Source organism: Bos indicus, chromosome 21 (genome assembly GCF_029378745.1).
Source record: "Bos indicus isolate NIAB-ARS_2022 breed Sahiwal x Tharparkar chromosome 21, NIAB-ARS_B.indTharparkar_mat_pri_1.0, whole genome shotgun sequence".
In the NCBI taxonomy this organism is placed as follows: Eukaryota; Metazoa; Chordata; class Mammalia; order Artiodactyla; family Bovidae; genus Bos; species Bos indicus.
The window spans coordinates 9,011,174-9,083,262 of record NC_091780.1 but is presented as its reverse complement, the minus strand read 5'-3'; the positions used below and the strand labels follow the sequence as shown (position 1 = coordinate 9,083,262).

General features: G+C 41.2%; 1 protein-coding gene and 1 long non-coding RNA gene across 2 annotated transcripts; one reads left to right on the top strand and one right to left on the bottom strand.

Annotated features, from left to right (window-relative positions):
* Positions 1-43,132: 43,132 nt before the first annotated feature.
* LOC139178162 (uncharacterized) lies at positions 43,133-45,307 on the bottom strand. The gene is made up of 2 exons (XR_011562547.1): positions 45,213-45,307; positions 43,133-44,043 (listed from the first exon to the last, which is right to left on the bottom strand). It is a non-coding gene; the product is annotated as an uncharacterized lncRNA (long non-coding RNA).
* A 409-nt stretch (positions 45,308-45,716) lies between these two features.
* ARRDC4 (arrestin domain containing 4) lies at positions 45,717-60,029 on the top strand. Its single transcript, XM_019983593.2, has 8 exons — positions 45,717-46,144; positions 51,054-51,120; positions 51,842-51,989; positions 53,916-54,018; positions 54,973-55,229; positions 55,716-55,878; positions 56,739-56,893; positions 57,271-60,029. The coding sequence occupies exons 1-8, from the start codon at positions 45,853-45,855 to the stop codon at positions 57,325-57,327; spliced, it is 1,242 nt and encodes a 413-aa protein (XP_019839152.1). The 5' UTR covers positions 45,717-45,852; the 3' UTR covers positions 57,328-60,029.
* The last annotated feature ends 12,060 nt before the right edge of the window (positions 60,030-72,089 follow it).

Genomic DNA, 72,089 nt, shown 5'->3' with positions numbered 1-72,089 from the left:
CCCACTTTACCAGCTGTTTCCCTCTGTCATAAAGTTTGCTGAACATCATCGTGGAAATAGGATAAATGCCATGTTTTATCAATCAAGCCTAAGGGGATTTGAGTCTTCTTATATCCACAACTGTAAAGGGAGTTTATTGCAAGTTTCTGTTTTGATTTGTAAATTGTCCTTAAGTAAAACACATACCTGATGCCAAGGAATAGAATGTAAAAATGCAAGACGTTATACTACAAAAATCTGCATCATAAAGTTTGATAGGTTGACAAATGAGAAAGCTTAAGATTACTGAGGAACACTACAGGCTTGCTTTCTTGGTAAGTTGACATCTACCTGCCGGCATTCCTGAACCTACCCATATGTGAATTCCCTGGTCCTTAATGCTGCACCACCCCAGCAAGCCAAGGAGTGTATGAAACATAAGACAGAGGTTTTTATCCTACACAGGGCTACGTGGTCTCAACACAAATCTGATATAATGAAAATATTCTTTAATCATATGCAATAAAATTTTAATTTACAGTAAAATTCCCAAAATACCACTACACACTGGAGACTAAAACATGCATTACTAAATTAAAGGGCATTATAAAATATCCATAATTTACTGATAGCAAATGTCAAAATTTTAGGTTACAGCTAAATGAGTACTTAGGAAATTCTGAACCCTTAATAAGCACTTTTAAAAATTGAAAATAAATGAACAAAATATTCAACTAAAGTAGACATAAAAAAGACCAAGAAAAAAATTCAAATAAAGTTGTAGAAAGGAAATAAGCATAAAAATAAAAATTCATACTTTATATATTTATTCAAACTTTATATGTACATAATGTGTGTATATATACAAAGAAAGAGAAAGAGACAGAGATGAATAACAAAACCAAAATCAAGTTTCTTAAAAAGATGAGTACTATTTATAAATCTCTAGCAAGACTGCTGCTGCTGCTGCTAAGTCGCTTCAGTCGTGTCCGACTCTGTGCGACCCCATAGACAGCAGCCCACCAGGCTCCCCCGTCCCTGGGCTTCTCCAGGCAAGAACACTGGAGTGGGTTGCCATTTCCTTCTCCAATGCATGAAAGTGAAGAGTGAAAGTGAAGTCACTCAGTTGTATCTGACTCTTAGTGACCCCATGGACTACAGCCCACCAGGCTCCTCCATCCATGGGATTTTCCAGGCAAGAGTACTGGAGTGGGATGCCATTGCCTTCTCCGCTAGCAAGACTAATCAAGGAAAAACAGAGAGGTCATGAATTAGCAAAATTAGGAATTAAAAAGAAACATTATAGATAACTTATACATAATTATAGATGTTGTAAGTTAAAATTATTGTTATTGAATAGGGGGTCCCAGTGCTAGTCACTTACAAAATCAATACGAATGGTAGAAAGGAAAGGTATCTTTAATCAGAATGCCAGCAATCTGGGGAGATGGTGGACTCAGTGTCCCTAAGAAACTGCCTACAAAGATTCTGTCTGGCCTTGAAATTTTTAAAGGGAAACAAGAAAAGAACCTCAGTTAATCACTGAGATGGGGATCGGGGTTGTCGTCATCCCCATCGTGTGCAGGCTTGTCCACTCCTGGTGATCTTCTTCCAGATGTTATCTTCACATAGTTTGTTCAGGAGATTACTGTGGGGGAAGCCAGGAAAGAGACCTGGTCATCTCTTAACTATGTATTCATCATTTCTACTTCTTTGATCTATGGAAAGAATTGACAAGCTAGGCAAACTAGTATGTGATTTAAAGACTTGAAAGCTGTACTTGAGCCAGAGATGAGTGGAACATGGGGGTGCCTGGTTTAAGGTTAAGACAAAAGTGTGCCTCCTGCAGAGAGCTCTTCCCTGCCAAAAGCTGCTTATACTACAAATGTGTGTGTGTGTGTGTGTGTGTGTGTGTGTGTGTGTGTGTGTGTGTGTGTGCCGGTAGCTTTGAAAACATAGATGAAATGTAAAATTTCCTAAAAAAATATTTTAATCACCAAAATTACTCAAAAACAAATTTTTAATAAGCCAGCAAACATTAAATAATTTGAACTAACAATCTAAAAACCATCTCTCCCCAACAAATTTCATGTGATAATTTTGTTAACTTGACCCCAAAAATCTCTCTCTCTCCTTCTCTCTCTGCTTTACAAAATTTTCCAAAAACACTGAAATACTGAAACTTCTCCAACTCATTCTTGATGTTATATCCCTAGGCTGAGACCAATCAAGGGCAGTGCAAAAGAAAATTAAGTCCAAATCAATTACAAGTATAAATGTAAAAATAACAAAATAGTATCAAATTAAATCAATAGTGTATAAAAATAATACATCATGAATGAGCTGGATTTATTTTAGAAAGGCAAAAATATTTCAAAATTATAAAATCAGTCAACACAAAGAGTAAAGGACAAACTAATACAATTATTTCAACAAATGTAGAAAATTTTCAAATAGAAACATTTATCTAGAATAAAATCTTTTGACAAGGTAGGAATAGAAAGAAACTCTCTTAAGTTAAAGATGACATCATTCTTAACCTCAAATTTTGTAATGAATCCCAATAAATTCAAGAAAAGGGCAAGAATTACTGGTATTGGTAATTGGTGTCACTGAACAATACTATAATACAGAAATCCTAGCCCATGAAATATGATAATAAAAAGAAGCAAGGGGCTTAAGATATGGCTTTAAGAACAAAAATACCCTAAATAGTCAAGCAATATGCATTGTTTTTTCAGGTATGTCCAACTCTTTGTGGCCCAATGGACTGTAGCCTCCCCATGGAATTTTTGGGGAGGCTAAATTCCATGGCTCTATGGCTCCTCTGCCCATGGAATCTTTCCAGTCAAGAATACTGGAGTGGGGTGCCATTTCCTACTCCAGGGGATCTTCCTGACCTGGGGATTGAACCTGCATCTCTTGTGTCTCCTGCATTGGCAGGTGGATTCTTTACCACTAGCACCACCTGAATAAGAGGCTTAGGGTATATCTTTAAGAACAAAAATGCCCTAAATGACTACATACATTAGGGGTCTGTAAAATAAGGTCCATGGGCCAAATCAAACCTATCATGATCCAAATTCAGTAACTTCTATGGTCCAAATCTATTTCTTTATGCATGGTTTATGGCTGTTCTTATCCTGAAACTACAGAGTTAAGTAGTTTTGATTAAAAAAATACTCACCATTGGCCTTTTCCAGAAAAAGTTTACACACCTCTGATCTACAAACAAACCAGTAGAATAAAAATATATATATATAACATAGTTTCTGGGCTCAAGAAGTGTACAGAAAATCAATAGCATCTTTATAAACCAGCATGATCTAATTGAGAGCTATCTCACAAAAAGAACAAATATTTAAAATAACAATAATGATAAACAAATAAGCAAACTATAAGGCATATAGAAAAATATGCCACAACTTTACAAAAAAACAGTCTTTGAAGGATGTGCAATAATAACTGAATAAAAACTGAATAAGTGCCTGTTTCTTCAGCAAACTGTTCAATCACAATATATACAATAACTGTCAAGTCTGCATGGAATTCTTTAGGCCAGAAACTGGAGTGGGTAACCTTTCCCTTCTCCAGGGGATCTTTCCAACCCAGGGATAGAACCCAGGTCTCCTGCATTGCTGGAGGATTCTTTACCAGCTGGGCCACAAAGGAAGCCCAAGGATACCAGAGTGGGTAGCCTATCCATTCTTCAGGGAATCTTCCTAACCCAGGAATAGAACCAGGGCCTCCTGCATTGCAGGCAGATTCTTTACCAACTGAGCTATCAGGGAAGCCCTTTTCCATTGTGCACCTGCTTCACAACTGTTTTGACTATTTCTAGATTTCCCCACAATGTATGATGTAGATAAATAATAGATAAGCGGAATGTGATTGTATTCCATACCACAGTAAAATAAAAGGTGTAACGACAAGAGGAGTAAGAGAGAAAGGAAAGCAATAACCATATTTTTAATGTATTGTGATAATCATAAAATATTTAAATGTATTATATATTTATAACATGCTTAACTCTGACATAAAATATACCTGTATGTTTTACTACAATCCTGTGAGGAAGATATCACTAGTATTTTCAATTTATGTATGAGGAAACAGCCTTGGAGAGAGTAATGGCTTTGACACGTTAGATAGGCAGTCATTCAATGAGGATTCAAACTCAAGCAATTTAATTCCAGACCTTGTTCTCTTAATCTTCACTCTATGAAGTAGGTATTACTCCCTTCATAAATATATGTCATATTACTCATCTCATAATTATAAAATGGAGAAAAAGAAGCCTGGAGCTATTAAATGACTTGACCAAATTCACCAGCCTAGAAACTGGTAATGCTGAAATTCAAATGAGAATGTTATTAAAGTGCATGTTATTGCTACTGTACCAACTATGGTCCAAAACTCAAATGATACCAGTGGAGGAACAAGAAGAATATAAAGCCTGGATATTAATTATTCAGCAGACACTGTGATTTGGGGTAGAACAGAGCTTCAGAAATGTCAATAGACTATACATTATTAATCAATTTATCAAAGTCAAGAATCTAAATATTTAAACATTTCTACAACTGAAACATAGGTAGCAAATAGCACAGTCAGTAAAATGGATTGTAACACATTAAATCTCTACCTCCTCACTAATGAAATATACTTCAAATCATTTGATTCTAGTAATTTTCTGTAGAAAAATAGGCTGGGAGTATCAGGAGAGGAGCAGTGGAAGGTGGGAAAGTACCCCCAAGTTACTGATTCACAATCTGCAAAGCTACTTCCTTCAATAGTTATATCATCTTTTAGCATCCCTGCATTCCATTCTTAGGTAGAAATGTAATTATTATCAACAGTAGTTCAAAATAAGTTTGGGGCTTAATTTCTTGAAAATGTGATATATACTTACTGTAGATTTAAGGAAAGAAATATCAATAACCTCAGATATGCAGATGACACCACCCTTATGGCAGAAAGGGAAGAGGAACTAAAAAGCCTCTTGATAAAAGTGAAAGAGGAGAGTGGAAAAGTTGACTTAAAGCTCAACATTCAGAAAAAGAAGATCATGGCATCTGGTCCCATCACTTCGTGGGAAATAGATGGGGAAACAGTGGAAACAGTGTCAGACTTTATTTTTTGGGGGGCTCTAAAATCACTGTAGATGGTGATTACAGCCATGAAATTAAAAGACACTTACTCCTTGGAAGGAAAATTATGACCAACCTAGGTAGCATATTCAAAAGCAGAGACATTACTTTGCCAACAAATGTCCATCTAGTCAAGGCTATGGTTTTTCCAGTGGTCATGTATGGATGTGAGATTTAGACTGTGAAGAAAGCTGAGAACCAAAGAATTGATGCTTTTGAACTGTGGCGTTGGAGAAGACTCTTGAGAGTCCCTTGGACTGCAAGGAGATCCAACCAGTCCATCCCAAAGAAGATCAGTCCTGGGTGTTCATTCGAAGGACTGATGCTGAAGCTGAAACTCCAATACTTTGGCCACCTCATGTGAAGAGTTGACTCATTGGAAAAGACCCTGATGCTTGGAGGGATTGGGCGCAGGAGGAGAAGGGGACAACAGAAGATGAGATGGCTAGATGGCATCACCGACTCGATGGACATGAGTTTGGGTAACTCTGGGAGTTGGTGATGGACAGGGAGGCCTGGCGTGCTGCAATTCATGGGGTCGCAAAGAGTCAGACACGACTGAGCGCATGAACTGAACTGAAGGAAAGAAAGAGAATCTTTTACAATATTAATAGCCATAGATAACAATTTTTAACCATCAAGTACATTTTTAAAATTGAAGCAATCCCCTGAGAATTGCCATAAAATTACCTTAGTCAAGAGATTTGCTTGGACCTCAGCTATAGGCTGTCAAAGTATATAGGATTTTGTTGGGCAAAGACTAAGTTTGTGATGTAGAAATAGAGTTTGACCTCCAAAGAAAGTGGTTATCAATCTAAAGTATTGTGTATAAAGCTTGTATTCGATGCCCAATGAGCCAGCCTGAACAGCTAGGTGACCGTCTCTGAAGTTTCTGGGTCAATGACAAATAGATGGAACTTTCTGCTCAAGCAGCTCTCTGGATTTGGACATGATCCCAGGCACCAGCTGTAAGTAAGTACTGAGATAGCTTTGACGTCTCTTAGAGAAAGATACCTATCAAGGGTCAGTCATGGGTTTAGGGTCCTGTTCAAACAGGCTGAATGTTAAAGCCTGTGTCATAGGCAAGGATGAACCATGCAGGAACCTAGCTAAATGTGTGTTATCACAGAGATGAGTAAGGAACCTGGATTTCAGAGAATCACTCAAAAAGTTGGCAAGAGATAATTTTTGGCTATGTCTAATGGTTGGTCTGGTTCAGATCCCTCATCTAGCCAACCTTGGTTCTCTAGACTCAGAGACTACAGGTTGAATACCCTCAATATCCAGAGTTGAATGATGCTAAAATACTAGTAAAGATCCTGTTGCCACTTGATAAGCATTGGGAACGGGTCAGTTTTGCTGTATTTCCAAATTCTCAAAGGATGTTTTTATCAGTCAGGTACTGATGCTTCATCAGACTAACCATACTGGATTAAGGTCATCTCAGGTAGTAGGAATTCATTGAAACTGACCAAAAAGCATCTTATTCAGTACCCTGAACAACACACTTTAAAAATTACCAATCCATCCTTCAAAAAATCCCACTGCATGACAAACACAAAATTAAAAAACAGTAATTATTTGATAGAAGAATAAAGGGCTAAGAACTTTTCCACTGTAAGACAAGAAACATTGGAAATTATCTACAGGACACAAAATATTGGGACAGAACTGAGGTTGAGATCAAAGTGAGTTGTAACCTAATCAAGACAAACAAGGATGTGACTGAAGGAATGAATAATAATTTTTTCAAGAAGGCCCCCAAAATTTTCAAATACAGAGTCAGCAGGATGAGGAAGCAGAAGTAAGCTGTGGGCTGCTGGAGTGTTCTTCGAGTGGGTTCAGTCCAGTTGCTCAGTTGTGTCCGACTCTTTGCGACCGCATGGACTGCAACACGCCAGACTTCCCTGTCCATCACCAACTCCCGGAGCTTACTCAAACTCATGTCCATCAAGTCAGTGATGTCATTCAACCATCTGATTCTCTGTCGTCCCCTTCTCCTCTTGCCTTCAATCTTTCCCAGAATCATGGTCTTTTCCAACGAGTCAGTTCTTCGCATGAGGTGGCCGAAGTATTGGAGTTTCAGCTTCAGCATCAGTCTTTCCAATATTCAGGACTGACCTCCTTTAGGATGGACTGGTTGGATCTCCTTGCAGTCCAAGGGACTCTCAAGAATCTTCTCCAACACCACAGTTCAAAAGCATCAATTCTTCAGTACTCAGCTTTCTTTATGGTCCAACTCTCACATTCACACATGACTACTGGAAAAAGCATAGCTTTGACTAGACAGACCTTTGTTGGTAAAGTAATGTCTCTGCTTTTTAATATGCTGTCTAGGTTGGTTCATAGCTTTCCTTCCAAGGAGTAAGCATCTTTTAATTTCATGGCTGGAGTCACCATCTGCAGTGATTTTGGAGCCCAAGAAAATAGTCTCTCACTGTTTCCATTGTTTTACCATCTATTTATCATGAAGTGATGGGACCAGATGCTATGATCTTCATTTTTTGAATGTTGAGTTTTAAGCCAGCTTTTTCACTCTCCTCTTTCACTTTCATCAAGAGGCTCTTTAGTTGAAGTGGATATTAGAGCCAAAAAGAGAAATGCAGCAGTTTTAGGCAACTTCAGGCCACCACAGTGTTAGCCTATACAGCCTAAAAGAAACTGGCCCACATCTCCTAACCCCATAAAACGATAGATAACATTCCCATTTATGACTGGAGGAAGAAGGACCTAAGGTTGCTATATAGGAATTTCTTCCTTATGTTTTAGTATTTAGTATTTTCAAGTAAATTCAACATATATTAAGGTAGAGCTCTACATCAGCTACTAACATTGACTATTCTAGACAAGAAAGAGTCAACATGAACTTAAAAAAAAATAATGGCATGAAAGTGAGATATTACCCTATAAAAGTAAAACAAATGTTTTCCCAAGAAAACAGCATTAATGTAGAGAAGAGAAGGAAATGTTGCCAAAAATTGAAATATTCCTTGTGACAGAGAAAGCAATGTTGCATCCACATATTAAGAGCAGGCTGATAAAGAAGTACACTTAGAAAGTTTTTAAAAAATCTTAAACAAATAAAAATATGATTAGCATAAAATGAAACACAGTGGGAGACAGAATAACAAAATGCACACACTCAAATCCAAAGCAGTTTATTTAAAAGTCAGTTTAAGAATGTAAAGCAAAGACAAGTGATATGTATAGATTATATGGGAAAGACTTGAGTTTTCATAACTAAAGTGCCATCTAAACACTAAAAAGAAATATTGGAAGTAGACACACATTCCCAAATATATCCTGCTATTGTTTCTGAATTCAGAGGTTCAGAGCAGTAAAAAAAAAAAATACTATGAGAAAACAGTTTTATTACAATGGAAAGAGAAATAAACATATACTGAATGTATCATAAAATGCTAAGTGCTAAAACACAGTGAAGAAATGTCTATATTGCTTTGAAGAAAATACTATGATCCTTGAATCCTTTAACAGCGCATTTTATCATTAGCATATGAAGACAAGCTAAACACTTCTTGGACTCAAAAATATACCAGCAAATTTGTTTTTTTTTCTGAAAAGGAAAATTACCCAATTATATATTCAGGCGAAATAAAGAATTACATGTATATATCCAAAAAAGAGGAAAACCTTGGATATAAAACACATTGGAGAGAAAAGCAATCAGTAAATCCTAGAGTAACAGCAAAACAAGAGTGATAATGTACTTCTAAAGCTTAGTGTTTAGAACAGATACTTATAAAAACAAGAGGTATAACAAAAAATTTAAAACAATTTAAAAACTCTGGAGCTAAAATAGTCATTTTTTTAAATTACAGATAATATAAAAAGAACTGAGTCTTGGAGCAGGCAACAAGCTTATAGAAATGCTCAATGTTTTATTTGTTTCAGAGATTATAGACACTGATGTAACAGAAAAACGTAAACTCAAAAAAGGTTGCCAAAAATTAGGGGTAACTTTTGGGGGGAAAAGTGACTGAAAAAGAACAAGGACATTTCTGGAGTGCTGATTACACAGTGTGCTCACATTTAAAAAAGTCATCATGCTCTACACTCTTGATTTGAGCAATTATATATACATTATAATTAATAATATCATATTATTTTAATTATATTATTACACTTTTGATTTGAGTGATTATATATACTATCATAATTGATAACATATAATTATTATAGTACTATAACTTTATATAATTACTACACTTTAAATAAAACTTGAAGGATAGATACACGGTTAATATATAAAAATCAATTGTTTCTCTATATACCAGCAAGTGGAATTTGAAATTAAAAATACAATAACATTTTATTAGTATCTAAAAAGTGAAATACTTAGGTATAAATCTAGCAAAATATGTACAAGATCTATATAAATAAAATTCCAAACATGATGAAAATCAAAGACACATAAATGAAGAGATATTCTATATTAATGGTTAGGAGGACTCAATATTGTCACAAAAATTAACTCAAAATAGATCACAGACCTAAATATAAAACACAAAACAATAAAGCCTCTAGAAGATCACATAGGAGAAACCCTAAATAGCCTTGGACATGGTGATGACTTTCTAGTTACAGCACCAAAGGCACAATCCATGAAAGAAGTAAGTTAGAGGACGCTAAAATTTAAAATTTCTATTCTATCAAACGCGGCGCCAAGTGAATGACAAGACTAGTCACATGATGGAAAAGATGTTTGTAAAAGACATATCTGGTAAAGATGACTTTCCAAAATAGACCAAAAATCTTAAACTCAACAGTAAGACAATAAACAACCTGGTGAAAAAAATGGGCCAAACATGTTAACAGATACTAAACCAAAGAAGATATAGAGATGTCAAATAAGTATATGAAAAGATACTCTACATCATACTGTAGCCTACCAGGCTTCTCCGTCCATGGGATTTTCCAGGCAAGAGTACTGGAGTGGGTTGCCATTTCCTTCTCCAGGAGATCTTCCTGACCCAGGCAGGGATCGAACCCAGGTCTCCTGCACTGCAAGCAGATGCTTTACCCTCTGAGCCACTACGAAGCCTGTTCATACATCATCAGGAAAATGTAAATCAAAACAACAGCAGAGGACTTCCCTAGTGGCTCAGCGGTTAAGAGTCTGCCTCCCAGTGCAGGGACACTGATTTGATCCCTGCTCTGGGAAGATGCCACATGTGACGGGGCTACTAAGCCCGTGGGCCACAGCTACTGAAGCCTGCATTGCCCTAAAGCCCGTGCTCTGCCGCAGAGGAGCCACCACAAGGAGAAGCTCACACACTGCAACTAGAGAAGGCCCGCATGCAGCAATGAAGACCCAGCACAGCCGAAGTTATATAAACTAATAATTTTTTAAAACACCTCTACACACCTAGCAGAACAGCTAGTATCCAGAACACTGACTCCACCAAATGCTGGCAAGGATGTGGGAGTGACAGGAACTTTAATTCACTTCTGGTATGATGCAAAATGGCACAACCACTTTCGAAGACGGTTTGGTGGCTTCTTACAAAACTAAACAATATACCATTCAGCAATGTGCCCACTGGTGTTTACCCAAAGGATTTGAAAACTTTGTCCAAAAAACCTGCACTGAGATATTTTTAACTTTACTCATAGTTGCCCAAACTTGCAAGCAACCAAAATATTCTTCAGTAGATGAGTAAATCAGAGAAGGCAATGGAACCCCACCCCCCCAGTACTCTTGCCTGGAGAATCCCATGGACGGAGGAGCCTGGTAGGCTGCAGCCCATGGGGTCGCTAAGGGTCGGACACGACTGAGCGACTTCACTTTCACTTTTCACTTTCATGCACTGGAGAAGGAAATGGCAACCCACTCCAGTGTTCTTGCCTGGAGAATCCCAGGGATAGGGGAGCCTGGTGGGATGAATAAATAAACTGTGGTAATTTCAGACAATGAAATATTATTCAGCACTGAAAAGATATGAGCTACTGATTTCAAACATATGATATTCTGAAAAAGGCAAAACTATGAAGACAGTAAGAAGATCATCAGTAGAAGGAAAAGGGATGAAATATTTTAGGGTAGTGAAAATATCCTATATGATACTATAATGGTAAGTATCCTTATACATGTCCTTATGCATTTGTCTAAACCCATAGAATGTGTAACACCGAGAGTGGCCCTTAATGTGAACTGTGGACTTTGGACACCTATGACGTGTCAATGTTGGTTCATCTTTTATAACAAATGTACTATTGGCGGATGCTGTAAATGGGGGAAATATATGCATATATAAGGGCATGAGAATATGGGAAATCTGCATCTTCCTCTCAATTTTGCTGTGAATGTAGAACTGCTCTAAAAAATAAAGTCTGGAAAAAAAAACCTCAATGCCTAAATACAAGATTAGAAAATTCAACCTGTTAAAGGGAACAAAAAAAATTTTGATTAATCAGTCAAAAATCGTGAAAGGGACTGAAAGAACAACAGAAAGCGTACTAAGAAGATTATAAAATAGGATAACAAAAAAAAAGTGATCACAATAAATGCAGAAGAGTTAACTTTACCTTGTAACAGTAAAAATCCTTTTAGAATAAGCTAAAAAGTAAAACCCAGTTCTGTGCTGTTTACAAGAGAAGCACTAAAGGAAGATAGACATAACACAGAAACCGATGAAGATAAGTCAGGCAAACAGTAAAAACGACAACAAAAGCCAGCAAGGTCCACGTCAGACAAATCAGAAGCCTTGAAATGGTGTTTTGGTCATGTCTAACTAGGAAAATGGAAACCACTGCAAATATTTTCAGTATAGAGAATTTAATGGAGAGAACTGCCCATAGGTGTGGAGTTGCTGAGATATCACAAGGGAAGAGGGTATGGTGACACCAGGCTGAGGGGCAAAGGAAGGAAGCAGTGTTTGCAATGCCCTGTTGCTAAAACCACTGTGGGTTGGCTGGTGGAAGCTGGAGTCACCTGGAGAAGCAGCCTAGACAGGAGGCAGGAGGAAGGGGGATAAGCACCTTAACTCTTCTTTTCCTTCACACTCTTATCTTTCTCCCACTGACAAACCCATCTGAAAACCTGGGAACCTGGGAAACACAGACTCATACAGCAGCTACCATAATAAAGAGCAGAGGTGGGCAAGGAATGGATATGCGGACAAAAATGTCTAGGATGAACAAAGAATGTTGAAACGAATGTTTTAAAATAGATAAAAGGTCAGTTCAGTTCAGTTGCTCAGTCGTGTCCGACTCTTTGCGACCCTATGAACTGCAGCATGCCAGGCCTCCCTGTCCATCACCAACTCCTGGAGTTCACCCCGACTCATGTCCATCGAGTTAGTGATGCCATCCAGCCATCTCATCCTCTGTCGTCCCCTTCTCCTCCTGCCCCCAATCCCTCACAGCATCAGAGTCTGTTCCAATGAGTCAACTCTTCGCGTGAGGTGGCCAAAGTACTGGAGTTTCAACTTTAGCATCATTCCTTCCAAAGAAATCCCAAGGCTGATCTTCAGAATGGACTGGTTGGATCTCCTTGCAGTCCAAGGAACTCCCAAGCATCTTCTCCAGCACCACAGTTCAAAAGCGTCAATTCTTCAACGCTCAGCTTTCTTCACAGTCCAACTCTCAGAGCCACACATGACCACTGGAAAAACCATAGCCTTGACTAGACAGACCTTTGTTGGCAAAGTAGTGTCTCTGCTTTTCAATATGCTATTTAGGTTGGTCATAACTTTTCTTCGAAGGAGTAGTAAGCATCTTCTAATTTCATGGCTGCGATCACCATCTGCAGTGATTTTGGAGCCCCAAAAAATAAAGTCTGACACTGTTTCCACTGTTTCTCCATCTATTTGCCATGAAGTGATGGGACCAGATGCCATGATCTTCTTTTTCTGAATGTTGAGCTTTAAGCCAACTTTTTCACTCTCCTCTTTCACCTTCATCAAGAGGCTTTTTAGTTCCCCTTCATTTTCTGCCATAAGGGTGGTGTCATCTGCATATCTCAGGTTATTGATATTTCTCCCAGCAATCTTGATTCCAGCTTGTGTTTCTTCCAGCCCAGCGTTTCTCATGATGTACTCTGCATATAAGTTAAATAAGCAGGGTGACAATATACAGCCTTGACGTACTCCTTTTCCTGTTTGGAACCAGTCTTTTGTTCCATGTCCAGTTCTAACTGTTGCTTCCTAACCTACATACAGGTTTCTCAAGAGGCAGTTCAGGTGGTCTGTTATTCCCATCTCTTTCAGAATTTTCCACAGTTTATTGTGATCTACACAGTCAAAATCATATAAAAATCATGAATCTCTATGCCCTGAACAGTACAGCTTTTACACATAAAGTGAAAACCTTCATTTCTAAAACAAATTAGAGAAAACTTTCGGGGGTAGAAATCTTTAGTATAAACTACTGTAAGCTTTTCTTTCACCCCCATATGGAATTATGAGCGAAGTCTGATGCCCACTAGTGCTTCTGTGGGACTGCACTCTCTCCGGGGAAACTCAGGGAGATTTTGGACTTCACATTGGGTTAACATGGTCCAGAGTCAACCAGTAAAGCCATGGGACACAGAGGAGAAAGATACATGAAAGAGATGGTCCAAGAAGTTTAAAAGAATCTGGGAGAAGTTTGGGCTTCCCTAAGCATTATATCCAACCAGTCCATTCTAAAGGCGATCAGCCCTGGGATTTCTTTGGAAGGAATGATGCTAAAGCTGAAACTCCAGTACTTTGGCCACCTCATGTGAAGAGTTGACTCATTGGAAAAGACTCTGATGCTGGGAGGGATTGGGGGCAAGAGGAGAAGGGGACGACAGAGGATGAGATGGCTGGATGGCATCACTGACTCAATGGTCGTGAGTCTCAGTGAACTTCAGGAGTTGGTGATGGACAGGCAGGCCTGGCATGCTGCGATTCATGGGGTTGCAAGGAGTCGGACACGACTGAGCGACTGATCTGATCTCATCTGATCTGATCTGAAGCATTATATGATAAAATATTCAAGGCTCTGCAGATTACACATTGTGTGTATCTCTGTGTGTGTGTGTGTGTGTGTGTGTGTGTGTGTGTGTGTGTGTTTGCATGCACGTGTAATTCTAAAAGCAGGGTGAAATGTACAGAAGGATTCACAGCAACTTTTGATGGATATTACCTTGTAGATGAGAGTAGGAATGGATGAGAGATAGATATCAGTCAGGGACCAGTTAGAAGACAGAATCATAAGTTATTTTAAAGAATGCAATATGAAAAAATTTTAACTAGGAATAAGGTTGTTAATTGAAAAGGCAGAAAAAGAACTCTGAGGTATCACAGGGGAGCAATCACAGGAAACCGCAGAAGAGGGGCCTTGTGGACCTGGGACCCATGTTTCAGGACTAGATGAATCTAAGGGGTGCCATGGCGTCTGTTCTTCATATCTGAGAAAAAACACAAACTTCATCAACTGCTTCTACAGGGGCAGGAGAAGGAACCGGATGCAAAACCCACAGGAGCAAAGGTGAAGGAGTCTGCTAAGTCTCCCTTCATCAGGCCTGCAGGCTCTATTCAGGATCCTGAGTGATAAAAACCTGACGTGAAGGCAGCTGACAGAAAAGGAATGTGTTCTGTAGAATCCTGGGCATATCCCAGGGTCACAGAGCAGGAGTATAGGCAGGTGGTAACGTACAATTAAACCAAAGAAGAGTTTTCTATTTGAATATAATCACATGAACTATAGTACTAGTTATGTGTAAAGAAATTTATTTCCAATATCATTATTGACCCCTGCTTTTCACAGATGTAAGCTGTCTTATCTACAATTTACTCTTATTCGAATTAGCCAAATTAGCACAATCTTTCTGGGCTTCCCTGGTGGCTCAGATGGTAAAGAATCCGCCTGCAATGCAGTAGACCTGGGTTTAATCCCTGGGTTGGGAAGATCCCTTGGAGAAGGGAATGGCTACGTACTCCAGTATTCTTGCCTGGAGAATTCCAGGGACAGAGGAGCCTGGAGTGTTACAGTCCATAGGGTTGCAAAGAGTTGGATGTGACTGAGCGACTCACACTTTCACTTTTGTTCTCGTTTCATTACAATCTTTCCAGTGAAAACCACTTTTCATGTCGTTTCTGAAAATTGTTTATGCCACCACTGAACCTGGCACCCCACTCCAGTACTCTTGCCTGGAAAATCCCGTGGATGGAGGAGCCTGGTAGGCTGCAGTCCATGGGGTCGCTGAGAGTCAGACATGACTGAGCGACTTCACTTTCACTTTTCACTTTCATGCATTGGAGAAGGAAGTGGCAACCCACTCCAGTGTTCTTGCCTGGAGAATCCCAGGGACGGGGGAGCCTGGTGGGCTGCCGTCCATGAGGTCACACAGAGTCGGACACGACTGAAGTGACTTAGCAGCAGCAGCAAACCTTTAAAAGCATTCTTTGCTTTTTTTTTAACAAAAACCCCAGCCCACCTTGAAAACTCCCTACTCCAAAACATGGATTCAACTTTCTCTAAGCAGCCCAGATAAGGCATAGTGAGAAGAGCACTAGAGCCCAAACCTGGGGTTAGGGGTGTAAATCACATTATTTATTGCGAGCACAGATGATGTTTTCCCATATGGTGACAGAGATGGAAAATATAGAGCTTAAACTAGGATTTTAAATTTACTGTTAACACTTTTGTATTATGTGCTTAATTGAATTTTTAATTCTCTACCTAAACTATTCTAAATTGATAAGCCATGTAATATACCTTTAAATAAAATATTAATTAAAACAAATATAAACATTTATTCATTTCTCCAACAATAAAGTATCTCTAAAACTTGTCAATGCAGAATTGTGATATATAAGACTTGCCACTAAACTCTTTTGTGACAATTTTTACATATATCTCTTAACACTTTATGGTGAAATTAGTTCATTTTGCATTGTTTGTAACAATTTGGATTCCAATGAACTTGTAAAAGATACAGGTCTATTGTATACTTTAACCCAGTTACTTAAGCTTATTTTAACCCAAACTATTGATCTACTAAAGATGGATAGTTCTTATTTTATAATGACATTCATTCATCTTGTGTTCATTTGACAAATATTTAATATATTTATTAATATATTGGTGATATAGTGATGTATGGTTGGATAGACAAATGGATAGGAAAGAAAATACATAAATCCCTATCCTTGAGAATTTAAATTAAATTCTGTTTTGGAGACAGATAGGAAAAAACAGTAAAATAAATAGCATGTTAGAAAACAACTGCACAAGGACCTACTGTACCACACAGGGAACTCAGCTCAATATTATGTAACAACCAAATAGGAAAAGAATTTGAAAAAAATAAATATATGTAGAAGTGGATCACTTCACTGTACACTTGAGACTAACACAGCATTGTTAATCAACTATACTCCAATATACAATTCAAAGTTTTTTTAAAAAAGAATACAGTAAATGCAATAGAGGGAAAATGAAGAGAAATAAGGAGGTATGAACTATTAAGGATGGGATAAGCAACCTAGAGAGCATATTAAAAAGCAGAGACATTACTTTGCCAACAAAGGTCCGTCTAGTCAAGGCTATGGTTTTTCCAGTGGTCAAGTATGGATGTGAGAGTTGGACTATAAAGAAAGCTGAGCACCGAAAAATTGATGCTTTTAAACTGTGGTGTTGGAGAAGACGCTTGAGAGTCCCTTGGACTGCAAGGAGATCCAACTAGTCCATCCTAAAAGAGATCAGTCCTAGGTGTTCATTGGAAGGACTGGTGCTGAAGGTTAAACTCCAATACTTTGGCCACCTGATGCAAAGAGCTGACTCATTGGAAAAGACCCTGATGCTGGGAAAGATTGAAGGTGGGAGGAGAAGGGGATGACAGAGGATGAGATGGTTGGATGGCATCACTGACTCAATGGACATGAGCTTGGGTGGACTCCGGGAGTTGGTGATGCACAGGAAGGCCTGATGTGCTGTATAGTCCATGGGGTCGCAAAGAGTCAGACACAACTCAGCAACTGAACTGAACTGAAGTTAATATTTTAGATAAAATGACAAGGAAAAATCTCTCTGAAAAGGTGAGTGGAGATCTGAATATAGTGAAGATGGTATCCATGAGGATACCTAAGGAAAGAGAACATTCCAGGCAAAGGCAACAACATCTGAAAAGGCCCTGGGGTCAGCATGCCTGATGTGAGAGAAGATTTGAGTTCTTCCTCTCAACTCTAAACCATGACTTCCTGGACTCACAATGATAGCTTTTTCCCTTAAGTTGTTAATTTGTAGAGAATGTTACGTGTAAAATTCACACTGAACACACACTCACACCAAATTTGTTTCATTTTGTGTCTTCTTATATAAGTACATTTTTTGGTATTTTTGTCAGTTCTAACAATAAAGAGGTTATAATTTTTTTAATGTAATGTTACAGTTAAAAACAAAAGTAATGACTAAAACAGTTTGAAATGTAATTGTATTTTAATATTATTGTTAGGAATTCATCTTTAAATGAATAAAAATTATAACTTTCATTTTCAAAAGATGTTAATTATTTCAAATGGGAATTTTAAAATAAGTTGATTGTGTTTACACTTTATGTCAATGTAAGGTTAATATTTTCAATTAAATGTTTTAATTGGTTGCTCATATGTTAATCTTTCAACAGGCACAATTATTTTCAAGAACTTGAGACCTCCAAATACTATCTTAAATTCAATTAGTTTATAATGTATTTGAATAAATTATAGTTTTAAGGACAGCTCTTTTGAGAGGCTAAATAAGATTAAGTTAAACAATTAAAATTCTGCTCCCTACATACCTAGTATGAATAAAAAATTATTTCACTAATTTTTATTATTATAAAATACTTCATGTATCCTAAAATAAATAATATAAAGGTATAAGGTGCAAAAATAATTGTAAAATACTCAAGTCTTCCACAAAGGTTAATAGAGCATTAGCAATAATTTTGAACTTTCCTCTCTGTACCAACTCCCCTCTCCCTTTTTCATCACCTCCTAGGAGTAACTAATCTTCTAAAATTTATATACATTATTTCTTGTTTTCTGTCATAATCCATGAATCCCTTAATGATATATTATTTATACTTCATATGCCTTTGAGCTTCATATAAGAAGTATTATGTTTTTTGGTTTTTATTGTAACTTGCTTTTTTCATTTAATACCATCATGAGACTTATCCCTTTTGAGATATATAGAGCTGTACTCAACTCAGTTTCATTACTGCATAGGATTCTATTATGTGAATATACCACAATCCAGTCATCTTCCTATCAATGGACTTTTCTTGTTGTTAAAACTTTGCTATTAGAAATATTGCTGCTATGAACACTCCTGAACACATCTCAGTGCATCGGGTATATCCCTAGGAATGGGTTGTAGACTAGTATATGCATTTTCAATTTTTTTAAAAATGAAAAATTATTTTACAAAATGCTTGCATGAATTTACATTCTAACCAGTAAGGTATATTATGGTTATTTGATTTTTTTTAAAGAAACATTTTATCAGAATTACTGACTTTGCCCTTATTTGTACTGATAAACTTTGTCTCAATGATTTTAGAAGGCTTTTCTAAACATATTTTTTATATTGACCCTTTGAAAGTTATGTTCTTTGTAATTAGCTTCTTCTAGTATACATCTTATAGTGTAATGAATAGACTTTTTCAAAATTTCAGTTCAGTTCAGTTCAGTTGCTCAGTTGTGTCCGACTCTTTGTGACCCCATGAACTGCAGCAGCCAGGCCTCCCTGTCCATCACCAACTCCCAGAGTTCACTCAAACTCATGTCCATCGAGTCGGTGATGCCATCCAGCCATCTCATCCTCTGTCATCCCCTTCTCCTCCTGTCCGCAATCCCTCCCAGCATCAGGGTCTTTTCCAATGAGTCAGCTCTTCGCATGATGTGGCCAAAGTATTGGAGTTTCGGCTTCAGCATCAGTCCTTCCGATGAACACCCAGGACTGATCTCCTTTAGGATGGACTGGTTGGATCTCCTTGCAGTCCAAGGGACTCTCAAGAGTCTTCTCCAACACCATGATTCAAAAGCATCAATTCTTCAGTGCTTAGCTTTCTTCACAGTCCAACTATCACAGCCATACATGACCACTGGAAAAACCATAGCCTTGAGTAGACAGACCTTTGTTGGCAAAGTAATGTCTCTGCTTTTCAATATACTATTTAGGTTGGTCATAACTTTCCTTCCAAGGAGTAAGCGTCTTTTAATTTCATGGCTGCAATCACCATCTGCAGTGATTTTGGAACCCAAAAAGATAAAGTCTGACACTGTTTCCCCATCTATTTCCCATGAAATGATGGGACCAGATGCCATGATCTTTGTTTTCTGAATGTTGAGCTTTAAGCCAACTTTTTCACTCTCCTCTTTCACCTTCATCAAGAGGCTTTTTCGTTCCTCTTCACTTTCTGCCATAAGGGTGGTGTCATCTGCATATCTGAGGTTATTGATATTTCTCCCAGCAATCTTGATTCCGGCGTGTGCTTCTTCCAGCCCAGCGTTTCTTATGATGTACTCTGCATATTAGTTAAATAGGCAGGGTGACAATATACAGCCTTGATGTACTCCTTTTCCTATTTGGAACCAGTCTGTTGTCCCATGTCCAGTTCTAACTGTTGCTTCCTGACCTGCATATAGGTTTCTCAAGAGGCAGGTCAAGAGGTCTGGTATTCCCATCTCTTTCAGAATTTTCCACAGTTTATTGTGATCCACACAGTCAAAGGCTTTGGCATAGTCAATAAAGCAGAAATAGATGTTTTTCTGGAACCTTCTTGCTTTTCAAAATTTAATACACTTTAATTACTCTCTTTAATTCCCTTATTTCCTTGGTTTTATTTAAGAGATCCTTTTCTATACATATAGATTTGACTATATGGACCTTTGTCAGCAAAGTGATGTCTCTGCTTTTAAATATACTGTCTAGTTTTGTCACAGCTCTTCTTCCAAAGAGCAAGAGTCTTTTAATTTCATGGCTGCAGTCACTGTCCAAATGACTTTGGAGCCCAAGAAAATAAAATCTGTCACTGCTTCCATTTTTCCCCTTTTATTTTCCACAAAGTGTTAGGACTAGATGTCAAGATCTTAGTTGCTTGAATGTTGAGTTTTAAACCAGCTTTCTCACTCTCCTCATTCACCCTCATCAAGAGACTCTTTAGTTCCTCTTTGCTTTCTGCCATTATCTGCATATCTGCATATTGTATCATCTGCATATCTGAGGTTGTTGATATTTCTCCTGGCAATCTTGGTCCCAGTTTGTGCTTCATCCAGCCCTGCATTTTGCTTGATGTACTCTGTACAGAAGTTAAATAAGCAGGATGACAATATACAGCCTTGACATAACTCCTTTCCCAATTTTGAACACTCAATTTTTCCATGTAAGGTTCAACTGTTGCTTTTTGACCCACTTATGGGTCTCTCAGGAGGCAGGTCAGGTGGTCTGGTATTCCCATCTCTTTAAGAATTGTCCACAGTTTGTTGTGATCCACATAGTCAAAGGCTTTTGCCTAGTCCATGAAGCAAAAGTAGATGCTTTTCTGGAATCTCCTTACATTTTTGATACTTACTGCCTGAAGAGAGTTTCTAATTCAACAAGCAGGGACAAGGAACCCACAAGAAAGCAAGCAAACTTCCTAATTCAATGAGACACAATCAGCTGTCTGGGGGGCAACCAGGTGGCCAGAGTCTGTAGAACAGAGGGGCAGAGAGAAGACGAGAGGGCAGGGGCAGAGCTGCGGTGTGAAGAGGCCCTCCCAGAAGGGTCAGCTGTGTATGCATCGGTGCACGTTTGTGAAGAAACTGCTTAAAGTGGCAGGAAAAGTCACCTGGCAGAATGAGAGGTAACAGGGGTCTGTACCCATGCAAGACTGGAAATAATGCCTGTTCCCAGTGGCCAGACTGGAAAAGCTCACAGTCCTTAAGGCATGGGGTAGAGTACTCAGAGGGCTTTGCATGTGGGAATGATTAGCCATAGACTGACCATTACCCTTCTCACAAAGCCTAAAACTGTGAGATGTGAAGAAGTCAAATTCTTTCCAATTATCTTAACTTTATCCCAGAACAGAATTCAAGAAGATCCATGGGGATACAAAAATATACAACATCCATAAAAGATAAAATTCACACTGCCTGGCATCTAATTAAAACTGCCAGGCATGCAGAGAAGCAGAAAAATATAACCTATAATAAAGAAATATTCAACAGAAACCAACCCAGAACTAACACGGATGTTACAGTCAGAAAAAAGCACACTAAAACATTTATTATAGCTGTACTCCATATGTTCAGAAAATTACAGAGACAGAAGATATAAAGAAGAAGACCCAAATAAAAGGTTGAGATAAAAACTACAATGTGTGAGCTAAAAATTAAAAAGTAAAACACTAGATGGGATTAATGGCAGGTTAGACATTGAAGAAAATTTAGTGAACTTAGAGACATAACAAAAGAAACTAAAATGAGACACAGAAAGACTCAAAAACAAACAGAGCTTCAGGGAGTTGCAGGACAACTTCAATCAGCCTAGTATACAAGCAACTGTAGTGCCTGAGGGATAGGGGGATAAGCAGAAAAACATTTTAAAAGAATAATGGCTAAAAATTTCCCAAATGTGATGTATACTCTAAATTCACCCATCTAAGAACTCAATACATCTCACATCATAATCAACTCCTCAAAAACAGTGACAGAGAGAAAATGTGTAAAGCAAGCAGAAGGAAACGTCTGCATATTTCTCCAAGGAAACAATGTGAAAAACAAGGCAGTGGAGTAATATTTTTAAAGTAGTCAAAGAAACAACTGCCAACCTAGAGTTCTATAACCTATGAAAATGGCTTTCAAAAGCTGAAGATAACCAGAGGGGAAATGTTGTCGGGGATGGGGGATAAATCAGGAGTTTGAGAGGAACACACACACACCACTATATATAAGTAGTAGTAGACAGCAACAGCTTACTGTATAGCACAGAAAGCAACTCAGTACTCTGTGGCAAGCCACATGAGAAAGGAATCTAAACACGAATGACTGTGTGTCCTCATACAGCTGAATCACTTTGCCATACGCTTAAAACTACCACAACACTGAAAATCAACTGTACTCCAATCAGATGTTTAAATAACCAAAGTTGAAATAGAAACTTTCTCTGGCTTACAAAGGCTAAAAAAGTTTATGAGCAGTGACCAAATGAAGTTCCCTCAAAGCAGAGAGAAAGTGATACCTGATAGAATGAGGGTCTACACAAAGGAATGAAGAAATGGACTGCCTGGATAAATAGATGAGTGATTTCCACTGTTAATAGGTAGCTGATTATTTAAAACAAAACTGATAACAGTGTAGCTTACTAGCTTACTGTTTATAACAGATAAAAAAGCAAAATGCATCACGATAATAGAACAAAGGCTGCAGGGAGAGACATGAAAGTATACTAACATGAGGTTGTTTATTTTATGAATTGGTGAAACAGCACTTTGAAGTAGACTGTGGTAAGTAAAGATATACTCTATAAAACCACTGGGCTTCCCTGGTAGCTCAGCTGGTAAAACTCTATAAAATCATTAAGCCAACAAAGTGGATTAAAAATAAAATCATACTGGATTCCATTAATTTGTATTTATCCCTTTATTTTCTGCTTTAATTTTACACTGACACTAAGGGGGGGGTGTATCAATCTAAATTTTTAAGATAAATATTAAATAACTATGACTGAAAAAATTATATAAGAAAGTTACAAATGATCCCCTGGTGGCTCAGACGGCAAAACGTCTGCCCGTGATGCGGGAGACCTGGTTTCGATCCCTGGGTTAGGAATATCCCCTGGAGAAGGATATTTGCCTAGAAAATTCGATAGATGGAGGAGCCTGGTGGGCCCCAGTCCATTGGGTCACAAAGAGTTGGACACGACTGAGTGACTTCACAACAATGAGTTAACAACCATAAAAGCATCTGACCAAGGTAAAAAATTAAAATCTTGGAGACATTAAAATCTTTTATTTAAAGACAGAAAACATCTAAATGTATAACTTGCAGAAATGAGAAAACTTATTTTCTTTTCAGTAACTGTTGAAATTCCTCTGATGTACTAAAAAGTATTGCTATATAATCACTTGCTGTCCATGTAATGCTATCTTTTTGAGTTGAATCATAAATGCCAGAACTTCCTAAGAACCAGTCACTAATTGAATTCTATTTTTAATAACTGTGGATCTGAAAGGAAACGCATAAGCAATACCACCATTGACAGATAATGTAAATTATCTGGTAGCTCATCACAAAATTGCTATTTTCTGAGTTAAAAATCTTTCCTTGGAGAGAGGTTTGCAAGTTTTTTTTCAGTCAGTGTAAAAGTATTTTGGTTTTAGCACATATGACTATCTGTGTTGTATGTGATGAAAGACTAGTGATAAGACATAAAAAGAAAAAGATAACTATTAAAAATTCTATTTTCAGAATAATGTGACTTTAGTAATTAATGGGGAACATTAACTACATAGCATACTTACCTTAAATTACACTAAAATTATCAGCAGTTTTCTTTAAAAGTAGAGACAGCCAACAAGAAAATGCGGTAGAAATCTAGGAAAAGAAAACTTTCAGTTCATATTAAACAATAAGTTTGCACTTCTAATAGGAAGCTGTAGGAATAAATATCATCTTTTGAAAAACAGGATTAAGAAGACTTTTTGGAAAGTCTTGCCTTTCTAATCACTCATCAAAAATAACTTTCTTGATTCTTAGTTTTCTCTCCAATTTATTTTCAACTCACAGAAAGTTACGTTTTTTTCCCCCATTATTTCATCATAGAGTGAAAAGTGCCATTACTGATTGAACTGTGAAAACTGGTTCTTATCCCAACATAGGGGTGTGTTGACCATACAATTTATCATCCAAACCAGGACTGACTTGATATTGAAAGGGCACCATACTAACAGAATCAGTAGGACTGTCCTCCTCCAGGACTGTTCCGGGAACAGTAAGGTGGATGATCTCATGTCCATGTGAAGGTTTTGATGGGCAGCCCCTTTTCTACCTGTTACATCGCATTGCCACCAGTGTCCCCTTATACCTCAGGTTCTAGGAATTCTGACCTACTTCTGGTTTCTAAACTATGCCGTCTTGCTTCACACCATTAAGGCTTTGCATATTCAAGCCCTCTGAATAGTTCAGAATTTAACATTCAGTACTTCAGCAATTCCTATGAAGCTTTTAACCCTGCTTAGATGGCGTCTCTTAGGAAAGGCTGAGGCTAATGTCCCTCCAGGGTTGACCAGTCTCTTAATTAAGAGTCAATCACAAGACATACAGACGAGCAACAGGCACATGAAAAGATGCTCAACATGACTGATTAGAGAAATGCAAATCAAACCTCAATGAGGTACCACCTCACACAAATCAAAATGATCATCATTAAAAAAATCTATAAATAAAGAATGCGGGAGAGGATGTGAGACTAGGGAATCCTCCTGCATTGTTGGTGGGAATGTAAACTGGTCCAGTCACTGTGCAGAATTCTGCTGTTGTTCAGTCCCTAAGTCGTGTCCAGCTTTTTGTGATCCCCTGGACTGCAGCACGCCAGGCTCCCCTGTGCTTCACTGTCTCCTGGAATTTGTTCACTTTCATGTCCATTGAATCAGTGACGCTGTATAACCATCTCATCCTCTGTGCCCCCTTCTCCTTTTGCCTTCAATCTTCCCCAGCATGAGGGTCTTTTCCAATGAGTTTGCTCTGCATATCAGGTGGCCAAAGTTTTAGAATTTCAGCTTCAGCATCAGTCCTTCCAATGAAAATTCAGGAGAATAGTATAGAGGATCCTCAAAAAACTAAATATAGAGTTGCTATATGATCCAACAACCCCACTCCCGAGCATACATCAAGACAAAACTACAATTCAAAAAGATACATGAACCCCAATGTTCATAGTAGCACTATTCACAGTTAAGCCAAAACATGGAAACAACCTAAATGTCCATCAATAGATAAATGGATGAAGATGTTATACACGTACACACACACACAATTGAATACTCATTTCAGTTCAGTCACTCAGTCATGTCTGACTCTCTGTGACCCCACAGACTGCAGCATGCCAGGACTCCCTATGCATCACCAACACCCGGAGTTTGCTTAAACTCATGTCCATCGAGTTGATGATGCCATCAAACCATCTCATCCTCTGTTGTCCCCTTCTCCTTCTGCCTTTAATCTTTCCCAGCATCAGGGTCTTTTCCAATGAGTCAGTTCTGTGCATCAGGTGGCCAAAGTACTGGAGTTGCAGCTTCAGCATCAGTCCTTCCAGTGAATATTCAGGTCTGATTTCCTTTAGGATTGGCTGGTGTGATCTCTTTGCAGTCCAAGGGACTCTCAAGAGTCTTCTCCAACATCACAGTCCAAAAGCATCAATTCTTTGGTGCACAGATTTCTTTATAGTCCAACTCTTACATCCGTACGTGACTACTGGAAAATCCATAGCTTTGACAATATGGACCTTTGTCAGCAAAGTAATGTCTCTGCTTTTTAATATGCTTTCTAGGTTGGTCATAGCTTTTCTTCCAAGAGGCAAGCATCTTTTAATTTCATGGCTGCAGTCACCATCTGCAGTGATTTGGGAGCCCAAGAAAATGAAGTTTCTCACTGTTTCCATTGTTTCCCCATCTATTTGCCATGAAGTTATGGGACCAGATGTCATGATCTTAGTTTTCTGAATGTTGAGTTTTAACCCAGCTTTTTCACTCTCCTCTTTCACTTTTGTCAAGAGGCTCTTCAGTTCCTCTTCTCTTTCTGTCATAAGGATGGTGTCATCTGCATATCTGAGGTTATTGATATTTCTCCCTGAATCTTGATTCCAGCTTATATTTCATCCAGCCCAGCATTTTGCATGATGTACTCTACATATAAGTCAAATAAGCAGGGTGACAATATACAACCTTGACGTACTCCTTTCCCAATTTGGAACCAGTCTGTTTTTCCATGTCCAGTTCTAACTGTTGCTTCTTGACTTGCATTTAGATTTCTTATGAGGCAGATAAGGTGGTTTGGTATTCCCATCCCTTGAAGAATTTTCAACAGTTTTTTGTGATCCACACAGTCAAAGTCTTTGGTGTAATCAATAAAAAAAGAAGTAGATGTTTTTCTGGAATTTTCTTGCTTTATCTATGATCCAGTGGATGTTGACGATTTGATCTCTGGTTCCTCTGCCTTGTCTAAGTCCAGCTTGAACATCTGGAAATTCTCAGTTCATATACTGTTGAAGCCCAGTTTAGAGAATTTTGAGCATTACTTTGCTCACGTGTGAGGTAAGTACAATTGTGAGGTAGTTTGAACATTCTTTGGCATTGCCTTTCTTTGGGATTGCAACAAAAACTGACCTTTTCTAGTCCTATGGCCACTGCTGAGTTTTCCAAATTTGCTGGCATATTGAGTGCAGCACTTTCACAGCATCATCTTTCAGGATTTGAAATAGCTCCACTGGAATTCAATCGCCTCCATTAGCTTTGTTTGTAGTGATGCTTCCTAAGGCCCACTTGACTTCACATTCCAGGATGTCTGGCTTTAAGTGAGTGATCACACCACTGTGGTTATCTGGGTCATGAAGATCTTTTTTGTATAGTTTTCCATCATTAAAAAATGAAATAATGTCATTTGCAACCACATGGATGGACTTAGAGATGACCATACTAAGTGACGGAAGTCAGAAAGAGACAGGAAACAGCATATGATACCACTTATATGTGGAATCCAAAGTATGATGCAAATGAACTTACCTATGAAACAGAAACAGACGCGCAGGTACAGGGAGCAGACGTGTGGCTGCCAAGGGGGATGCGGGGAGGGCTGGACTAGGAGTTTGGGATTAGCAGATGCAAACTAGTATACATGGAATGGATAAACAAGGTCTTACTGTACAGCACAGGGAACTATACACAATATCCTGTGATAAACCATTTTGTAAAAGAATATGGCTTCCCAGGTGGTGCAGTGGTAAAGAATCCCCCTGCCAAGACAGGAGACATAGGAAATTCGGGTTTAATCCCTGAATCCGGAAGATACCCTGGAGGAGGAAATGGCAACCCATTCCAGTATGCTTGCCTGGATAATCCCATGAAAAGAGAAGCCTTGTGGACATAGTCCATGGGGTTGCAAAGAGTTGGAGATGATTGACTGAGTGAGAGTGAGATACATATGTGTGTGTGTGTGTGTGTGTGTGTGTGTGTATACACACATATATATAGGGCTTCCCTAGTGGCTCAACTGGTAAAGAATCTGTTTGCAATGCAGGAGACCTGGGTTCGATCCCTGGGTTGGGAAGATCCCCTGGAGAAGGGAATGGCTACCCACTCCAGTATTCTGGCCTGGAGAATTCCATGGACTGTATAGTCCATGGGGTTGCAAAGAGTCAGACTTGATTGACTGACTTTCACTTCCAGCTTCACTTTTCATATATATATATACATATATTTGTGTGTGTGTGTGTGTATATATATATATCTGGGAGAAGGCAATGTCACCCCACTCCAGTACTCTTGCCTGGAGGGTCCCATGGACAGAGGAGCCTGGTGGACTGCAGTCCATGGGGTCGCTAGGAGTCAGCCACAACTGTGTAACTTTCAAGTAGACAACCTGAGTGACTTCACTTTCACTTTTCACTTTCATGCATCAGAGAAGGAAATGGCAAGCCACTCCAGTGTTCTTGCCTGGAGAATCCCAGGGATGGGGGAGCCTGGTGGGCTGCCATCTCTGGGGTCGCACAGAGTCGGACACGACTGAAGCAACTTAGCAACAGCATATATATGTCTGAATCACTTTACAGCACGGCAAAAATTAACATAACATTGTAAATCAACTCTACTTTCATAAAAGAAGTTTAAAAACAGTATCACTTAGCATCTGCAGGAGGAGTTTACAGTCTGACAGAACTCTGGGCCTTGCAATGCTTCTACTGTGGTCCTTTCACTTCATGAAACCTACCTGTGTCATTCCTTCACAGAACTGCACGTTCCTTGAAGACAGGTATGTCAGTAGATCTAAGTCTGACATTTCTTTGGAGAGCTAGCCTTCTGTCACTGCGTGTGCTCAGTCACTCAGTCATGCCTGACTGTGCAAGCCCATGGACTGCAGCCCTCCAGGCTCCTCTGTCTCTGCAATTTTTCAGGCAAGAATACTGGAGTGGGTTGGCATTTCCTTCTCTGTGTGTCTCCTGCACTTCAGGTGACTTCTTTACCTGCTGAGCCATTGGGGAAGCCATTCACTGCATGTGGTATTAATAAGTATATTAATTAATGATTGCTACATAACAAACTGTGAGGCTTCCCTGGCGGCTCAAACAGTAAAGTATCTGCCTGCAATGCTGGAGACCCGGGTTCAATGCCTGGGTCAGGAAGATCCCCTGAAGGGACTGCCAGCCCATTCAGTATTCTTTCCTGGAGAATTCCATGGACAGAAGAGCTGGACCAGCTCTCTAGTCCATGGGGTCGCACAGTCGGACACAACTGAGAGACTAACACACACACACACATATTGCAAACTGTATACTATAAATGTTTGTGGCATAAAACACACTTTTTTTTTTTTTTTAAGTTTATGTGGGACCTTCTGCTGATGTGGGCTGGTCTGGCTGATCCCAGGGGCCCATTCCTCTTCGGTCATCTGGTCAGGTGATTAGAGGCTGGCTTTTTGTGCTGGTTTCAAGATGCGTCTGAAAATTCTTTCACACTCTTTCTTCTGAACCGTGGAGCGTAATTCTCCCCTTGAATATTGGCCAAACGTAGAGACTCATTTCTAACTGAATGCGGCAGAGTGATGGTGTGGGATTTCTGAGGTCACAAAAGGCATTGCTGCTTCCAGCTTGTTCTCCTGGATGGTCTGCTCTTGGGAGGGGCATGGGCTTGTTATTAGGACACACAAGCAGCCTAGAGGGGGAGAGAGGCCCCCGTGAGGAGTAAGGAAGTTGTCTAGTTAATAAGTAATGCCGACTGACCAGCCAAGTGAGGGAGCCACTTGGCCTGTAAGAGCAACTTAAAAGAAGAGAAAGTTCTGGCCTCGGATGACTACAGGGCCGGCCAAAATCTTGTCCAAACCTCGTGAGAGACCCCCAGCCTGAACCCCCCCATTTAAGTGGCACGTGGACTCCTGACCTTCAGAGGCCGTGTGAGGTAATAATCGTGGACTGCCGCCTTGAACTGCTGAGGCTGGGGAGCTATCTGAGGCACAGTGGAATTAATGGACACAGTGGCTAGGATGTGGGATGGCCCCTCTGCATGGCACACAGCCTCTCATGCCCCACCATGTTGGCGGGCACTTGTTCTCAGGACTTGAAGCTTCCCAAAAGAGAGAGGGCAGAAGCTTATGAGCCCGCTGTGGCCCATCCCCAGAGATGATACCTATGGCTGTTGTGTTAGTCGCTCAGCCGAATCCAGCTCTTTTTGACCCCGTGGACTGTAGCCCGCCAGTCTCCTCTGTCCATGGGATTCTCCAGGCAAGAATACTGGGGTGGGTTGCCATTTCCTTCTCCAGGGCATCTTCCGAACCCAGGGATCAAACCTGCCTCTCCTGCAGTGGCAGGCGGATTCTTTTCTGCTGAGCCACCAGGGAAGCCCCAAACATCACCAACACAGCTAAAGCAGGCCAGCCAAGGGTCAAGGGTGAAGACACAATACTGCCTCCTTGAGGGAAAAAGCTGTGAAGTCATTACAAGGCATGGATAAAGAGAGGGTAATAATTGGGGCTGTACTGCCAGTCAAGCTACCCAAACAGCATTGTCTGTCAGCCAAAGTGTTCCCCTGCCTTGGTCCCGGGAGTGAGCTCTTGACTGCAGCACGTTCGTCGAGTGCTCTCCACCCTAGGACCGTATGACTCAAGAGGAAAGATGAATGGTTTCCTCTTGACACTGAGCAGTTCTTGACGCCTAGATTTCTGGAGCTCTCCTACTTCCTTTCCCGTCTGGTTCTCAGTCATCCCTTCTGTAAACTAGTAGATGCTTTCTTATAAATGCCCATTCTTCCCTGCCCAAGTTAATTGGAGTCAGTTTCTGTTTACTATCAAGAAACCCAGCCAAGGAACCCAGTGACCTTGGCAGCACTCAGCTCAGGACTATATGAGCTCCGGTATTTCTTCCAAAGTTAGGGGCCAAGAGATGCCACAAACAAAGCACCAGGAGATCCTTCAGATGATCACTGGCATTTAAAAAATGTCTTTGAAAACTCTTTAAACATCCTTAAGGACAATTGTAATAAAAATGCAAAGCAATCATAATTAACGGTATAGAAGCTACCCTAAAATGGTGTTTTCTGGGGACTTCCCTGGCAGTCCAGTGCAGGAGGTGTGGGTTTGATCCTTGGTCAAGGAACTAAGATCCCACATGCTGCATGGCACAGCCGAAAAAAAAAGCCTGATGGATTGTGTATCAGTAAAGAAATGGTGTATCTGGCAAGGGCTGACTGCACTGTCTGGCAGCATTTCCATGCGGCAGTGTGACTGTCTGCCAGGGAAATCACAGAGCAGGAGAGGTCAAAGTTTCTGGCACTTGGACCAAATACTCATATTCAGGCTGTGAAGGCGATGGCATTGCACCTCCTGCTTCCCGTTGACATATGGCTGCTTCCGGCTGCTGTCTCCGCCCATCTACTGCAGTATAGCTTTATAGTCACTCCCAGCCTGAAATGATTTCCACTTTCAGCTGGTCATGCTTCCTTATTAATTTGTTAAACAATCAGGAATGACAGAAGGTATCAACTCCCTTCCCGGATATTTAAACTGTGAGTAGTCATTTATATGCAAATAGTGTGCCCACGAATCTTTAAGAACTTTGCTTATGCAGAGTTCCAGAGCACAAATGTTGCAGAATCAGATGCCTCCCCCAAACATCTCTCCCTCTGACATTCAGCAGCTTCTAAAGGAAACTCATTAGTGGTTTTTCACTGCTGAAGTTACAGCAGCTGTCAATCAGGGATGGGCTTAGGCACTGGGCAGTGGAGACAGTGTGTCCTAGTGATTAGGAGCACAGGCTTTAAAACTGAATGAAAACTGTGAGTTCCAGTCTTCGCTCCACCTCTCATTATCTGAGTGATTTGGGGCAAGTTCCTTGACCCCCAGGGCCTCAGTTTCTCTATTACAAAGATTGTGCCAAAAAGAGAAACTATCTCATGGGGTTCTTCAGAGAATTATATGAAAAAATATGTGCAATACACTTAGTCTACAGCTTGCAACATAGGAAGCAATCAATAAATGCTAATTGTTAGCGCTTATATCATTATTATTAATACTAATACCACTACTATTAATAATAATCATTTAGCATGCCAGCAGCTTCCAGGACTGGAACAGCAAGTCCCAACAACGTCTGACTCACCAAGTTGCAGTAGCAGAGCTAATGCTGGCCCAGGCAGGATTGGCACCAGCCCCTAAGGGCAGCATCCAGGGAGGCAGGGCGAAATGCTGCGGCTCAGAGTCCAAGTTCCATCCCTAGATGCTGTCAGGATCTCACCTTCACACTCCATCTGGTTTGGATTAGCCGTATCTGAAGCAGAGTCAACCCTCAGAAGGGCTGGGCTCCAGACTCAGCAGAGAATCGGAGTGGATGCCTCAACCTGGGCAAGAAACAAGACAGCTGCAAGGGTCTGACTGAAGCTCGGGAACACCCGGGGTTCTGGTCACACAGTGCCGGCTGGGGCAGCAGAAACTCTCCAGACCCATCCAATCGGCAAAAGAGAGCCAGTTCTTACAGGGCTGCCAAGGCCAGATCTGAAGCACACTGATGGCAGGGCTGTAATGTGAGCTGCTCCTGGGTTGTAGGGACAATAAAGATCCTCCTCTCTGTGCTAAGGGAAGGTATAACAAGTAAACAAGGAAAAGGAAAACTGGACCTCACGGAGCAGGACGTCTGTGGCAGCCACAAAGCATTCAGGCAGGAGCAGGGCTGTGCAAGAGCTGTTATCTCATCTGGCAAATTCAGGGCACCTCAGGGCTCCGCCAGCCTGTCCTTGACCGTTGGACAGACGTGGTCAAAGGATCCCAGCCAATGAGTCATTCGCAACAGAACTCTCCCACAGCCTGCTACTCACAGGGGGTCTCAGAGGGAATCAGAATCAGCATTTTAGCAAGATGCTCACAGAATACCCATACATGTTTCAGTTTAAGAAGTTTTGTGAGGATGCTTTTACCAACTGGTGGGGTTTAGCATGTGAATTCAAACCTATTTGCCATCGTCCAACAGACAGAAATTGCGGGTTGCTGAAGGCGTGAAGATGTCCCTTATTTCAGAAACAAGATGGGAATCTCTAAGTGGTCTGCCAGAGACTTTTGGCTCATGAGAAGGTTGCCGGTAGCCAGAGCTAAGACTGTCCCAGCCAAGAGGAGACAGAAGGTCAGGAGGAAGTCAAATATTAAGATCTCTGGAAAGTGGAACAGACATCTGGAGCAGGAGCATGGTAAGAATTAGAAGACACTTCCTGTGACCCTTGTGTGTTATGAAGGATCTTATCAACAGTCTTTGCTGTTGGCTCATCTTGTCTGTTCTACTTCATCATTTGCAGTTTGAAGTGGAACCCACTCAGCTGTGCTAAGGTGCTCCAAGGAAAGATGACTTTCTCTAGGGCAGGACGGCAGATGGGAGCCACAGCAGTCCCCTGAGAACAAGGAACTGGTGACTGAAAGAATCAGAGCATGTGAAAGAAGCAGAAGTGACAATTTGGGGAAGTACTCAGGACCCTCCCACATTTTCTTTACCACTGTGCATCTTCGTGTATGTATGAATTTCATGAAAGTGCCTTTCCCTCTGTGGCTTCTTTTGAGAGACCTAAGGGATGAATCTTTACCCTCCTCTCTCCATCACTGGTGGCAGTAGTGGAAAAGAACCTACCTGACAACGCAGGAGACATAAGAGATACAGGTTCAGTCCCTGGATGTGGAAGACCCCCTGGAAAAGGGAATGGCCTCCCACTCCAGTATTCTTGCCCAGAACATCCCACGGACAGAGAAGCCTGGCGGGCTACAGTCCATGGGTTTGCAAAGAGTCGGACATGACTGAGTGACTAACACCCCAACCCCTAAACATAGAGACCCACATATACTCCAAACTTGGCACACAATTTCAGGGGTTTACAAGAACCCCTATGATTTCAGGGATCTCAGGTTAAGAACTCAAGCCTGACACTTCCCGTACATTTTTATTTCTTCTTTGAATCCCTCACTTTAAGCCCCGAGACTACCATTGTTTCTAAACAAATAAGGATTACCAGGTGGTATTCCACTTCCAATGAGAACGAACTCACCTTTCAGACAACGAATATTCAGAGCCATGGTCCTTGCACCAGATATGCGATTTAAGCTGGGATTTCTGGGAAGGCTCACAATAAACATCAGTGACAAGGCCAGAGGCTTTGATTCAATTTGTTTGGGTGGAACCCAAGTGTAGGGAGAGAGCAAATGAGCCAAGATGGTATGTTCAGGCTCTCCTGCTCCACATTTTGCAAATAATGACTATGTAACAGATGAGATCATTTCTAGCACCTCACACGTGCATCACGAGGTGCTCACTTGGTTGTGGGCTAGGATCTGTCCAGTACCCCTGTATGAACGTTATCATGAAAGCCCTGCCTGATGCTGCACTGGGGCTACATTGGAGTGACCCCATGACTATGTCATGTGAGGTTATGTTATGGCTACGTTATGTTTATGCTGTGGCTGCTGCATCAGCCAGGAGAGAGGCTGTGTTAAGGCTGCCAGGCCAGCTAGGAGAGAAGAAACGTGTCTGCAGTCCCTATGGCTCCTCAAGTCTTCTTCCAGCCTCTCAGCTCGCACCTTGCCTACCCTGGGTTCAGCCAACAGTATGAACAGCAAGACAATTGCCACTCTGAGCAGGGTCAGTGATACACCAAGCATCTGTATTTTGAAAGCGCCCAGAAAATTTTACAGTGCATTGTAAGTTTAGAACCACTGCTCTAGGTTGACTACCTACAGTGGATCTGGGGTAATCAGTACTCACTCCTTTAGCTACTCTACCTTCCCCTGTGGCTCTCGGCACCCGCTCTGTACTGGTAGCACATGTGCGCGACCTCGGGTCAAGTGAGATGAAGAAAATCTATCTGTAATCTTTGCCCTCATGTACAATCCTGTTTACATCCTAAACATGAAACCTGAAAAAATACTAATATAAATAAGTTTTTATTAAAGTATAGTTGGTTTACAATACTGTGTTAGTTTCAGGTGTAGAGCATAGTGATTCAGTACTTTTGCAGATTTTGTTTCTTTACAGACCATTACAAGATTAAAAAAGAAATCAGTTGCTCAGACATGTCTGACTCTTTGTAACCCTATGGACTGTAGCCCTCCAGGCTCCTCTGTCCATGGGGTTTCCCAGGCAAGAATACTGGATTGGGTGGCCATTTCCTCCTCCAGGGGATCTTCCTGACTCAGGGATTGAAACCGCCTGTGAGAATTACTTCCCACTGAGCCACCTAGGAAGTCCCTATTATGAGATACTGAGTATACAACGCTTTGTGCTCTATCCGTGTTCCTTATTGTATACACAGTAGTTTGCATCTGTTAGTTCCATATTCCTAATTTATTCCTCCTCCTCTCCCCTTTGCCTTTGGTTAACCACATTTGTTTCCTATGTCTGTGAGTCTGTTTCTGTTTATGTTCAGTGATATAAAATCCAAGTTTAACAAATACCTGTCAATAAGTCATGAATCTTAGCCTTCACCGCCGCCCCCCCCCCCCCCCCATACGATGTACAAAGGTTTTTCACAAGCAGGGTGGGGACGTGCCCCTGACCTCTCTCAGAATCACCACTAGCAGCTGTGAAATTTCAGGTGAGTCATCTGGTGTTTTGCAAACAAGTGTCAGTATCCCAAAGATACCTGCCTATAACTCCACCTCTGGTCTGTATATGCAAATCATTTCCACATGCATTTGATGAGAACATGGATTTTTCCAGTCAACGCTTAAAGTGTGTTACTTCTCTGAAAATCACTGAGCAATAAATGTAAAGCTCAAGGGTATTGGCAACGAATGGGAGGCATTAATTGGCAGTCTTAACAGTTCTACTTGGAAAAGTTCATTACTTCTAATGGCTTTTTTATAAAATAATTTGTTTCAAGGTTAGAATGGATGGTTGTCACGTTGGTGGATGTGGTTCATCAGGCTTCACCTCTAGGATGTTCAAATCGGCCACTGCCTGATTGGAGAATCTGCCTGGATGTGATATTATGAAAAAAAAAAAAGTCTAATCAATAAGTTTTCCTTCAATCAAATGTTCTTACACTGCGACCCACTGTGTCCAGTTTCAAAAAATTTCTGACTCAGAATCAACATTTGTGATAATCAATCCATTTTATCAACAGTAATCGAAATGCCTCTTATGCCAGCCTACATTTGATGAATAAAAAAAAAAAGGATTATTTCTACTCTGATAGTTAGAATAGTGAACCCAAGCAACTGAGATGCCTTCATTGCCATCCCCCGCCTCCAAATAATCTATGATGGTGTGACTTGGACATGAAATCAAGGCTGTAAGTCAGCATCACTATGTCTTCAAAAAGCAGCATCCGGTGTGGCTCAGGTCCAAGAAAGAAGTGAGACCCGAGGCTCTGAGCAAATGGCTTGGATGATTACCTGGGATCCTTATTACACATCTTTATGGAAAATGGCCTGGGTGAGAATGTCGTTGAAACACCCACAACTCCAGACACCCAAAATCCTGAAATTCTTCATTGGTTACAGATAGTATTTGAAGCTTCCTTTAAATGTTCTAATTACAAATATGATTTTAATGTTAACTAGTAAAATATATTCTCTTCTACATCTCAACAAGAGCATTTGTTTTTCTTGCCTTGAGAAGGACGACTGTCAGAAGTGACATGACTACCAGCTACTGTCACATGAAATATTACAAAAAAATATTACAAAGTACTGACACATATGTGTTCTCACTGAATCCTTTAATTATGACCAGCCTGACTTTGAAGAAACTGAGGCTTAAAGAGTCCAAATGGCTTGTCCAAGGTCATGCCATGAGGAAGTGGCAGAGCCAGGGCTCAAAACCAGCCCTGTCAGATTCAAAGTCCGTCTCTACCTAGAACCGCAAAGGCCACCATTTGTTGGGCATTTATTGGATAGCAGGCATTTTTCAGGGCTTCCCTGGTGGCTCAGCTGGTAAAGAATCCTCCTGCAATGTGGGAGACCTGGGTTCGATCCCTGGGCTGGGAAGATCCCCTGGAGAAGGGAAAGGCTATCCACTCCAGTATTCTGGCCTGGAGAATTCCATGTCGGACACAACTGAGCGACTCTCACTTTCACTTTCAGGCACTTTTCATTCAATAATGTGACCCACAGCGAGGAAGGTGTTAGCATCAGAAGCTCAGAGAGCTTAGTCCCTTCCTCAACTTTACGCAGCAAATGCTAGAAATAAGGTTTGAATCCTACTCTTTGACTGTTTCCACTGTTTCCCCATCTACTTGCCACAAAGTGATGGGACCGGATGCCATGACCTTAGTTTTCTGAATATTGAGCTTGAAGCCAACTTTTTCACTCTCCTCTTTCACTTCATCATGAGGCTCTTTAGTTCTTCCTCGCTTTCTGCCCTACAGGTGGTGTTATCTGCATTCTTATTATTCTTGAAAGAAAGTGAAAGTCAGTCAGTCATGTCCAACTCTTTGTGACCCCATGGACTATACAGTCCATGCAATTCTCCAGGCCAGAATACTGGAGTGGATAGCCTTTCCCTTCTGCAGGGGATCTTCGAAACCCAGGGACTGAACCCAGGTCTCCCGCATTGCAGGAGGATTCTTTACCAGCTGAGCCACAAGGGAAGCCCATGCACTAGCAATAAGCAATCTGAAAATATATAGGAAGAAAACAATCCTATCACATTAAAACAGCAGAGAAAATATAAATTATAAACCTGACCAAAAATGTGCAAGACTCATATGAAGGAAAAGATACAGTTTTACTGAAGAACACATAAGTTCCTGGAAGGTGTTTAAAACTGCTCATTCACAACAATTTAACATAAATTCAATATTCTCCAATGCTATCCCTATTGAATATACAGTTGTTGTTATAGTTTTTAATGAAAATCAGACAGGTTGGTTCTAAAATTTTTTTTTGGAAGAAAGCAAGTATAAAAATAGCCAAAATAAAATGCTTAAAGAATAGAAAGGAAGTGATACTCTACTAGTTACTGAAGCATACTGTAGAAAAACCTGAAATAAACAAAAATGTTGCTTTGGTGTAGGCACAGCCAACAGAGCAGTACAAGAGAGAATTTTTCTTTTTAAACATACTGATGGACTTTGTCAATTCACTGTGTGATAGAAAGACATATTCTCATACTGAAGAATGGGGATAAACCAGTCAAAATAAGTTATGTAGGAGGAATTAGCTATCTCTTGGGGGGAAAATAAGTATTTTTCCTGACAAGAGACTCAGATTATTTAAGAACTTAAGATAAAAAATAATTAGAAAATTTTAGGAAAAAAAAATATAGAGAAAGGCTTTATAGTTGCAAGAAAGGGAAGGTCTTTTTATGATTAAAACAATTGATAACATAATGTAATGACTGATACATGTGACCACAGCAAACGAATTTATATTCAGTTTAAATAAAAACCGTCTGTAATATTTATAAAAGACTAAAATGCACAAGATGAGAGAAAATGTTTGCAGTATATAACACCAAGTTTCAATATTCAAAATACATAAAAAATAACAACTCAATGAGAAAAAGGACAAGATGAATTGCCATCTCGCAGAACAACATGCCGTGTGAAAATATGCAGTTTCACTCACAGTCACTCATATTCATAAAAAAGGTAAATTTAACCCCTAATGAAATACCATTTTTCACCCATCTGACTGGAAAATATTTCAGAGTGGTTATGTCTAGTGTTGACAAGATAAAAAATTGACTCATCCATCCACTCATTAAGAGGATATAATTTTTTGGAGGACATTTTAGCAGCATCTATTTACATTTAAAATGACACATCCTTTGACCCAGCAACTACACTGTAAGGTTTCTATCCTAGGGGAAATACTTGTACACATATACAAGAGACTTATACAAGAGACTTACACAAGATGTTCAGCACTGTTATTACTAATAACCCCAAATCTAAAGCTACTTAGATGCCTATTAGGGGTACTACGATTATACAAACAATGGTGCTGTTACAAAATGGAATTGTGCGTTACATAAAGGCAGGCCTTTAGGTACTGATAAAAAAATCTCCAGGATACTTCAACGTGAAGAAAAACAAGATGGAGACCCATAACTATAAGATAATTTATGTATGTGTGTGCAAGACAAACACATAAAACTAAATATACACACCATGCGTGCATGCTTAGTCACTCAGTCGGTGTCTGATTCTCTGCAACTGCATAGACTGTAGCCAGCCAGGCTTCTCTGTCCATGGGATTCTCCAGGCAAGAATACTGGAGTGCGTAGCCATTCCCTTCTCCAGAGGGATCTTCCCGACCCAGGGATTGAAGCCAGGTCTCCTGCATTGCAGATGTATATTTTACCACCTGAGCTACCAGGGAAGCTTACAAATGTACATACTAAGCTGACAACAGTGGGTATGGCTTCAGACCAGGGAAAAGGGCTCCAGTGGTGGAAGGGTCTGAATGGGACCAGAGCAGGGGCAGGGGACTGGCCCCGTTCACATGTTTGAAGCACAAGTCCACCAGAAAACAGTCTTGATTTTCTGGACTCAGTTCATAAAGTGATTTTTAAATGTTATTACAATTTACATTGCTTTCATGATAATTTTATTACTTAATTTAATTAGAATTCTTCCTGAGCTTCAAATATTTGCAAGGAGGGGTTTTGTGAAATCAACAATAGAGTCTGTTACCGCGTGACCGTCTCCAAGACAGAGTAGGGGGCAGTCATGTAGAACGATGTTGGGTCACGATGAGCTTTTCCCATCGAGCCTGCACTCAATACAAATCTAATTATATTTACCTAAGATCGTTAATGGTTACTTATCTCATATGCCTTGCTTTCTGATCTGCCTGTTCAGTTTTCATAATGGAATTGTAATCTGCTATTAAGTTCATCTGCAGGAGACAACTTTCCTTGCTCTATTCAGCTGTCGTCACAACACACTACATTACCTGTGTGTAAACCATGCAAGAAGAAGGCAGGATCCTTATGCTGTTTAGAATAAGATAGCTTTAGCAAAACAGTCCTTCTGCCCTTATGTGAACTCCAGTCTCTCCACCAAAATGGAGAATCAAATAAAACTTGTCTGCAGTACTTCTTTTTAGAATTGTGTTTTATTTTCTCTTGTATCCCTGTCCTTAGTTGCCTTCTTCCCTCATATGCCTTCTCCGTCCCAACTTTCCTTGAAGCAAAAAAAAAAAAAAAAGTTCATTTCAGTTATTTCCTCTGCAGTTGCCACAAATCATTTTTGGAAGAAAGCAGAGGGTCAATTTAGGTCCATGGATGGACAGGGTGGGCTTCTTGAGTGGCTGCCAAGAGATCTGCCTGCGATGCAGAAGACGCAGGGGACGATGAAGGTTTGATCCCTGGGTCGGGAAGATCCCCTGGAGGAGGGCATGGCAACCCACTCCAGTATTCTTGTCTTAGAGAATCCCATGGACAGAGGAGCCTGGCGGGCTACAGTCCATAGGATCACACAGAGTTGGACACGACCGAAGCGACTGAGTATGCAATTACGGACAGGGTACTCCAGAACAGTGCTGGCCACGTCCAAAAGAGCATCACTAACTCAGAGAGGAGCACGGCATAGTCACGTGTCCATACACTGTGATAGTAGGGAATCCATGCTGGTAGTGGTCAACATCTGATCTCATTCCTTATTAAAGGAAGTTCATCTTCTTTCCTTTCTCCTTTCTCTTCCATCCTTCTTCCCTTCCTTTCTTTCTTTTTCCCTTAACTTACACTGAAGGCAGTTTAATGAAGATGGAAGGCCTTGGTTCTGACCTTGGCCCTGCACTTACTGGCTATGGAATGAAGCAGGCTACTCCATCTTTCTGAACCTCAGGCTCCAAGCCTGTAATCCTGGACCTCATTCCAAGGCGCCCCTTCACCAGGTTACTGTCAGGCTGAATGCGACTGCCTGCATTGAGCATCCTGACTGGCATTCAATGGTGTGCAATCAAGGTTAGGTCCTTCTCCTACTTCCTAGGCATCTTTGCTTTGTGAACTCAATTTCCAGCTCCGAAACAGGAATTCAGACAGCAAACACATTTCAAATGTCAGCAGCCTTGTCAGTGCCACCCCCAAATTAAGATCCAGGTACGGGTGAGCATAAACTGAATATAACAGGCAAAAATAAGATGAATGTGTGCATGACACAAGAATGAATGGGAGCTGGTACTTATGTAGTGATTTAATTACCTTTATAAGACCTGTGGCTCAGCAGTAAGGAATCCACCTGCAATGCAGGAGACCACCTGCATTGCAGGAGATTTGGGTTAGATCCCTGGGTCAGGAAGATTCCCTGCGGCAACCCACTCCAATATTCTTGCCTGGAAAATCCCACAGACAGAGGAGCCTGGTGGGCTATAGTCCATGGGGTCACAAGAGTAGGACATGACTTAGGGACTAAACCACTGTCACCAAAAGACCTGAAGGATCAGGAAAGATACTGGGCAACTTGGAGTCAGCATACAATAACCTTTCTCGCAGTGATGACAGCTAGAACTTTGATGATGGTTAAAATAACAATAATAATATAACAATAGTATAATAACAATAATAATAACAGCAAGTATCTGAGCACCAATAACAGTTAGTAGCTTAGGGAGGGAAGTCAAAACTTAAAAAGCAAACCATATTAAAAGTGAGCTTTGTGAAGGGTTTTCTTTTATCTCCTGACTTGAAACCAAGGGTGGCCCCTGTGTGGAAGTACAAAGAAGACACAGGCCGCAAAAATTCAGAGAGAACGCTTCGGTTTTAGGGAACTAAGAAAAGGTGTTTCACAAGCTGGAGAGTATGGGGGAAATCCCTGTTGCTGTCATTGTTGTTTCCAGTAAACATTCACTTTAGAATAACTTTAGGTTTTCAGAAAAACTGGAAAGTTAGTATCGAGTCCCTGAGCCCCCTCACTCTATTTAGCCCATGGTTAACATCTCATGTTAACATGTTCCATTTTTTAAAACCAAGAAAACAATGCTGGTGTGTTTAGACTCTGATTAAACTCCAAACTTACTGTCCTTTTACTGTTGTGGGCACCATTCTGCTGCTACTGCTGCTGCTAAGTCGCTTCAGTTGTGTCCGACTCTGCAACCCCATAGACAGCAGCCCACCAGACTCCCCCATCCCTGGGATTCTCCAGGCAAGAACACTGGAGTGGGTTGCCATTGCCTCTCTAACGCATGAAAGTGCCATTCTAGGACACCACATTTCATTGTCATCATGTCTCCATGGTTCTCTGGGGGTTTCTGGGTCTTCTCTTGCTTTCTTGGCCTTGAGTCTTGAGGCACACTCATCAGGTGCTTTGTAGAATGTCCTTCAGATTGGGTTTGCTGAATGTTTTGCTCATGTTTAGACTGGAGTTATGGGTTTTAGCAAAGAACATTAAAGAAGTGAAGAGTCTTTTTCATGTTCTCATATCAAGGGTAACTTCTGTCAACATAACTAATCACTGGTGGTGTTAACCTAACATGTGTTTGCCAGCTGGAGACAAGAGACCAAATCCAGCGCACGCTTAAGGGGAGGGAAGAGAATCTACGTCAAAGGTTGAGAATTCTTCTGTAAGGAAGATTTGTCTCTTCTCCTCCATACTTTAGTTTACATAACCATTGTGATCAGTATAGAGTCACATAGATTTGGGACTTTTTTCCTCTCTCTTTTTTTTTCTCCTGGCCCTGCCCTGAGGAACCTAAGGACCTAAACCCAAGGAGAAAACCTGTCCATCTGGATGGAGGACCCTATGGCCTGGAGTGTGAAGACCACATTTTCTTCCTTCCTTTCCCTCACTGTTTGGCCTTGATAGTAACTCCAACCACAGCAGTACATGTAGCTACAACTCCTAGAAGAACACCAGATTTCTACCCAGAGGGCTGGATGAAGGGGCCCCTGGGAGTCACAGGAAATGGGGAAAATAATAAAGGGGAAAGGAACAGGGAAAGGTAGCCCCTAATTCTGTGTATGAACTGATAAGAGTCCTAGGCTCACTCTGAGCTGCTTGCGTAGGGTAAAGACCCACAGCAGGAGAACAAAGTCTTTAAGAACTGAACTGACGTAGGAACTTCTGCCCACAGAAGGAGAGCTCAGGACAGTCTGAACACACACAGGTTCACTACCTGTCAACAGAAAATAGCCGGCATTCTCCAGAGGATTTTAACAGGACTCAGAATCGTATAAGATTCAAAATGTTTATGGTATAATCTAAAATTACTCAACATACAAAATACACAGAAATGTGACTAATTCTCAAAGGAAAAGACAATCAGAGGTCAAGCTCAAGATTATCCCGATATAGAAACTTTTTCAGACCTTTAAACAACTATTATCATCATGTTCAATGAGACAAAGGTAAATACTCTTGAAATAAACAAAAAGATCGATATTCTTAGCAGGGAAATAAAAACTATTTTTTAAAGTGAGTATTTTAGAACTAAAAAATACAATATTTTAAACAAAGAAATTCGTGGGATGATCTCAATAACACAGTGAAGGTGACAGAAGAAAAAGTCAGAGAACTTGCAAACAGATCAACAGAATTTATCCAATTTCTATTACAGAAGGGAAAAAAGATTGAAAAAAATCACCCTCAAGGTACTGTGGGACAATATCAAAAGGTCTACTATTCATCATATTTAAGTCCTAACAGGAAATGGGAAAGAGATAAATGCAGAAAAAAAGGTAGACATTATCAAAGAAAACATAAATTTGGTGAAAAACATAAATATACAGTAAGACAAAATAACCTCAAAGGAAACCAAACCTATCCACTTTATAATCAAACTGCTGACAACTAAGATAAAGACAAAATCTTGAAAGTAGACAGAAAAACAATTCCCTTTATGTATGTCCATGGCAAGAACAATTGGAAGGACTGTTTGGTTTTTTATTAGAAACCAAGGTTCTGAGAAGGCAATAGTATAAAATCTGTAAAGTGCTAAAAGAAAGAACATTACACTGTACACCTGAAACCAACATAATGTTGTAAACCAACTATATTTCAATTTTAAAAATAAGGTATGTGGCAATGTAAAAAAAAAAAAAAGAAAAGAATTGCCAGCCCAGAAGTCCATATTTAGCACACATATCCTTCCATAATGATGTCAAAATAAAACTTTCTCAGACAAACTAAGGGGACTCATTGCAGCAGGCCTTCTCTAAAATACTAGAAGGAATCCTTCAACCTGAACTATTCCCCACGGCAACTTGGAACTTCCGAATAAAGAAAGAGTAATAGATGAAAATAGACAAATTTTCTCTTAGATTCTTTAAAATACATGTTATTACCTGAAGCAAAAATGTAAACACTGTCTGATGGTGTTGTCAATACATGTGGATGTAATATACATGCCAACTATGGCATCAAAGGGTTCAGATCAGATCAGATCAGATCAGTCGTTCAGTCGTATCCGACTCTTTGTGACCCCATGAATCGCAGCACACCAGGCCTCCCTGTCCATCACCAACTCCCGGAGTTCACTCAGACTCATGCCCATCGAGTCAGTGATGCCATCCAGCCATCTCATCCTCTGTCGTCCCCTTCTCCTCCTGCCCCCAATCCCTCCCAGCATCAGAGTCTTTTCCAATGAGTCAACTCTTCGCATGAGGTGGCCAAAGTACTGGAGTTGCAGCTTTAGTATCATTCCTTCCAAAGAAATCCCAGGGCTGATCTCCTTCAGAATGGACTGGTTGGATCTTCTTGCAGTCCAAGGGACTCTCAAGAGTCTTCTCCAACACCACAGTTCAAAAGCATCAGTTCTTCGGCGCTCAGGATTACTGACCCCTTAAAAAAGCAAAAACAAAAACACTACAAAGAGATATAGTTCAAAATCAGTGGATACATTTAAATAGATTACTAAAAGATATAGGAATATTTGAAAAGACAGGAAAGGTGTAATAGAGAAACACCCATCACAGGCACAAACTAAGCAAATAATAAAATAATACACCTAAAACCCTAAAATCAACCATATTAATGATTGTGTTGGTCTAAACTCACAGGGATGGAAAGGGGGTCTTCTGCATGGCAGACGGATTCTTTACCAGCTGAGGTACCAGGGAAAACAAGGTTAGGTTAGGATATAAAGAAAAGTGGTAGAGTAAGAGCATGCTGGGGGCAAATCCAGATAAACCGGAAAAAAGAGAAGAGCAGCTATTTCAGGAATTTATGCAGAGATGGATTTGGGGCCTTTTCCATGTTCTTTAGGAAGAGATAAAAGTTGTAAACCTTGTAAAACTTTATTAAAGTTCCATGTTAACACGCTAAATTTAGAGCAGAAAATCAACCTTTAGTTTGGGATTATTTTAAAAAACAAAAGAAACACCGATATCAGGGAAGATTTTTAAATCTCAGTATACGATTGGTCATTCCGTGATCGCTCACAACGTTGCTATTTTTTTAATAAGGGAAGAATTTATAAGTGTTAGAAAATCATGGCCAGATAGTGGCAGAGACGTTAGATAACAATAATAATAAAATTAGAATCGAGAAGTAATGAAGGATTAAAGAAGAAAACGAAACTAAGGAGAGACGACAGGAGCTGCGGACAATGAGAACAAGTCATCAAGGCAACGGGAAATTTTCGTGAATTATGACACGGAGGTCAGGAACTCCTTTAGGGTGGGTCAGGAACTCCTTTAGGGTGGGGCAGAAACTCGGGTGGCAGACTTTGTTTAGAAACAGCCTGGTTGATGACCTTATTCAGAGCTGGAAGAACGACCATTCCTACCATTCTCGTTTAAAGAGGCTGAAAGAGGAGATGGGCAACTGAACTCCTTAGGGTCCTTTCAGGTTGAGAACCCCAGCCTTCAGTCTCACTGTCTGCAGCTCTATCTTAGGCGGGCAATTCTGAAACGCGGGAGTGGCTAGGGCTCGGGAACCTAAATTCCGAGGTGGCCGGCCCCCATATCTCACAAGGATATACTGTTGAGTTCGTTTTCCAGGACACGTACATCCTCTTAATACAGATGTAATCAGAACCACAAACCCCTTGCAGCCACCACCTCACGTTCCAGTGTGAATCCCCTTAAGCCCAGGCTGCTAGAAATCCCGCCTCCAACTGTAACCATGGGAACGGCTAACACGCCACAAGCCGGAGATTCCTGTTTCCGCCCCCTCCCTAACAAATATTGTTTCCCACTAGCTGTCCACATGGGCGCAACGCCTCTCTATTGGTCAGGGCCCCAAGACCGTGCCTTGCCCCAGCCAATAAGCGGCCTGTGCACGTGCACGCTCGCGTACTCTGATTGGTCACCACTCATTGATCACGCACTGCCGGCCTGCTCCAGCCCGTGCGCGGGGGCGCCAATGAAATGACTCAGTAGCCCTTTACAACCAATCGGCACGTCGCGGGGCTCCCAGCCGGCCTATGGGAGTGCGCCGGGGGTGGGCTGTCCCGGCCCCTCGCCTTCGCCAGCTGGGTTTGTTAAAGCGACAGGCCCTACGGCGCGCCGGGGCTCCACCGGGCAGCGCACGGCGGGCACGGGGGCCCGCGGCGTGCGCCTGGCGCCCGTGACAGCGGTGCCGCTCGGCTCGCGACCCCGGCTCCGGGCCGTTGCCGACCGCCTCGGCGCGGCCGCGTCGCCCGGTAGGATGGGCGGCGAGGCGGGGTCCGCGGCAGCGGCGGCGGGCTCCGAGGGCCGCGTGAAGAGCCTGGGTCTGGTGTTCGAGGACGAGCGTAAGGGCTGCTACTCGAGTGGCGAGACCGTGGCTGGACACGTGCTGCTGGAGGCGGCCGAGCCGGTGGCCCTGCGCGCGCTGCGTCTGGAGGCCCAGGGCCGCGCCACCGCCTCCTGGGGGTCGAGCGCTGGTGCCGCTGCCCCTGCGGCCGCCTCGGAGGTGGAGTACCTCAACGTGTGCCTCAGCCTGCGTGAGCCCCCGGCCGGTGAGCGCCGACCCCGGCCTGGGAGAGGGGCCAGCGGGGACGGGGAAGGAGCGCTCCGGGGGATGCCCGCCGGCCAGGGGGCTGGGGGGGGGGGGGGGGAGGTTTCTGGGGGTGGGGTCCGCTCGCAGGGTGGCCCAGCATCCCTTTGGGGGCTGTGGCGGGCGAGCAACAATGCCTGCGCACCCCCACCTCACAACCCCGGGGAGAAGGTTCTCCTCTCCACCTGGCGCCCCGCCCCTGCCTCGCTGGGCGTTGAGCTGCATCGGGGTCCCAGGACCGCCTAGGCAGGCTGTGGGAGTGAGCCGTTGCCATGGGAACCAGGATCTGGGGCTCTAGGTCCTGTTCCTTGTGGCCTAAGGAATGGAGGGCAGAACCAGTCTGTCCTGATGTGCCCGGTGTTTTACGGGCCTTCCCTTCACCGGCATTCCCCCCTGCCCCGCCATCAACCCCCAACTCGCATCCTTCTTGCTTCATGATGAGTTAGCAAAAAGCTCAAATCTTAGGAGGGAAGTCGTTCCCTGAGCATTAGGAGTTCAAAGGAAGTGCTTTGTGACTTGATCCATCATCCTGGGATCCCCCCCTTTTGGGGAGCGGGTTTAAGAGTTCTACCTTTGTCTTTATCCTTCTCTTCTTTTTGTTCTCTTTGCATCTTCTTCCTTCCTTACACCTCCCATAAACCTTGAGTTACAGTGGGAGCTGGCCACTGAAAGAGTTTGTGGAGGAATAATGACCCTGCTTCTGAAGTTGTTAATAGTGTAGGATTTTCCAGAAGTACCCCTGTGAAAATTCACAGCATGGATTCCGTTAATGTTCGGTGCAAAAATAGATTCCCTTAAAATACCAGGGACAGTGAGTCTTAGTCTTTTTTTTAGTTGAGGAGCTCCTTTAAACTGTTTACCTTTTTGCCTCATCAGCTTCAGCATTTATCTGTAAAATGAAACAGTGATGTAGACTCAGCTGTTGAAGAATGAAATGCAGTGTATCAGTGTTTACCCTTTGCTATGTATTATACAGAAATTAAGAGTAAATGCAGTTTTGCCTTGTCCTGCTATGGAACAGTAGACTGTTCACAGTTAAATCTTTATGTGAGCATCAACTAATTCCAAAAACTTCAGTGAGGAAAGCACATGTGAACCAAAGCCCTCTCTGGGATTAATAAATTCAGTATGTTAGGTGACAGTTCTTTCTTGCTCTATGCCCTTTCATCAGTATGGTTTCCAGAATCAGCCCACACAGGCCTTCCCCAAAGGTAACAGACAACACAGATTTTCAAGATGGCTGACTGGAGTCAAGGGCAATGGAAGAGGGAAGTAACTGGGTTTTGTCCAGGACTTCAGACTCTCTGTGTCCGTAACTACTGAGTTTTTGTCCACGATTTTGAACTGCTTGTATGTCTGTGCCCATAACTACTGAATAAATAGATGTAAGATTAATAGAAGTTAGACCTGGGATTTGCAATGGGAAAAACGCTTTGGTGAAATACTATTAAATAGTGTTCTGATTCACAAGTCAGATTTTTTGTCATTCTGATGAAGTAGAATGGCTCATTCTAGACAACCTGAAAAATCTTAGCTTATTTTAGAACATACAGTAACAAACACTGGCGAAAAGTAAAATCATAAGTCTATTTTAGTTGACTTAATAGAGGGGGAAAAAAAACCTAGTATCTATAATCTGAGAGAAGTTAACAACATTATATAGCTGTAGATTCTTAGGTTTGTTTAATTTCAAAATCTAGCTGAATTTCAGTCACCTGAAGAGATTTTTTGAAATCTAGGCTATGGGATGTGTTTTCAAAAAATGTACTGGATAATTTGTTAGCCTTGTTAATCTAACTACTTGCTGTCTTGGTGGTTGATTTTCTTCATATTTTTATCAGTAATAATGGTAGAAAAACAAGACACATCAGAGAGTTGGTTTCACATGTTGGCGGCACACCAGGAGGATGACCTTGTGTACATTCCTCAACCTTTGAGCTCCAGGCTCTGCCTCTGTGTTGGTCTGGTAGCTCAGGACTCACCAGTGCCCTGAATTATGCGCTTGGGCTGAGGAACATGAGTGAATGAAGCATCTTGTGACACTGTAGGTCTCATTGCATAAAGCAGTAAACCTTGAGAGCAAAATGGACACATGATTCAGTTTATGGACCTTCTTAATTAAAAGTTAATAAAGAAGAAGAAAGCAAGCAAAGATTTTATTCCAGTGCTGTGCTGTGCGCTTAGTCACTCAGTCATGTCCAACTCTTTGTGACCCCATGGAGACATGGGGTGTATCCTGCCTAGCTCCTCTGTCCTTTGGAGATTCTCCAGGAAAGAATACTGAAATGGGTTGCCATGCCCTCCTCCAGGGGAATCTTCCCAACCCAGGGATTGAACCCAAGTCTCCTGCATTGCAGGCAGATTGTTTACCATCTGAGGCACCAGGGAAGTCCCAGAATACTGGAGTGGGTAGCCTATCCCTTCTCCAGTGGAACTTCCCAACCCAGATATTGAACCAGGGTCTCCTGCATTGCAGGAGGATTCTTTACCAGCTCAGCTACCCAACTTTCTGAACATTTTTTTTTCCTTTTTATGTTTTGAGGCAGTTCAAAGTCATTTTATTTTTTTTTAATATAAATTTACTTATTTTAATCGGAGGCTAATTATTTTACAATATTGTATTGCTTTTGCCATACATCGACATGAATCCGCCACGGGTGTACGTCAGAGTCATTTTAAATGTTCTGGTTCCTATTTGTTTTTTCTCTGAAGAGAGAACTTCATCTCTCTTATTCTCTTCCAATGTCCTGCACAGCTCTGTTCTTCACACTTGCCTGCAATGCCCTTCCCTTCACCTAACCCTTGTCTCCATGCCAACCGCTTACATCAACTGCGGAGATGGTTCCCTCCCCACCCCACCCCCCCACCCTCACCCCAACCCCAACAACAGACTGGGCATCCTAGGGTCATTCAGTTCAGTTCAGTTGCTCAGTTGTGTCCAAGTCTTTGCAACCCCATGAATCGCAGCACGCCAGGCCTCCCTGTCCATCCCCAACTCCTGGAGTTTACAGCCTAGGGTCAATGCATACAAGTGTCTGTAGCCATCTTTCCTCCCAAGGTTTATTTGGAGATTGAAGTTACTTAGCTTTGTATCAGCTTTGTACCTGACAATCACTGTAAATTTTGGATGTAATGAAATCCACATCTTTAAACATTTTAAGTACTTTATTGTGTTCAGTTATCTGATGATTACAATTTGGAACATTAGCCCAGGTCTCAGGAGTATCGGGATTCCTTGAGCCTAGTACTTGATAGTTACAGAGTGGAGAGGCTTTCCTGCCTTCTGGTGCTGGGGCTTGTAGAGTGGCCCCAGACACCCTTGAGCCCTGGGACTCACTCTGTCACTATTATTTAATGTGTCATTAACATCTAACATGTCCCTGTGACTTATCACTTTGCCTCCAAGTTAACCACCTTTATACTCTATCTGAATGACTGTAAGTGGCAAATGCTGTTACGATTTTTTGCACCTTATATATCACACATTGAAAATCGGAGATAGAGTTAGGAGATTTAATGAGCCAATGACGCATTCCCTTTTTCTAAAAGTAAAAGGTTGAAACTGAGAAGGGCCTCCCTGGTGGCTCAGATAGTAAAGAATCTGCCTTCAGTGCAGGAGTCCCAGGCTTGATCCCTGGGTCAGGAAGATGCCCTGGAGAAGGGAACGGCTATCCACTCCAGAATTCCTGCCTGAGAGTCCCATGAACAGAAGAGCCTGGCAGGCCATAGTCTGTAGGGTGGCAAAGAGTCAGATATGACCGAATGACTAACACAACTTTCAAAAGTATGGGGTTGAAATATTAACTGAATTGATGAAGGGCTTAGACTATTAAGTTCTAAGACCTATTAACTATTTAAGTGAAAAATTATCCCATTTCACTAGTGATTTTTCACCTTTAAAATTTTTTTAATGAATGGCTACAATAGAAATCTCCATTTTAGTATCAACTGACCAGGCAAATCTCAGAGAAAGTGCTCAGCCTGTGCTGCACTTTTTTCATCTCAGTCACCCCACCCTTGGGAGATTTAGTTCTGTACTTGGATCTGTGCACACAGAATGAAGGGAACGTTTATAGGTCTCTGGGGAGCCACCCGACCAACACTGACATCCCTGGCGTTGGCTTTGAAGCTGGCCGAGAGTCTGCACTCAGTCGGCACTCCAGCAGTGCCTCTGACCTTGCTCAGTCCATCCACAGCCTGCCTCCCAGCTTTCTCATGGTCAGGGGTAAGCTGTTTGAAACGAAATGGGGCCAACTGACCCCAGAGCAGGAGGAAGGAGTTCTGGCCATCTGCACCTCTCTATCCCAAGTGAAACAACATTCTCTATTGATCAGTACTGATTCCTGCCTAATAACTGGTCCTGTTGAATTGGCTGTTAAGTATTATACCCAATATTCATAACACAACAAAGAAATTTTTCACCTCCTTTTCCAGCTCTGCCCAAAGAGTAGTCTAAAATAAATAGATCTGGTTTTTTTCTAAATTAGTTTTGGGTCCTATGTAATATTTGTATCTCAGGTTATACTCATGCTAGTATACAAGTGGGGAAAATAAATACTATATATAGGTATGTATGGTTGTGTATACATACATATGTATGTGGGAGCTCTGGTACTTGATGGCAATTATGTAATTGGTCTATTTGCAGATAGCATATATGTATATATACACATATATATGTAATTTGAAATTGAGCTTGGTAAAAGTTGACTCAAAATTTATCAATAATTCTCTAAATCTCAGGTTAACGTACTTTTTGAAGTATATTCAGTGGTACAGCCAGGAAAACCTCCCTTTAAAAAAATTATGATTTATACTGACAATTGTTGATCTAATATGAAACTTAAATAAAAATATATTGTCTTTTTTAGGGGAAGGCATCCTCTTACTACAGCCTGGAAAACATGAATTTCCTTTTAGTTTTCAACTTCCATCTGAGTAAGTGAAACTGTGTAGCTTTGGGGGTTTTCTTTCCCTGGAAGGTGTCTGTACATTGTATGGTTACTGAGTAGCTTCTAACACTCAGGTGTAAATATTTATCATAAGTAACCTCTGATAGATCCCACCCCTGTTACCTCTCTTTTTTTAAACAAAACTGACACTTAATTTAAGGGGTTTTCCCCATGAATCGGAGAAGGCAATGGCACCCCACTCCAGTACTCTTGCCTGGAAAATCCCATGGATGGAGGAGCCTGGCAGGCTGCAGTCCATGGGTCGCTAAGAGTCGGACACGACTGAGCGACTTCCCTTTCACTTTCCACTTTCATGCACTGGAGAAGGAAATGGCAACCCACTCCAGTGTTTTTGCCTGGAGAATCCCAGGGACAGGGGAGCCTGGTGGGCTGCCGTCTATGGGTTGCACAGATTCGGACACGACTGAAATGACTTAGCAACAGCAGCCACATGGATTAGTGGTAAAGAATCTGCCTGCCAAGCAGAAAACACAGGTTTGGTCCCTGGGTGGGGAAGATCCTCTGGGGAAGGAAATGGCAATCCACTCCAGAAAATCCCATGGACAGAGGAGCCTGGCAGGTTACAGTCCATGGGATCACAGAGTCACAACTGAGCGACTAAACCACCACTACAACACTTTTAAGAGCTTTTTCCTGTTTTGAACTGAAAAAGAAACTTTAAATATCACGTCTTCGGTTTCTTGCAGACCTTTGGTAACCTCCTTCACTGGGAAATATGGAAGCATTCAGTACTGTGTGAGAGCGATTTTGGAACGACCCCAGGCACCTGATCAGAGCGTTAAGCGGGAACTCCAGGTCGTCAGTCACATCGATGTCAACACACCAGCGTTGCTAGTACGTTCTTCTGCCCTCCCTTCCTCTGCCCCTCTTTTTGCTTTCGGCCATCATCCCTGCATTTAGCAAGTCTAGTGGCCGCCTATCCTGTCACTTTTTGATGTAATCTTATAACCCATATGCGTTCACTATAAATATATGATTCTAAGTCGGGCAAATTACAAATTGTGTGCGGTAATACTCTTGATTGTGTCCCTGTTTTTCAGGGCTTCTTTTGCCAAAAAGTTACATGGGCTCGAAATGCATTAATAAGGCTTAATAATAATAATGCGCGCACACAGAGTAGTTACTTTTCTCAGAGCAGCCACAGTCCCAGGGCTGTGGTATTCTAAACTCTTCCCTAATAGCAGGGTGAGGAACAGTAATTACGGAAGAGTACTAATCACGCTCAGCCTGTTATTGACGCTCAGGCCATTATGCTGTGTCTCCGTGCATTTTGCATGTCATTTTCTAACGCTAAGTGAGTATGTGCAGCTGCTCTGGACTTCCTTTCACTTCTCATTTCCTTATGACAGATTTGGCTGCATTAAAGCATTGAACTTCTAATAATCACCAGAAATACTGTAGGCTGATAAGAAAGATCAGGCTGTAAGTAACAACAGAATAGGCAAGATGGGAGCTAATGAGGTAGATTCTTTTATCTAGACCCATATTATCAAAATAATATAAAATTATACCTTGTACTTTCATGATAGCTAGTAAGGACCTAATGGTTCTTCATTTAAATATGAATGAATGATTTTTTTTTTTACTTAATAATTTAAACTTTCCATCATGATACTGATGTTGCAAAGATATATTTTTAGTACTGGAGGTTTCCTCTTTCTAGCCAGTGTTTTTAAAGATAAGAGGAAAAAAAAAAACAAAATAGGAGTTAAAAGTTGTTTAACTCTATTTTCATACAAAAATAAAATAGAATTTACTCTTGTTATGAAATTATTATGAAAATGTAACAGATAAGCCTAGCTGCATGATCCCTTGCAGCCAAAATCATGCAATAGCCTGACCCAGCTTTTAGCTGTGACTTATCACCTGTTCAACACCTATTTTGAAAATTGATGATGCTAATAACTGCCTTGTGTTTTTAAAAACTACTTAGAATTGGGTGGTTAAGTAATTCTAATTCTAATTAATTTATGGGGCCATTGTGGCAAATAATTTAAATTTTTTTTTTTTTTTGCAAAAAGAAATGCTAATTATCCTTTATTATCCTTCAACAATTAAAAAGCTATATATTGCAACTTTGGGTTTTACAGTGAATTTTGGCTTGTGCCTCTTGTAAACTGAGTATTTTAAACCTCGTTGTTTTTTTTTTTTTTTTTTGCTGATGTAGAATAGAAAGTGGGGTGGTGAGTTCAATAATCCTTTAGATCCATTACATTGGTGTGTTGTTGTACTGCCATAACACAGAAGCCCCAAATTATTCTAAGTACCCTTGAAATTTCTGCCTAATAATGCATTTGAAGTAAGGACAAAAGGCTGTTTGCTTATTCAACATTTTAAACTCCAAGACAAATGGAACATTCTGGCTATTGATTTATATGCAGTTTCTCCTCCTGATCTACACCTAAACTCTTTTTTTTAGAAAAGGTAGTTCTGTCATGTTAATAGGGACTGCTACAGTTAGGTTCTGATTGCTTTTTTAAAGGATGATGTTCATTTCCCAGAAACACAGTGAAAATATAGAATAAAATAGCATGCTGTCACCCTAATTTGAATCGGAAAATTCACTTAGTTTTCCTGAAAAGGGAATGATTTTTTAATGCTTTCTTTCAGTATGTTGCATAAAATGTCACAAGAAGATAAAAAAGGTTGATTTGTTTTTTGGAAGACATTTCTCTACAGCTATTTTATTTAAAAAAATGACATAAGTTGTATGAATTTTCTAGATCAATTTAAGTAATTTTATTATTTGAACTTTTAAAGACCCCTGTATTGAAAACTCAAGAGAAAATGGTTGGCTGTTGGTTTTTCACTTCTGGTCCAGTCTCGCTGAGTGCCAAAATTGAAAGAAAGGGATACTGCAACGGTAAGCAAACTGTCTAAAATTCCAAATGCAAGATTCGTTAATTAGCTAATTGAAAACAATTCTGAATAATATGTTTTGTGATTAATGAAGTATATATTATTTTAAAACATGAGTAATATGATTCTAGTATAAATCATTGATATTTAAATATTTATAAATAGATGAGTAGATCCCAATGATCCTAGTATTTCTGACTTCAGTCCTGGTACGTTCATAACTAAGACTAACACCAAAATGAGAAGATGCCAGCATTTATTTTAATGTTGCAGAAGACTATTCCAAGCAATGTTGCTTGGAAGAGAGCTGTTGTTGTATGAAAATACTGTTAGGCATTCTGACTCCGTGCTGGGAATTGTACACACAGGGCTAAAATGTAGAACGTTGACACTCTTTAACAGTCAGATTGGTATCAGAACAACCATCTGTGAAAGGCCCATTTCCATCCAGTGGATATGGCCCTGCTCCAGGGTTCTGGCTGGTTGGAGACGAGGGTGGTATGGGATAGTATGACAGTGGGTGTATAATGTGGGTGTGAAACTTGTTTACGCCATCCACTGCTTAACATCTGTTCCTAAAGTGCAAACTTTGTTCTTTTTTCGGGCAGATTTTGTTAAGCATTGATGAGTTTGGTACTTAAGATAGTACTAAATCATTTATTTGTATATCTTCTCTCAATTTTTATAGATCATGGTCATTTATAGATCTTTAGAACTGGTAGCCTAATATTGCTACATTAGAAAAGTGAATCATGGAATAATTAGAAAACATTATCTGCACAAGCTGCAGTGAATTTTCTTTTCTCTGACTCAGATTTGCAGGGTAAATTTTTCCATGAGGCCTCTCAATTTCTTAAAGTCACATTGCCACATTTCAGCTTGCGTCAGGGACGGCTCTGTTCCACCGTGGTGAGAACTTCCTGAAGAGTCTCTGAAGGTGTTTCTGTTTTCTTTTTAGGAGAAGCTATTCCGATCTATGCAGAAATAGAGAATTGTTCCTCTCGTCTGATTGTTCCCAAAGCTGCCATTTTCCAGACTCAGACGTACCTGGCCAGCGGGAAGACGAAGACCGTGCGGCTCATGGTGGCCAACGTGCGCGGGAACCACATCGCCTCCGGAAGCACTGACACCTGGAATGGGAAGACCCTCAAGATCCCACCCGTGACCCCGTCCATCCTGGACTGCTGCATCATCCGCGTGCACTACTCCTTAGCCGTGAGTGCGGAGCCCGGGGGGCGTGAGACACGGGCGTGGAGTCAGGCCCGGTGCTGTGCCCCCGAGAGATGTCCTTTTATGTCAGTGTCACAACAGATTATGAAGTAGAGGATCTCTTCTGTTTTTTCATCAAAAACTAGCCCCCTGAGGGGTTTAATTAAGGTGGGAGAACGAAGGTGCTGTCAGGGCTGCTCTTACGGTGAAGATGTGTCCTTAACTTCCTGTGGTTTTGTGTGAGCCATGCTCACTGACAGTGAAGTGTGTTCAGGATGCAGTTCTCCAGCACAGAGCGTTCTCTGTATTTTGTGGGCTCTTCATTCGGTTTGCTCATTTTATTCTGTCAGGACAGTTTGCGATCGTGTTGGGAATAGTAGCAGACAAAAGAAGCTTTTTTTATGAAAAAATAATTGGGTTACTCACTATAAGGTTTAACTTACATTTGTGCCTCTCTCTCTCTTGTTGTTGTTTTGGTCTTTGGCGTATTAGGTGTACATTCACATTCCTGGTGCTAAAAAGTTGATGCTTGAGTTGCCGTTAGTGATTGGCACAGTTCCATACAATGGTTTTGGCAGCAGAAACTCCAGCGTTGCCAGCCAGTTCATTATGGATATGAGCTGGTTGACACTGACTCTGCCGGAACAGCCCGAAGGTAAGATGTTTTGAGGTTCTTTCATGATGAAGTCACACATACAGAGTATGTAAGAGCAGCACATACAAGATAGAAAGTGCTCAGATGATAATTGCTACTTCCACTGTGACTGTCCTCACTCTTCTTATTACTAAAAATCAGCAAACATTATTCTAGGCAGGGACTTGAGAGTTTAGCCTAGCCAAGACACAGAATTCCCAATGGCACGTCCAGAAATACCATCCACATCTCCCAACTGCTGTTTATAATAGGTAAATAATGGGCTGCAGTCCATGGGGTAGCTAAAAGCCAGACATGACTGAGCGACTTCACTTTCACTTTTCACTTTCATGCATTGGAGAAGGAAATGGCAACCCACTCCAGTGTTCTTGCCTGGAGAATCCTAGGGACTGGGGAGCCTGGTGGGCTGCCGTCTCTGGGGTCGCAGAGTCAGACACGACTGAAGCGGCCTAGCAGCAGCAGCAGCAGCAGCAGCAATGAAAAATAATCAGAGTATGGTTTGTTATGTATGTATTTTTTGTAGCCACATTTCATGACTTTTTTTTTTTTTTTTTACCTAGACTGTAACGTATGGAACTCAAGAGAGTAGAATAGAATCAGTGTTCAGTTCAGTTGAGTCGCTCAGTCATGTCCCACTGTTTGTGTAGTACTTAATAAAAACAGAATCCATTGAATACTTTTTGTTGTAATGGGCATAAAAGCTTCCTGATTAGAGGGAAGAATACCATTTGTTTTATTTTCAAATTAAGCTAAATTTCTTATTTTTATCAGAGTTCAGTAGACATTAACGTAATTAGTTTCTGCCTGGATTTCTTAGATCCAACTGGTTTTTTTTGTTTGTTGTTTGGTTTTTTTTTCAGCACCACCAAATTATGCAGACGTGGTGTCGGAGGAAGAATTCTCTCAACACGTTCCTCCTTACCCTCAGCCCCCTAACTGTGAGGGAGAGTCATGCTGTCCGATGTTTGCCTGCATCCAGGAATTCCGATTTCAGCCTCCACCACTTTATTCAGAGGTAAACACATTACAAGAAAACTAGGCTTGTGCTGTTCTGTTTGTAAATAACCCTGTATCCGTTGTTGATTCCCAGTTATTAAAAGATACATACGACAATTTTCTATCATGATGATGATAAATTATCACTGGTCCATTTATCACATTTTGCAGTATTTTCTTGGTATTTTCTAGCATGCATGTAGAGTACCATGAATTGCCTTTAAGGACCCGGAATACAGAGAACTTAATAGTATTCTTAGAACTTAGAAGTCTTTGGGGCTTCTTCATAGTAGCTTTGAGCAGCTTGGCTTAGCTATCATCATGTAATTAGCAATAGATTCTATAGTTGTGTTAAAGAACATTGCAGTATTAATCTCGGTCTGCTCATTTTTACAGGTTGATCCACATCCTAGTGATGTAGAGGAGACCCAGCCTGTTTCCTTCATTCTTTGAACATGTTTCAGAAGTCACTGTGCTCATCATCCAATTAGAATGTTGGTTCTTCCCCTGCTTTTGGGGGAACAGGGAGGGAGGATGAGCTTAAGAACATAACGCCAAGACCGAAGGTGGAAGAAGTTAAAAAAATGCAACGAGAACTTTCCAGTTGGCCAACAGGATTGTTGCACAAGTTTGTGATGTGGTCTTGTGTTCCCTTTGAACGGTGGGATGAATATGTGATGTGAAAAGTCTCAGAATGTACTGAAAGTCCAGATGGTGATAGAGTAAGTTGAAGGGGTGCCTGTGCCAACCCAGGAGAAAGAAAGGTGCCTGTGAAGAGTGGAAGCACTGTGAGCCTGTCTTTAGAAGGTTTCTCAAAGTGGAGCAGCTGAGGCAATGTGGACATACTGGGAGGAGACTTGATTTTAGAGAATGTAGCAGCACAAGAATGTGCGTGAGCAGGAAAGGGGCCCACTCTAAATATGAAGCGAGACCCTCTGGTGTCAGGATCGTCATGATTTCTTACCATAGTTGATAGGACTGAAGGTCCTTAAAAGAATCCTTTTCTGAGGTCATGATCTTAGGAGGTACTAATGAAGTACAGTTTTCATTCTTCTAGTGATAGTCTAAGAAGTAGTTTATAAATTGGCTCTACAGTATTATGAAACCAAGAATGAGTTCCTTAAAAGGCTTGTCAGTTGAAAGGGGAAAGGTGAATTTCAACTTGATAACACATTTTGTTGAAGTTGCCACTTCCTAACCCCCTTTAAATACTTTAGCAGGGTACATGTTTGATTTTCCTCATGTCTTAATTACCTAGGAGCATATTTTAAAAAGGGTTAAAAAAACAAAAAAGCTTGCATCCTTAGGATGCGTTGATAACTGCACAGTGCGGGGGAAAAGGCCTTTTCTTACCTACCTCTAACGGTGTTATCAGAATCAGATTCGGTTTAAAGCTCCAGGCCTGAGAAGTCTTCTCTGGAGTTTCTGCTCATTTGTCTATAGCAGTCTTATCTCTCCTATCCCCAAACCAGAAACTGGACTAAGGGCAAAACTTGTAAGGTTAGCATTAGATGAAGGTTAGTATGTGTATACCAAAGGGTATTTGAAGTTAATGTAAAATCAAGAAGGCAGAAATACCATTTTTTTTAAAGTCACAAAGTTAATTCCTCTCAAGAGACATAAGTGTACTGATACGATGGCAGTCACTGTGTTATCCATTGTTATTCCACTTCTTTAGTAATTCTCTTTAAACTGTGATTTTTTTTTTTTTTTTATCATTTTGGTGCAATATTTTACTATCCTTGAACCTCAGGATATTAAGACCAAGATTGTGTTGCTGCTAAAAGTCTGAGCAGTGTTTTTATGTCCCTCTGTCACCTCCTAGTCAGAGTCAAACGTTCACTTGTTTTTACTTTAATCTGTTGGTTTCATGAGCTGAGAGTATTTCTGGATGCTGAGTGGAAGGGGAGGTAGGGATCCGCATGACAGAGATTTTGGACCAGCCCAGTACTTTGGTTTTCTCCATGTCCTAAGGGTTCGCTCTAGAAACCCTGGTGCTTCCCATGCCAAATACTGTACTTCACTCAACTGAATGATTAGCTTTTCTTTCAATCAGTATACTCAGTTAGAAAAGTCCTAAGGTTAAATTTTGTATGTAAAAATTAGATGGACATTTGATCAGGGATTTTTATACAAACATTAGGTAAATGTACACTTTTAATCCTCTGGGCATACCTCTCTCCTCTGTAATCACGTAAGCATCGTAAGCCGTTCTTCCGTTGTAAGCCTCTGTTGAAAATCACAGTGCAAACTGTTCTCCCAATAATTGCGGTACTGAAATTGTCATGAATCGTTACTCCTTCCTTTGGTTTTTTGGTGATCTTTTATTTTGCTTTGTTTTTGTGTGTAAGAAGCTATGTGTTGTCTGAACAGTTTTATTTGTACTTTAAAAAAAAAGATCAGCTATTTCTTGACCTCTGAATTACAGTTTACATGTTTTGTCAAGACATTGTCCATCTCCATGATACCAAAACACAGTGAAAGAAACAACAAAATTGTACGGAGGAAGAGCAAGTTTAATTATCTGACTGCAGGTAGAAAGGCAGCTGCTTACTAGGGTCTTCACTTGGATTGTCTTGCCACCTTTTTTAAAGAAATCATAAAATGCACCCATCAAAGTAAAACAGAGCTGATTTTCTAGCACTTAACAAGAATAGCTAAAAGGTATGATTTGCCTTATTGAATTGATATTGGTATATCTGACCTTAAGCAGTAGGTTGAAACTGCATACCTTTTTATAATCAAGAAGTTATTTGATGAATGTAGAAGATTCTACATTGGAATAGAGAATACTTGGGAATGACGATAAAAATTTAGCTGCTATTTGCTTGTATATTCTCCTCTTGTTTCGTTTGCAAAGAAACCGTGGCCTTAGAATTTTCTTTTTGATGCAAAATTTTTGAAATTGAGAATGTGCATCTTTTGGCTCACACAATTCTTCCATGGGCAGAACTTCCATGTTTTTGTTTTGCACAATAAGAAACTCAATAGGCAGGGGTTATGTTTTTGATAAGTTAACTATCAAAGCCTTTTATTTTTATTATAAAAATGTAACAATTTAACCCACAAGGAAAAAAAAAATAATTGTATTTTGTACTCTTGTCTGAACCCCATGGGTTCCTTTTGTTAATAAAATGATTCCACTGATGCTGTGAGTTACTAGTCTTGTTTTGTTTTTGTTAAGACTACGACTCAGATTGTGACAGACTTAAGGGAAATCAACACCATGATACAGAGTGTTACCGCTGAGATCCTTCTGCAGATGTGTGCTGTCATCAGGCCGGACACCACCCTGGTGCATTCTGAGCCTGTTTCTGTGATGGCCTCAGTTTCCCCAAAGGGTGATCAGTTATTAGCATCCCAGGAAAAAGGGTAGTTGATGTGAAAGATTAAGCTTAAGCTCTATTGGTCATTGAGAGAACATTATCTCCATTTATTCTCAAATGATAGTGACTACTTCCTAAAGTTTCCTGAGTTGTCGTGTTTGTTTGGCCAGAATCTTTCCAGGATTAATTTAGTAGGTCTGGTGGCAGACCTGCTAGGTAGGTCTAAGTAGCCTCCTCTCTCCACATACATACTCAAATGGACAGAAGTCATACATTTTGTACAGGGAATATGTAACAATATGTCATCTCAGAAAACTGCCTTGACTCTCTGTCCTGGAAAATTATAAACCTTAGCTAAGTGGTAAACATAAACCCAGATAATTTACTCTCCAAGTGTTTATAATGTGTGAGATGATGTTAAATGAGTCTCTTCTGCATCCACATTTGCAGTCAGCCATAAATTGAAAAGTTTGTCTCATGCACTAAATATCAAGGAAAAATTTATAAGATCACCATTAAAGTTTCTGTCGTTTATTTTGTAAAGTTGTGGGTTATAAAATTTAGAACTAGGCAGGGCATTGCAGTCCAAGATATAACCTTTAGATTAAAAATGGGGATACCAAAACCCAAAGGTGTAACCTGAAAATTCTGTGTAAGATTCCTGCTCACTCTTAAAATTTCCTGATTCTACAGATTTAATAGAAGTTATGGAAACAGCAATTGCTTTGAATTACACAGTTGAAGACTTACAGACCTGGGTACTACTAAGCATATACTAAATGAGGAGTCTGGCATTTATAGCTAAAAACCCATGTCCTGAAACGATACCAGTCTTTGACTAAATCGCTTCTGAAGTACTTTTGATTAGTAGCTGGAATCCTTTGTTCAGCAGAGGCATTTGAGTCTAACCAAAAGTTGCCTTACCACTATAGAGAGATCCTGTGTGCCCATCACCCAGGCTCCCCCACCCATAACTATAACCTTATCAGGAAATTGACATTGACAGTAATTGAGGATTAATTAGAGTTCGGGCCTTCTTAGGATTTTACCAGTTTTTGAATGCACTCATTGTTCTCATGCATGTATGTATGCATATATATTCTTGGTTTTGTATATAATTCTATGCCGGGGTTTATATTGCCACTACAAATCAAGATAAAGAGCTTCATCACCACAAGGAAACTCCCTTGGGCTGCCCTAAGGCACTCACACCCTTTGCTTCCCTAATCTCTGACTGTTCTTCATCTCTGTAATCTTACCATTTTGAGAATGCTTAGCTTAGATATGTACCTTTTGCAACTGCCTTTTCCACTCAGCATAACACCCTGAAGATCCGTACAAGTTGTACGTACTCACATGGAGAGTTTTTTTCCTTTGCGTTTCAGCTACCTAAAAAATTTCAGAAGAAATTGGCTATTACTTAAAATGTCATCTTGCAGTTTTCAAAGAAAATATGTAACACATGTGCACAGGCTACCTTTGTAAATATTTTGGTTTAACATTTGAAAATACCTTTTATGCAGAAAATACGTAAGTGCAGCTTTCCACAACCTTTGGGACTCAGCTTGCCAAAATCCATGAAGTCTGTGAACATAAATACAAAAACACAAGGGCATCAACTGCCCTTGATTTATTCATTTAACAACATTTCCCCAGTACTGCTCTTGGTGCTTCCCAGGAGGCACTAATGATAAAAAACCTGCCTGCCAATGCAGGAGGCTCAAGAGATGTAGGTTCAATCCCTGGGTCGGGAAGATGCCTGAAGAGGAAACAGCGACCCACTCCAAGATTCTTGTCCAGAAAATGCTGTGGACAGAGGAGCTCGGCAGGTTACACAGCCCGTGGGTCCGCAGAGAGTCAGACACGACTGTGCACACAACATCTCAGGGCTTCCCTGATGGCTTAGTGGTAAAGAATCCGCCTGCCAATGCAGGAGACACAGGTTCGATCCCTGGGCCGGGAAGATCCCCTGGAGAAGGAAATGGCAACCCACTCTAGTGTTCATGCCTGGGAAATCCCATGGACAGAGGATCCTGGTGGATTACAGGGTCAGACACAACTTAGCAACTAAACAACATCAAATACCTCTCTTGTACTATCTAGGGGAAGACTTCTTTAAAAATTTACTTCCTGATACTATAGCCATTTCCCCACTGGGACCCCAGCCCCATATCTATTTGATGATTAAAGGATATAAACTGTTCTAAAAATGCTAACTTTACATAATAGACACTCCTTTTCATAACATAAAAATGTCCATTGTTTTTTTATTTGGTCTTTTAGATACCAGAATCCATCTGAGTCCACATGATAAGCATTTGGTATATGATAGCTTATTTGTAGTATCTTTTACTGCAAATATTCAGTCTTGACTGGTTTATTGAGTTGATGCACATAAAGTGTAAAGGTTTCTGGTCTATAGTTGCTGTGCTTAGTCTCTCAGTCATGTCTGACTCTTTGTGACCCCATGAACTGTAGCCCACCCGGCTCCTCTGTCCATGGGATTCTCCAGGCAAGAATACTGGTGTGGGTTGCCATACCCTCCTCCAGGGAATCTCCCAACCCAAAGATTGAACCCAGGTCTCCTGCACTGCAGGCGGATTCTTTACCTTCTGAGCCACCAGGGAAGCCCATATATATAAAGTGTAAAGGTTTATGGTATATAGTTAACTTACTTCAAAATATATATTGTGTGTGTGTGCACACGTGCACACACACACATTTTCTTACCTGGAAACTTCCCTCTGCAGACAAGATAGATATCAAGAATTATATTGTTTATGTATCTGGGAACACAAGAAAGGACACATTACCATCACCAAGTATCCCTCTACTAGAAGACAAAGGATTAGGCTTATTTTTGGTAGCTGATACATGGGTAGGCAGTAAACAGATAAGAGTGAAGGAAGCTTTCGACTAAACAATTCCATATTTCATACACATATTTCACTACAGTTCAGAAAGTTGAAAGCAAAACCCTAATACCGAACCATAATAATCTCTGACATAATTCAGAAGGATCCAGGAGCCCATGTGAGAATATGTAAGAAACTGCACACTGAATATTCACTATCTGAGAGCCTTATGCAGATTCATTTAAATAGTTTTAAGAGACTTGAGATCATGGAAAAACAGCTTAGGAACTAAGTACTTTTACAATTGTTTCTCTTTCCTAAATTATAATATAAGTACATGTATGTGTATATATAGCAGGAATACAATACCGAGAAAAAATCTAGTTTATCTTCTTTAGGAAAGGATGAACTCCAAGATTCCCTGTAAATCCCTTAAGAGAGCCTACTTCTACAATTGTGGCTTTAAAAGCAAATCACAATGTTTGTTATTCCATCTTCAAATCAACATATGGAATTTTTAGATTTCAATAAATGCAGAATTCTCGGTACTAAGGGAAACTGTAGCAACAAACACCTACTTTTATCTTATCTGACATAACAAAAAACCTCAGTAATGCTGTCAAAAGATAGCTTATCTCAAACACAGAGGGATGCAAACCCAACAGCTGTTCCTCTGAGTTCAGGATCACATCTGATAAATGTGATGTTTTTAAGAAAATTAGTTGCGTTGTACTTGAAACCATCTTAAAACAACCAGCTTCAGAATTGTCCTCCCAGAAATAAAAATGATCCCTGCTGCCAACGGGAAGATGTTTAAATGATATCTTCATTGATCAGAGGGATTTCTGATGGGCTCAGATTTGTTTCGGATTGCAATACAGAAGTCTCACGGGGAAAACTGAGCCAGTGGTAGCTGGGCAATCTACATGTTAACCTTCTTTTGCAGTCTCACCCAGTCATAGATACTTTGACCTTTGACCTTTCAGCCTTGCCTGGCTGGTTCCAAGATAAACTGTCCCTCGGCAGGCTCCGAGGCAGATACTGGGGTGGGATGTCTCTCTCAGTCCAAAGTCAGCCTTGAGCATGGTTTATCCCCTGGCTCTTCAATCGCCTCTTGCTGACCATGTGGCTCACATAAAGGACTGGATTCATGCTGGGAGGCAGGGCTTCCCCAGCCTGCAGAGCTGAGACCTAGAACCTCAATCCCAACACCAGGGAGAGGAAGGTACAAGAAATTCCTTCAAACCAGGGATAAATCAGAAGTGGTTGCCATCAGCAGAATTGAGGGCTCCCTGTATCAGATAAGTTCGCTGACAGGAAATTGTCCCTTTGGGTGGTGGTTTTGGTTTGGGGTATGAGATTTGTCCCCAAATTTGGTGAAGGAAGGTTATATCTCAGATGCTGCCCCTCCCGCCTGCCAGAGCCTCAGTACCCTGCCCTGTGGTTGCTCGTTCTCATCCAGGGAGACCAACTTGTCCTGTTGGCCCAGGACTTTCCCTGCATGCCAGGACCCCTTCAATCACAGACCCCAGGGCCCAGTGGGTCACCTAGCCTTATCTGGCTTTTGGGGGGCAAACCCCGTGGTCCTGGACACACCACAGCACCCCGTCTTGAGTCACTGCCTATGTACCTCCAGCACCAAAACCCTCCAACTGTCACCCAACAGCTCCCTGCAGCAGAGGGTCCTCCGCAGACAGGGCGAAGCATCTCATGACCCTTAAGCCTTTGGGTTCGTGACTGGGACCCCCCATGGAGGCCAGCCCAACAACTGGTCCAGACTGCACCTCCCCCATCTCCTCCTTGCTCTGCCGCAGAGGCCCCGGCCCTCCCAAGGCCTGCTCTGGGCTCCCTGGGACCAGGGTCTGGACCTTGGGTCACATCTCTGCAAGCCACTTCCTCCCAGGCTGTGAGACTGTGCACAGACACGCATGGTCAGAGGCCAGTGGTGCTCTTTAGGCTCACTTCTCCTTTTCTGTCTCTCTCTTTGCCAAGAAAGGAGAGCCTGATTTCCCAAGAGCTTTGAGGTCCCTTTCTTCCTCTTGCAGCAATCCCAACAGAGACCTGGGTCCAGGGTAAGCTGGGCCTTCTCACTGAGTAGCCACCATGCTGGGTAATTACTGGGATGAGCTGGGAAGCTGCTGCACAGGAGGACCCATCATTAAGTGCCGTGGCATCACTGTCCCCACAGGACGTCTGGATGTCTTCTCTGCAACTTGCCCCCCGCCAGAGCCTATGGCACAGTCTTCTCAATATCTCCCTGATGAAAAGTCTTTATCTTCTGAGATTGGAATTTATGTTGAGAGACTCTCCAAAGACCATCCAGAAACTAGCCTGGAATGTAAAGCTGAGGGATGGACTCAGGGGGCACTGATTAAACTGGCCAGAGCAGAGGTGGGGGACAGCAGTCAGCAGGGTGCCCTCCTGGGTGTTGACCAGCTGGCTCTGAAGAAAATGTTCAAATGTGGTACCTTACTCATGCCTCCCATACCCCAGTGAGGGCAGGTCCAGCTAAAAACGGCCCTAAGGAAGACCATAGGGGCCACGTGCTGACAGGTGGTCAGCAGGAGTGAGCCAGGCACAGATGGGCCCGGGGGCCTGCTTCACACTTCATCCCAGTCCTCACTGCCGCTTCCACAGTGCTGTGGGCTCACAGGAAGCCCCCGACTCCCCGCTTGGACGGAGCCGTGAGAGTGTGGCGCTTTGTAGCGAATCTTGCTGACGCAGCTTCCACCCTGTCTCCTTTTCACCTGTTTTGTTGGGGTTGCAGGCCTCAATTTCTCCAACGAGCATCTCTTATAAGAGGCCTCCATTTGCGCTCAGCACAGGCTCAGAAGCCCAGGGAAATTTCATATTTATTACAGAGAGAAGCAAGCATCCGTTCTGCCTGCTTCCATTAACAAACACTGGCAATTAATGTGTTTGGTTCAAAAGCCTTCAAACATTTGTACTTCCATTTGCACGTTTAAATGGCTCTGTATAACAGTTAAGCAGGTGGTTAACTATATGTATATTAAATTCATAGAGAAACTGGTAATTTTCAATTATAATTGTCAGTTCACAGTTTACATGATAAGAATTTTTTGAATAGACCCATTAGCTGATTTAGTTAGCCAGGGTTTTTATAAATCATGGTTTATTTGCTTATTCTACTTATAAAGGAGGGATTTTCAGTGTTCTCCCATGAATCAATAAATATTTACTTTGGTCTTTATTCTGCCCAAATGCCAAGTTTGACAATGGATGAAATATCATTGGGGTTTCTTAAACAGCTGTTTGAATGCGGCTGTTTAATTAGTTGTTTTGTTTAGTATTATTACCCAGAGAATGGTTTAAAAGTTTTATTCATTTGCTATTAATCTGTTTTTTATAAATAAAGTCGAAACAGGACTGGATTGCGGTTCTTTGTAATTTTACAATGTATTGTACTTCCCTGGTAATATGTTTTGACAATAGAAACTTCCAAGCCCATGAAAAGCTGTGCCATTTTTCTAAATGATATCCTTTAAAGCAAAACTCTGAAATATATAGCACTGGTTTGCACATAATAAAATTTGATGATTTTGTCACCAGGGATAATATTTCTCTTTTCTAGGCAACAGAAATAATTTAAAAGCCTCTCATTTGGGTTTTACAGCACAAAAGGAGGCAATGAGACACCAGATCTGGTGGGGGTGGGCAGACACGGAGCTAGAGTTGTGATGCTGAAGTCCACACTGAGAAATACCTTCAAAGCTATCCAGCCTCATGATTGCCTCACGTCATCCCTGGTTCTCTCCTTTGAACGCATATTGGGCAGGAACTTCTCATCCCTGAAACATGTAAAGAGGGCTATTGGAGGAGTTTCCAAAAACTTGGAACCCCAATTCCATAAACTCCCATAAAACCCCATGAACCTCTTAAACAATGTCAGAAACAGGAAACCCTCAACTTGCTTCCTGTGGGTCCAACCCCGGAAGACACAGAAGGACTCTGCAACTGGACATAGCTTGTCTCAACTCTGATGACTAATGCCTTCACTATAAATGAACAGATAGTGAAAGAAAACATTAAAAAGAAGTATTTTCTCTGAGACCCTGGGGAAAGATCACAAACCATTTTGCAAGCCATCACAAGCTGCCACACCCTTTAAAGAAAGATAAACTTGTTATTCTCCTTTAAAGTTACCTTCTAAAGGCTCTCTTCTGTTAGCCCTTGAATAAACAGTCACTGAAGGTAACATCAACCTCAACTCTGACTTAGGATAGGTTACAAAGCTTTGCGAAGTTAACAAAAGAGATTCTCTCTATGTTTGTGTCCAGGGAGGTTATCAAGTGGGATACTGCAGGAAAAAGTGTGATGATATTCTCGAAATATGTGTTTACAGGTGCTGAAGAACACTTCCTGGTTGTCCCGGAAAGAGAGAGAAAGAGATCATGCTTTCAGAGAGGAAATCAGACAAGAGAGTGAAACAGATCAAGTCAGAGGGTTATCTAAGAGAGACAGCAGGCTTTAATTTCTGGCTCCATAAGCATGCACCCTCAGGCAAGTCACTCGGTTTCTGTGGGCCTCAGTTTCCTCATCTGAAGACGAGGAAATCATAATATAACCTCAGTGGTCATTTAGAGAAATAACAGGGTAACATCTGCAAAGCATAGATTCCATCAAATATGAAGTCAAAATGGATGTTAAAGAAATAGGCCATGAATCCAGAAAAGTTAACAGTTTCATTCACTTCAGTGATGTGCTCTGTCACTCAGTCGTGTCTGACTCTCTGCGACCCCATGGACTGTAGCCCACCAGGCTCCTCTGTCCACGGGATTCTCCAGGCAAGAATACTGGAGCGGGTTGCCACGCCCTCCTCCAGGGGATCTCGCCAACCCAGGGATTGAATCCAGGTTCAATGGTGAGATGAGTTAAATTTGATTCCAAGGAGGCTGAACATCTAGGCTCCTCCTCTGCCCCTCCCTGAACTATACCCCCTACCTTGTAATTCTAAAACAAACCCTCCTCCCCTCTCCTACAGCAGTTCTGGGGTGGTCAGTGTAGCCACCACTTAGGACCCTGGTGGTCAACTTCTACCAAGCTCCCTTGGCTGTGCCATTCAGGCAGAAGAAGGTGGTGATGGGACTTTGGGGAGATTTTTTTTTTTTTTTAATGTCCGTTTAAAAAAAAGACATGAAAGGCAAAGGAGAAAAGGAAAGATGTACCCATCTGAATGCAGATTTCCAAAGAATAGAAAGGAGAGACAAGAAAGTCTTCCTCAGTGATCAATGCAAAGAAATAGAGAAAAACAATAGAATGGAAAAGACTAGAGATCTCTTCCAGAAAATGAGAGATACCAAGGGAATATTTCATGCAAAGATGGGCACAATAAAGGACAGAAATGGTATGGACCTAACAGAAGCAGAAGATATTAAGAAGAGGTAGCAAGAATACACAGAAGAACTGTACCAAAAAGATCTTCATGACCCAGATAACCATGATGGTGTGATCACTCACCTAGAGCCAGACATCCTGGAACGTGAAGTCAAGTGGGCCTTAGGAAGCATCACTACAAATAAGCTAGTGGAGGTGATGGAATTCCAGTTGAGCTATTTCAAGTCCTAAAAGATGATGCTGTGAACGTGCTGTGCCTAATATGCCAGCAAATTTTGAAAACTCAGCAGTGGCCACGGGACTGGAAAAGGTCAGTTTTCATTCCAATCCCAAAAAAAAGCAATGCCAAAGAATGTTCAAACTACCACACTATTGCACTCATCTCACACACTAGCAAAGTAATGCTCAAAATTTTTTAAGCCAGGCTTCAACAGTACGTGAACTGTGAACTTCCAGATGTTCAAGCTGGATTTAGAAAAGGCAGAGGAACCAGAGATCTAATAGCCAACATATGTTATATCATCAAAAAATCAAGAGAGTTCCTAAAAATCATCATCTGCTGCTGCTGCTGCTAAGTTGCTTCAGTCATGTCTGACTCTGTGCGACCCCATAGACGACAGCCCACCAGGCTCTGCCGTCCCTGGGATTCTCCAGGCAAGAACACTGGAGTGGGTTGCCATTTCCTTCTCCAATGCATGAAAGCGAAAAGTTAAAGTGAAGTCGTTCAGTCGTGTCTGACTCTTAGCGACCCCATGGACTGTAGCCCACAAGGCTCCTCCGTCCATGGGATTTTCCAGGCAAGAGTACTGGAGTGGGATGCCATTGCCTTCTCCTACTTCTGCTTTATTGACTACGCCAAAGACTTTGATTGTGTGGATCACAACAAACTATGGAAAAATCTTCAAGAGATGGGAATACCAGACCACCTTACCTGCCTCCTGAGAAATCTGTATGCAGGTCAAGAAGCAACAGTTAGAACTGGACATGGAACAACAGACTGGTTCCAAATGGGGAAAGGAGTACATCAAAGCTGTATACTGTCACCCTGCTTGTTTAACTTATATGCAGAGTACATCATGAGAAATGCTAGGCTGGATGAAGTACAAGCTGGAATCAAGATTGCCGGGAGGATATCAATAACCTCAGATATGCAAATGACACAACTCTTATAGCAGAAAGCAAAGAAGAACTAAAGAGCCTCTTGATGAAAGTGAAAGAGGAGAGTGAAAAAGTTGGCTTAAACCTCCACATTCAGAAAACTAAAATCATGGCATCTAGTCCCATCTCTTCATGACAAATAGATGGGGAAACAATGGAAACAGTAACAGACTATGAGGGGCTCCAAAATCACTGTAGATGGTGACTGTAGCCATGAAATTAGAAAAGCTATGACCAACCTAGACAGCATATTAAAAAGCAGAGACATTACTTTGCCAACAAAGGTCTGTCTAGTCAAAGCTATGGCTTTTCCATTAGTCTTGTATGGATGTGAGAGTTGAAGTATAAAGAAAGCTGAGCATGAAGAACTGATGCTTTTGAACTGTGGTGTTGGAGAAGACTCTTGAGAGTACCTTGGACTGCAAAGATATCCAACCAGTCCATCCTAAAGGAAATTAGTCCTGAATATTCATTGGAAGGACTGATGCTGAAGCTGAAACTCCTATACTTTGGCCACCTGATGTGAAGAGCTGATTCACTGGGAAATATCCTGATGCTGGGAAAGATTGAAGGAGGGAGAAGAAGGGGATGACAGAGATGAGATGGTTGGATGGCATCACCGACTCAGTGGACATGAGTTTGAGTAAACTCTGGGAGTTGGTAATAGACAGGGAAGCCTGGTGTGCTGGGGTCCATGGGGTTACAGAGAGTCAGACACAACTGAGCAACTGAACTGAACTGAAATGTCTATATCAAACTTAACATTCAGCACTGAGTTATCAGTAGTTGCCATGCTATCAGCCCTGGTTAGAAAGAAGGAAAAAAATAACACAGTGGTCATCTTATCAGAGAAGCTATTTCTGCAGCAAAAATTGAAGCTTTTTGATTTCATTTTTGTTGTTTTGGGGGCAGACCCTAATTGTCTGGTCCAATCCATCATCCCCTTATCCTGCCAGAAAGGTCTTCAAGTGGGAGGTGGCCTAGTGGATTTTAAGTGTCACACGATTGTAAATGGCCCGGTCCTCAGCCTAAGGAAATAAGGCGAAAGGAGAGCCCTCACCTGTTTGAGTGGAAGCCACTGGGGCGCAGTAGGCTGCGTGGCCTTTTGGAATACGCTAGAGAGTAACCCTGGCCAGAGTTCCTCAGTTGCTTCCACAGCTATTCACTGTTTGAAGGGGGTTTGAGGAAAAATAAACAAGAGAATTAGGGAGGAGAAAACCCCTGAGAATCCCTGTATGGGCCACCAAAATGTCTCAGTCTGTGTGTGAGTTGGAAAAGAATTTCCAGACAGGAGGCAGAATGAGAAGAGATTGAAGTTTATCAGAGTGGGGGACAGCAGGCCAGTGCAAGGGAGAGCTGAACCTAAATAATGTTTTTAATAATGTATCTGGATTTTCAGAATCACGTTAGCTGCGATTCTGTATGGGCCAATAAAACCCCTGATTGTTTCTTTTGAGCTTATTCCTGGAACATTCTGGAAATAAACATTTGGGAGTAAGCCAGTCCTTGAGACAGGTTGGTGCTTGGTAAACCTGAATTTCACTGAGTAACCCATTGTATCCCCCAAAGTTATATACTATATTTCATATTTGCAACTATTAGGACCTTCTAGCTGAGAAAACAAGACTAAAATAAAATCGCTCCTAGTCACCACCCAGTTTTTCTCCACCCTTATTTTGCTTATAAAGATCCCGGTGTAGGTCTCCTGATGACTTCCTCCCTCCCTCCATCCTAGAGTCAACCAGGCCACCAGTATTGTGTGACTATCTTGCCTGTATTTTCATAATCTTACTAAGTCTCCCCCTCCAAAAATAACACAGGGAATTTCCGTGTATGTGTACACGTGTGTAGACGTTATATAGAATTGCGGTCATACTATTCCAGACCTCTGCAAGTAGCCTTTGTCAGTCTTTATCATTGTCTCTTCTGTTTTCAGTGTCTATGCTTGATGACACATGAGTTCCATGCTTATTGTTTTCTGTATTTCACTGTAGGAATATGCCATGATCAAGTTGAAACGTGCATTTTTTTAAAAAATTATTGCAATAGATGTGATTTATAGTGTTGTATTAGTTTAAGGTGCACAGCAAAGTGATTCAGTTATACTCAATGTACATATATTCTTTTAAGGAATATTTTCCATTATAGATTATTGCAAGATACTCAGTATAGTTCCCCGTGTTATACAGTAGATCCTTGTTGGTTATTTATTTTATATATAGTAGAGTGTACATTTTAATCCCAAACTCCTAATTTATCCCTCTCTCCAATCTTTCCCTTTTGATAGCCATAAGCTTGTTTTCTGTGTCTGTAAGTCTATTTTTGTTCTGTAAATGAGTTCATTTATATTATTCATTTCAGATTCCATATGTAAGTGACATCATATGATATTTGTCTTTGTCTGACTTACTTCACTTATTATGATAATCTTTAGGTCCATCCCATGTTGCTACAAATAGCATTATTTCATTTTTTGTGTGTGGCTAATACGTGTGTGTGTGTGTGTATGTGTGTGTGTGTG

Coding starts and splice junctions, on each gene's coding strand:
- ARRDC4 (XM_019983593.2), top strand. CDS start 45,853: ATGGGCGGCGAGGCGGGGTCCGCGGCAGCGGCGGCGGGCTCCGAGGGC. Junction 51,990..53,915: donor TCAACACACCAGCGTTGCTA/GTACGTTCTTCT, acceptor GAACTTTTAAAG/ACCCCTGTATTGAAAACTCA. Junction 56,894..57,270: donor CTCCACCACTTTATTCAGAG/GTAAACACATTA, acceptor TCATTTTTACAG/GTTGATCCACATCCTAGTGA.